This window comes from Aethalodelphis obliquidens, unplaced genomic scaffold, assembly GCF_003676395.1.
Source record: "Aethalodelphis obliquidens isolate GAN/ISIS:26980383/991018 unplaced genomic scaffold, ASM367639v1 scaffold35, whole genome shotgun sequence".
NCBI classification, from domain to species: Eukaryota; Metazoa; Chordata; class Mammalia; order Artiodactyla; family Delphinidae; genus Aethalodelphis; species Aethalodelphis obliquidens.
This window is the reverse complement of record NW_020837979.1, coordinates 13,944,119-14,011,214: the sequence shown is the minus strand read 5'-3', so window position 1 is coordinate 14,011,214 and position 67,096 is coordinate 13,944,119. Positions and strand designations below refer to the sequence as shown.

General features: G+C 48.9%; 6 protein-coding genes across 19 annotated transcripts; 4 read left to right on the top strand and 2 right to left on the bottom strand.

The window, feature by feature from the left end:
• The first annotated feature begins 1,813 nt into the window (after positions 1-1,813).
• On the top strand, positions 1,814-5,319 carry VAMP8 (vesicle associated membrane protein 8). Its single transcript, XM_027129188.1, has 3 exons — positions 1,814-2,085; positions 3,417-3,575; positions 4,862-5,319. The coding sequence occupies exons 1-3, from the start codon at positions 2,083-2,085 to the stop codon at positions 5,000-5,002; spliced, it is 303 nt and encodes a 100-aa protein (XP_026984989.1). The 5' UTR covers positions 1,814-2,082; the 3' UTR covers positions 5,003-5,319.
• Positions 5,320-7,864: 2,545 nt separating this feature from the next.
• VAMP5 (vesicle associated membrane protein 5) lies at positions 7,865-14,951 on the top strand. Its single transcript, XM_027129187.1, has 3 exons — positions 7,865-7,956; positions 13,873-14,010; positions 14,486-14,951. Exons 1-3 carry the CDS (start codon positions 7,954-7,956, stop codon positions 14,693-14,695), a joined length of 351 nt encoding a protein of 116 aa, XP_026984988.1. The 5' UTR covers positions 7,865-7,953; the 3' UTR covers positions 14,696-14,951.
• A 1,888-nt stretch (positions 14,952-16,839) lies between these two features.
• On the top strand, positions 16,840-19,170 carry RNF181 (ring finger protein 181). Of its 3 annotated transcripts, none has more exons than XM_027129183.1 (5): positions 16,840-17,006; positions 18,080-18,210; positions 18,394-18,503; positions 18,687-18,761; positions 19,030-19,170. In XM_027129183.1, the coding sequence occupies exons 1-5, from the start codon at positions 16,921-16,923 to the stop codon at positions 19,087-19,089; spliced, it is 462 nt and encodes a 153-aa protein (XP_026984984.1). In that variant the 5' UTR covers positions 16,840-16,920; the 3' UTR covers positions 19,090-19,170. The 3 variants fall into 3 exon arrangements, with proteins under 3 accessions (XP_026984984.1, XP_026984983.1, XP_026984985.1); XM_027129182.1 differs by having other exon boundaries at positions 18,654-18,761; XM_027129184.1 differs by lacking the exon at positions 18,687-18,761.
• Positions 19,171-19,841: 671 nt separating this feature from the next.
• On the bottom strand, positions 19,842-24,442 carry TMEM150A (transmembrane protein 150A). 5 transcript variants are annotated; one of them, XM_027129179.1, is made up of 8 exons: positions 24,330-24,442; positions 23,281-23,460; positions 22,792-22,839; positions 22,365-22,451; positions 21,655-21,722; positions 21,223-21,350; positions 20,832-21,009; positions 19,842-20,610 (listed from the first exon to the last, which is right to left on the bottom strand). In XM_027129179.1, exons 2-8 carry the CDS (start codon positions 23,445-23,447, stop codon positions 20,369-20,371), a joined length of 918 nt encoding a protein of 305 aa, XP_026984980.1. In that variant the 5' UTR covers positions 23,448-23,460; positions 24,330-24,442; the 3' UTR covers positions 19,842-20,368. The 5 variants fall into 5 exon arrangements, with proteins under 5 accessions (XP_026984980.1, XP_026984981.1, XP_026984979.1 ...); XM_027129180.1 differs by having other exon boundaries at positions 24,334-24,429; XM_027129178.1 differs by lacking the exon at positions 24,330-24,442 and adding an exon at positions 23,984-24,097.
• On the bottom strand, positions 19,842-32,379 carry CUNH2orf68 (chromosome unknown C2orf68 homolog). 2 transcript variants are annotated; one of them, XR_003437713.1, is made up of 12 exons: positions 32,076-32,379; positions 31,874-31,992; positions 30,820-30,971; positions 28,805-30,453; positions 23,984-24,539; positions 23,281-23,460; positions 22,792-22,839; positions 22,365-22,451; positions 21,655-21,722; positions 21,223-21,350; positions 20,832-21,009; positions 19,842-20,610 (listed from the first exon to the last, which is right to left on the bottom strand). XR_003437713.1 is itself a non-coding variant. In XM_027129186.1 (4 exons), the coding sequence occupies exons 1-4, from the start codon at positions 32,180-32,182 to the stop codon at positions 30,331-30,333; spliced, it is 501 nt and encodes a 166-aa protein (XP_026984987.1). In that variant the 5' UTR covers positions 32,183-32,379; the 3' UTR covers positions 26,657-30,330. The 2 variants fall into 2 exon arrangements, 1 of the variants encoding a protein (XP_026984987.1); XM_027129186.1 differs by lacking the exons at positions 19,842-20,610; positions 20,832-21,009; positions 21,223-21,350; ... (3 more) ...; positions 23,281-23,460; positions 23,984-24,539 and having other exon boundaries at positions 26,657-30,453.
• A 1,704-nt stretch (positions 32,380-34,083) lies between these two features.
• USP39 (ubiquitin specific peptidase 39) lies at positions 34,084-64,355 on the top strand. Of its 7 annotated transcripts, none has more exons than XM_027129172.1 (15): positions 34,321-34,431; positions 34,879-34,930; positions 36,809-36,860; positions 37,312-37,381; positions 38,651-38,745; positions 39,993-40,129; positions 41,361-41,513; positions 46,771-46,996; positions 48,857-48,934; positions 49,831-49,898; positions 50,843-51,031; positions 55,962-56,104; positions 61,081-61,216; positions 62,919-63,005; positions 63,851-64,355. In XM_027129172.1, exons 3-15 carry the CDS (start codon positions 36,845-36,847, stop codon positions 63,896-63,898), a joined length of 1,446 nt encoding a protein of 481 aa, XP_026984973.1. In that variant the 5' UTR covers positions 34,321-34,431; positions 34,879-34,930; positions 36,809-36,844; the 3' UTR covers positions 63,899-64,355. The 7 variants fall into 7 exon arrangements, with proteins under 7 accessions (XP_026984970.1, XP_026984975.1, XP_026984973.1 ...); XM_027129171.1 differs by having other exon boundaries at positions 34,327-34,438; XM_027129176.1 differs by lacking the exon at positions 36,809-36,860.
• Positions 64,356-67,096: the final 2,741 nt, after the last annotated feature.

The window sequence follows — 67,096 nt, the reverse complement described above, 5'->3', positions numbered from 1 at the left end:
AAAGGCTGGGGACCCCTGCTGTATGATATCACTTACATGTGGAATCTAAAAAATACAACAAACTACTGAATATAACAAAAAAGAAGCAGACTCACAGATATAGAGGACAAACTAGTGGTTACCAGTGGGGAGAGCGAGGGGGAGTGGCAATTTAGGGGTAGGGGATTAAGAGGTGCAAGCTACTATGTATAAAATAAGCTAAAAGGATATATCATACAACCCAAGGAATATAGCCAGTATTTTATAATAGCTATAAATGGAGTATAACCTTTAAAAATTGTGAATCACTGTAGTGTACACCTGTAACTTATATAATATTGTACATCAACTATAACTCAATAAAAAAATAAGGCACTTGGGAATTCCCTGGCAGTCCAGTGATTAGGGCTCCGCGCTTCCACTGCAGGGGGCACGGATTCGATCCCTGGTGGGGGAACTAAGATCCCGCATGCCGTGTGGCCAAAAAAATAAATAAATAAAATAAAGCACGTTACAGATTTTTTTAAAAAGGGGAAAAAAAAGATCCAAAACATTATTCCAACATGTCATCAATATATAAAATTACCAAAGAGATATTTATAGTCTTTCTCTCATAATAAGTCTTTGAAATCTGCTGTGTGTTTTACATCTCATCTCAGTTTAGACTAGCCACATATCACATGTTCAACAGCCATTTGTGGTCAGTGGCTACTGTATTGAACAATGAAAGTATAGATCAAGGGTTCTGAGCCACCTCCGCTTGGCTTCATTGTCGCCTTTCTAAGGATGGTGAGGAGTGGGGCAGCCACGTTCTCTGTGAAAGCAGGCTGATCCTGTCCCCCAAAATTCAGGTCTGAAAAAGATAATAATCTTATCTAATTGGGAGTAAGATTTCATTATAAATGAGAATAAAGGGTCTCCAAATGCTACAGAGGTCCAAAATTTATTAGACTCTTTAAAAAAGCATTTGTCAGAGAAGCTGACATTTCCCTCTTGGAACTGTTACTTCTTCTGGGATGGAACAGGAATGTTTGTTCCTTTCTGCAGGTCCCTGTTATTGTTCTTTTATCTCCATAAACACTGTCCAGGAAAAGTGGATTTTCTCTGGCCTGGAGCCAGGTTGGTGGAAAAATCCTTTGCCCTGGGCCCTCTCTCTTGTCCATAGGGCAGTCGCATGACCCTTTCTGATGGGGCTCACCAACCGAAGTGGTGGCCTCGGAAGGGACGTACAGGATTGTTGAACTCTGGAAGGAAAGGAGGGTTGGTGAGCCATCATTCCCTGATTTGAGCAGTGGGCAGCCCTTTGTTCCAGGCACTGTACTAGGCACATGGCATGTGCTATCCTTTTACTCCTCACCACCACCCTATGAGGTTAAGCATCAGCACTTGCAAAACCCAGGCAGGTGAAAAGGGTCACTCAGTGTGCAGCTTTCCTACACCAGAGCCCAGGATTACAGCGTTCCAGACTCTGGGGGTTTCAATGCTTTCTGCAATAAGACGGACATGGGAACAAGGGTTGTCCAGCAAGAAATGTTCATATCTGTGTTCTGTTTCCATGCGAACAAGGTCTGGCAGGGTGCTTAGGGTTGATTTCAGTCTCTAAGAATTGGGGGTGAGATACTCAGCACATAAAAAACGGAGATGGGGGACTTCCCTGGCGGTCCAGTGGTTAAGTCTCCGCTCTTCCACTGCAGGGGCCACGGGTTCCATCTCTGGTCAGGGAACTAAGATCCCCGGCATGCCGCGTGGTGCAGCCAAAAAATAATAAAAATTAAAAAAGGAGACGGCTGCCCTTTCTATATCAGGAAACCTAGGAGGACTGCTTGATCTTTCTTTACTTGTTCCTGACAAGTTAGAAATGTGGTGCGGGGGAGCCCTGTCGCTTTAAGCCTAAGCCCTGGTTTCCCAGGAGACTTGGGAGGGCAGTGGAGAGTGCCCGCCTACCTGGGGAACCTGAGCGAGGTGTGGCCGGAGAGGCTCTGGAGGCGAGGTGGGCGGGGGCAGGCTGAAAGTTGGACAAGCAGGAAGTGAACCGACGGCTGCCCGAGAGGAAACAAACTAGGCGAGAGTCCTGCTGCCGACAGGCCCGAGCCGCTCGGAAACATGGTGAGAGGGCGGGAAACTAAGAAGGGGCTGATTTCACGAGCAGCCAGAGGGGGCTGGGGGCTGGGGAGCAGCAAAGGAAAGCTGGTGGCAAAATCTGAGGGCTGGGCCAGCGCTGACTGTGACCTCTCTTCTTTGACAGCTGGGCTGCAAATAGGTCTGAGCTGCCTGGGCGGGTGTTCCTGCTCTTCTCTGCCCCCTCCCTCCCCTGAGCCCTGAGCTGGCCTGGAGTGGAGCTTCGGTGGGAGTGTGAGCTCCTAATTCATCTCCTCCTCCAGCCCTCCGGCCTTTGGCCTTCGGGTGTTGTGACATTCCTGGGCAGTGCCTCTGCTGTTCCCAGCGCAGATTCCAGCCCAGCGGCAGGAATCCCGCTCTGCCCCTCACTTTATCCCTGTACAGAAACCCAAAGAATTTGTCTCTCTGTCGAGTCCAAGGAAACTGCCCCCTCTCCATAAACATGAGGAAGAGAGCTGATGGTTTGTAAAAAAAAAAAAAAAAAGACAGAAGTTGGTTCTCTGTAATAATCTAGTTTGGACCCACGCCCCTGGCTTGTGTCTGGAAGTCTAGTGGGTCAGGGAGGGAGGAGCTTAGTAGTGTTTTTCCCTCCCTGTTCAAAAACCTTATCAGAAAGCCTGAGGATGAGGCATCAGCCAGGGAGGACTTGCCCTCCATTTCCCCCAACACCCAGGCTGCTGTCTGTATGTTTCATACTTGCTTAAGTAGGCAATGGCATGGTGCCTACGCGAGGACCTTAGTGGTGGGGAAAGCAGAAGTTTGTGGCCCAACGGCTGTCTCTCGCGGGGCCTTGTGAGGGACTTGGAGCCTGGTTGCCGTGGCTCAGGCTGCCCAGGAGGCCGGAGCAGCTCTCCAGCTGCTGTCTTGAAGAGAGGGCGGGTTAGGCTAGGAGAGGGTGGTCTGTGGGGGGAGGGGCCCAGGCATTTTTAATGAGGACCGGTGGGATCTGGGAATTCACAGGTAATGGTGGGGCTGTGCCTTGTGAGGTGCTGGCTCAGCGGTCTCCTCTGACCCTCTCCGAGGAACAAGGAAGCAGTGGAGAGGGCTTTGGGGGTGTGCTTCTTGTCGTCTCACGTGCCCTGAAAACCCACAAAGAAGTTGGATCCAGTCTGTCTCCTAGCATGGCTCTCACCATCTGGGGCTTAAAAGTGCATTTGTTTTTGATTACACAAGTACCACAAGGAAAACATTCTCTCTGCAAACAGTTCAAGCATTACAAAAAGCTAAGTCCACCTTAGGCCTCCGTCTCCTCTGGCCTCTGAGGCTGAGTCTCAGTCCCTCCGGCACGCGGCCTAATTAACCCCTGTGTGGCTGCCCAGGAGGAGGCCAGCGGTGGTGGAGGAGATGACCGTGTGCGAAACCTGCAGAGCGAAGTGGAGGGAGTCAAGAATATTATGACCCAGAATGTGGAGCGGATCCTGGCCCGGGGAGAAAACTTGGATCATCTCCGTAACAAGACAGAGGATCTGGAAGCCACAGTGAGATGATGGGGGCCAGGAGCCCAGTGGGGGCCAGGGGAAGAGGGGGGAGGAGGATTATTGGGGGCTTGAGGCTTGGTGGTCTTGGTGGCAGAATGATCAGGAGGGAAGTCTGCCTTTTTACCTGTGTTGGGAATTGATGTGAGCTGAATCCCCACTTCTGATCCTGCTCTACTCCACTGATTGGTACTGGGGTCCAGGGAATGGGTTCAAGGACTGGGGCTGGGGATGCGGGGGTGGACCCATGGAGACATTTTGTGAGACTGATGGATGGCTCAGTCAGCCTGTGCTGTCTTAGGCTTCTCTCCTATGAAATCGACTTTCACTTTGAAGGCTGCCCTTGACAATCATTTGGACCTGGCCTCCCCAGGACAAAAATATTGGCTCCAGAAAATCCTTTTAGGGCCTTTGGCCTTCCCCAGGAGTTATTAGGCAGGGGGTGGAAAACTGTTAGAGTTTTGCTGAGCCAGCTTTAAAAAGAAGCTGGGAAGAGGAGTAAAAGCCTTTGATCCCAGGATCCTCTGCTGGCTGAAGGCTGGAATAATATCTCCCACACATCTTGCTAGATCTCATTCTTCTCTCCCTCCAGCCAGAGGCTGAAGCCAGCTGCTCAGGGAGGGAGTAACTCTAAAGTTCAACTGAGGGCTGGAGACTTAAGATTCCGTGTCCACGGAGAGAGACTGGCCATGGCTTTCTGAGTCCTGTGTGTAATCTTGAGCATAGCTCATTTGACTCCCTGGGACTTAGTGTTTCTTTCCACAGCCCAGGCTGGGAAGCATGGCCCAGGGAAACAATTTCTGCAATTCAAGTTGGGAGAGGAAGAGCATTTTCCCTCAGTTCCAACCCCTGGACTGCCCTGGCCCCTTCTCCAGCTTCAGCGGTCCTCATGTGGCCAGAAGTTATGGAACCAGGGAGATGTGTCCACCTGGAGCCTGCACCCCTCAGCCCCAGTGTCTGCCCTCCCAAGGGTGGGTTGTGCTGCCAGTGTCACAACCCTGGGTGTGAGCATGCATCAGAGGCCCCTCAGTGTGCATGGCAGTGCGGGGGTAAGAAGAGAAGGGGGCAGGCAGGGGACCAGAGGGAGCCCAAGGATTCTAAATTTGAATTGGTTCACCAGATGGTTGTGAAGGTACATTTGTCAAGGTAGGAGGACAGAACTAACTGTTTTATATATCAGTCTGTTGCCTCAACGTAGCACTTAAATGTTTAGATGTATGGCGTGTGGGTCTCGGTATGCTCATCCCAGCGGCGGGAGGCACTGGGTGATTCTGCCTTATTCCCAACAGTCCGAGCACTTCAAGACCACATCGCAGAAGGTGGCTCGGAAGTTCTGGTGGAAGAATGTGAAGATGATCGTCCTCATCTGCGTGATTGTTTTTATCATCGTCCTCTTCATCGTGCTCTTTGCCACGGGTGCCATCCCTTAAGTAACTTAGGGAACCCCTCCCACCCTGCCCTCTTCTTGGGGGGCAGCCTTCCATAGTGGGTGCCAAGAGGGGCCCTCTCTCCTGTCCTTCTCCACAGGGAATGATGCTCCATCCTCCCGCCCCTCATTCTGGGGCCCCTCTACCACACTGTCTGACCCAGGGAGCACCTTGGTCCCCAGAAGGAGAGAGCTGGACTGTGGCTGTGTTTCAGGGGTCCTCAGAGTTGGTTGGAGAGACCCAGAAGGGCCAGCACATGGCTGCGAAACTGATGGAACTGAGGGTGGCCAGTGGGCAATAAAGACCTTTCAGTATGCCTATGCATGTGAGGTACTTTCTCCCTTTCCTTTTTGCCTTTGGCCCTTCCATTTCTTTTCTCCCTAAGGATGCCCTCTGGCAGAGATCCTCCCATTGGAGGCCCAAGCTGTTGGAGGAGTGGAGAGCATATGTTTGGAGAAGAAAGATAGAAACTCTCTGTCTTTCTTTTTTTTAGATTTTTTTTTTTTTTTTTTTTTTTTTTGCGTTACGCGGGCCTCTCACTGCTGTGGCCTCTCCCGTTGTGGAGCACAGGCTCCGGACGTGCAGGCTCAGCGGCCATGGCTCACAGGCCCAGCCACTCCGCGGCATGTGGGATCTTCCCAGATCGAGGCACGAACCCGTGTCCCCTGCATTGGCAGGCGGACTCTCAACCACTGCGCCACCAGGGAAGCCCTCTCTGTCTTTCTTTATCTCCCCTTGTTCCATCATTGTCACTGGTCTCAAGAACAGGAATTTTCTGGAGGTCTTGGCGTATGGAAAATTCAAAACCTTCCCAGCATTTTAGGGTAGTATGTAAGACTTTTAAGTGTCCCCTCTGGGACTTGCCATTTCCTTTATTAGTTTTCTGCTGGAAGTGTTAGCCGAGACATGAAGGCTACCTGGGCAGAGCATTTAGGAATCTGGTTAAGGGCCTCCCACCCCTCCCATCATTGCCATTTCTCTTTGGTGGCCCTGTTGTAGTCTTAGAGTGAGGAGGTTAGAGGAACTGAACTGCTTTTCCTTCTCTTGTGGTTCTGCGAGTTCTATTTGTCTTTTGTCTGCCCCTGTCCTTCTGGAACTTAGCAGGGCCTCTGGGTCTCAGCTGTCCTGAGGGGGTGAGCATCTCTCACCCGTGTCTCGTGGCTGGGCACAGTCAGTGTCACAGGACAGGGCCTATGGCCTTCCTTCCCCTCCATGGACAATGGACCTCTCTGTCTTTGGGCCTCCCTCCTCTCCACCAGGTTCCACCATCATTGTCACTCTTTCCAGTGCCCAGTGCGCCTTGGTTTGGGGGAAGGGTTTATGTCATCTCTGTCCCTATTTCCCCCATAGGCTTTCCAGAATTGAAAAGAACCTGATTTGGGGAGGGAATCTGGAAGGGGCGGGGTTGGGAAACAGGACTGGGGACTAGTACTGGCAAGTCAGGTTCTAGAATCATGCTCCGGGGACTTCCCTGGCGGTCCAGTGGTTAAGACTCCACACTTCCAATGCAGGGGGCGTGGGTTTGATCCCTGGTTGGGGAATTAGGATCCAACATGCCGCGCAGTGCAGCCAAAAAAAAAAAAAAATAGAATCATGCCCCGAAAACTAGGAAGGGAGGAAAGCACAGAAGAGACCCTGGGGGCAGACTTTGTCAGGACCCTGTCCATCCTCTCTCTTCTCAGTCTACTCCTGGACTCGAGGTCCAAGCAACTGGGGTGATTGGGACCTAGTCTGTCCAGTCTGGGGGTGGGGTCTGTGCTCACATGGGGCTCAACGTGGGAGAGGGAAGCCCCCAACCCCCTTCCTCAAGAGGGGCCACCTTTGAGATGTTGGGATGGTATGTGGTGGGATAGAGAACAGGTGGCTGGCGGCTTCTCTGCAGCAGTGAAAGGGCAGGCTGAGGATGGATAGACTCAGCTCAGGAAGGCTCTGGACAGGTTAGACACACCAGCCTCCCTCATCCTCCAGCTGAGGAAGGGGGTCATATCAGGACAGGGCTGCACTTGCCCACGTGGTGAAGGGGAAAGAAAGAAAAAGCTAGAGCTAGCACCTTCTCCACGGGGGTCTGTTTTCTCTTTTTGGGGGGAGGTACGCGGGCCTCTCACTGCTGTGGCCTCTCCCGTTGCGGAGCACAGGCTCCGGACGCGCAGGCTCAGCGGCCATGGCTCACGGGCCCAGCCGCTCCGCGGCACGTGGGATCTTCCCGGACCGGGGCACGAACCCGTGTCCCCTGCATCGGCAGGCGGACTCTCAACCACTGCGCCACCAGGGAAGCCCTGTTTTCTCTTTTAATTGAGGTGAAATTCGCAAAACATACAATTGACCGTTTTAAAATGTACCCTCCAGTGGCAGGTAGTGCACTCATGATATTTATTGTGAATAAACTTTATTTAGTTTCAAAACTTTGGCGTGGTCGGTTTCTGGTTATGGGTGAGTTGCACTCACCAAGGTGGCAAAGACCCTGTCCAGCTGTTCACTGCGTTTCCTGCGCCTAGCACAGTGCAGGACAATGGCGCTCCTACAGGTGCTTGTTGAATGAATAAATGATTCCTCCCCAGATCAACCCGGTCTACCTGAGCTGGGATGCGGTTCCAGAGAGGATTCCCTGAGCCCGTTCCAGAACCCACTCCACTGGGACAATTTCATAGACTGGGGTCCCGAGTTGCAGACCAGGCACCACGCTGATTGGGCGGAGGCCCCACTTCACCAGGCTGGGGAGTCATCCCGAGCCGGGCGCCGGCGGCCCGGGGAGAGGTGCCGAACCGGGACCCCGGGAGCCATCGCCGGCCGCTTCCGATTTGACTGATTTGACTTGGTTTCGGTCGCCGCTCCCAGAAGGCTCGCCCCCCGCCCCCGCCAGGCAGGCCCCGCCCCGCCCTCCGCTTCCTCCCAGATCCCTGGCACTGCGGCCGCTCGGGCAGAGGAGCCGGAGCGGCGAGGCAGCGGCGGCGGCGATGGTGAGGGCCCGGGGCCGGGGCAGAGGGCGAGCGTGGAGGGGTGCGAGGCATGAGTCCGAAGTCCAAGGGGTGGGGGCGTCCTTCGGGACGGCGCCCGGAAGCAGGACCGGGGCCGGACCCTCAGCTCGTCGCGCGCATCGCGGGAGGGAAAGGGCGACGTGCGAGGGTCCCGACTGCCCAGCGCCGAGTGAGCTGGACTCCGGCTTCCCACTTGCCGGAGCCAAGCGGTTACGAGCACCAGCTTCGGAGTCAGACTCCGGGCTGAGATCCTGGTGGTGGCCACTTACCCGCTCTGTGACCCCGGGCAAGTCACTTAGCTTCCCTGAGCCTCTTTTTCCGCATCGTGAAGTGGGGTCAGCGATACCCGCCTTGCTGGGTCCTTAGGGGGTTAGAGGAGGTACAATGGCAGAGACCTGCCTGGCCCTCAGAACCTGCTCCTGAGAAGCGGTGGGTAATATGGTGACCTCTTCAGCCCTTCCTGGTGCTGTGAGGACACAAGTCTGGCCCAGGGGTTGGAAACCTGAGCCGATGGGGTGGTTGAAGCCAGTCCTGTGGCAGGGTGTTGGAGGGCAAACTCCTTCCCCTGGGGACAGAGTAAGTAAGATGTTTACTATAAAAGTTCCACTGAAGTTATCAGAGTGTGGCATAGCCTGACTCCCTTCTAAGCCGTACCTAGGGACACATTCTGAGTTGAGTCATCCCCCGCTCCTGCTGCAGACTCTGGCCTCTGTCCCCACTTGTCATTTCCAGGCAAAGGTGTCAGGAGCAGTTGGTGCCAGTCACTTCTCCCCTCCCCTGGAATTCCTGGGGAAGTTGTGCCCGGCAGGAAGCAGGCTTGGTGCTTTAAGATTCTGCCATGGAGGGACTTTCCTGGGGATCCAGTGGTTAAAACTCTGCCCTCCCAATGCAGGGGGCGCAGGTTCGATCCTTGGTCAGGGAACTAAGATCCCACATGGCACGGCCAAAAAGAAAAAAAAAAAAAAAGATACTGCCATAAAAAAAAAAAAAAAAGATTCCGCCATGGAGAAGGCAGCAGAGGTGTGATGGATGTGGATGTGGCCTGGCTGGGGGTCGAGATGCCTGGATGGCCTCATCTCCAGGGAACTGGAGGCAGGAAGAGGAAGCGGGGCAGGAAGGTAGCACTGAGCTCTAAGGCCAGGCCAGGAAACTGAGGGAGGCCCAGGGAATGGGACGGAGCCCAGAGCCCACTTCCCAGCGTGCAGAGCAAGGAATCAGGCAGGGTTAGGATGGGCTTGCGGCTGGGCCTTAGCACTTGTTGAGAAGAGGAAACTCCTGAAATGAAGGCTGAGACTGTGATAATTTACTGGGGGTTACTGGGAAACTCTGGGACTCTCACAGGTTCATCTGAGGCAAATAGTGGATCTGAGCCTGGGGACTGATCTCTCTCTCCCAACCATCTCCTAGCCCCTTTCCTCTGTTTTTTCTCTTATTCCTGCCCCTTTGTCCACCCCCAGCACTCTCCCTTCCTTCTTCCCATCCGCCTTCCCTACCTGGTCCTTCTTGCTTTCCCTTCTTTTCTCCTCTTTTCTGATTCATTCAGTTAACAAGTGTTTCTTGGGCATTTCCTTTGTGTCAGTTATGGTGACTGGTATAGGGGATAGAGTAGGAACAAAATAGTGATGGGAAAAATAGAAATTGAATGGGTAATGAATTCATTCATCCTGTAGATGGTCCTCACTCATGCTCTGTGCCAAGCATTTGGGTTTTGAGCCACAGGCCTCCCTCATACGCACACAAGTTGAGTTGGCAGCATCAAACTTGATGAGTCTTTAGCCAGCCAGCTAAAGCATTTGACCTCCCTTTACCCGCATCCAGTTTAACACAGGGGTTCAGAATGTGATCCTTGGAGACTAAGTGTATTCAACTCCCAGATCTTCTACTCACTGGCTCCGTGACCTTGGATGGGTGATTTAACCCCTCCGAGCCTCAGCTTCGTATAAAACTGGGGTGAGAGTACTTTCCTCAGTGGATTGTCGTGAGGCTTCAATGAGAAAGTGAACAAAGAGCTAGCAGCACAGTTCTCAGCTCAGAATACCTGCTCATTGAGTGGGAGCTAATTATTACTGTCAAGAGGTAAAACTTCTCAACAGCCTGTAGCGCCTGATGGAAATAAAATAGATATAGGTTATCAAAGGCCCATGTCAAGTTTTATATTTAGGTTAGAAACGATTAAGTGCACAAGGTGGCAACAGGGAAGAGCTTGCTTGGCTGTGTATTTTGTAAAAATATTTAAGAGGTTTTATTGACCACAGGTGTGGTTCCTGGGATCTGACAGCTAAAAAAAAACCTAAGGAAACTTGGGCTACCGCAATAATAGCTCTTATTTATTGAGCATTTAGTATGTGTCAGGACTTGTGCTAAGCACTTTATTTATAACATGCCACATGCCTTAGCTAATGTTATGGGAGATATTATTGTCACCACTTTATAGATGAGGAAGCAGAGGGGTCAGAAAGGTCCTATCCCCAGTCTTTAGTCACTCAGCTGGTGAGTGGCAGAGGCAGGATTTGAAGGAACCCAGGGCTGTAATGCAGAGCCCGGCTCTTAGGCTCTGAGCTCAGGCGAGCGCTGACCCAGGAAGGAGGTGATACACCAGGTCGCTGCCCGGGTCCCTCTGAAGATGACAACAGTGACAGCTGGGGTAGGGTTTCGTAGGCACTAATCAGGAAAGAGGGGAGACAGGAGAGTTTGGACAGGGAGGTTTTTAAGAGCTTTCTTTTCAGAGAAACCAGCTGTATTTGGCCTGGAAAAACCCGAGGAGAGATCTGAGAACTGAAGGAGGGATATTCTGCACACCGGGTAACAGTCTGTCGATTTCCTGTGTAACTACCATCCTCCGTCTGCCAACAATGCTGCCCCTACCCAAGCTCGGAAGTGCCTCTCACCCTCCCTTCCTCTCTCACCCACCCTTCCTCTCTTGCCCTCCGTTCCTCCCGGCCCCCCAGCCTGGGGACCTCTCCACATACCCTTGCAGGTAGCATTTCTACATGCCTTCTGGTGGCCTCTGGCCTGAATTATCTCACTTTCGTTCATGCCAGTCTACCACCAACAGAGAAAGTTTCCTGACGCCCCTCCAGGCTCAGAAACCTACATAAGCTCTTGATCCATCCCTCCCTCCATGGAAGCTTCCTCATCTTGACTTTTACCCTCTGCCAGGTCCGTCACTGTCCAGAGTGTGTCTCTGTTTGCCTGTGGCCGTAGTCTCCACCACGTGCCCCCCGCCCCCATCCCCGGTCCCTCTTGGTTCTCAGGAATCACCTGTCTGTGGGCGGCTCAACACTCGCTATTTGCATCTCATGGGGCAAACTCATTACTCTTCTCTAACTGTATCATACACACTTCTTTCCCCCAGCCTATAGCGATCTTTTCAAGAACCGGCCCAACTCATTCAGAAAATATTTTCCACGCATCCACGGTGTGCCAGGCGCTATGCTGAGTTCTATGTGGCAGGATGCAGCGTGGCCGTCCTCCGGTCTCTTACCTCCTTCCACACCCCGCAGTTCTTTATTTGAATCACCGTGCCAGCAGAGACCCGTGCATACAGTGTCCTTTTTCCTCTGGTTGAGGGGGGCCAAGGAGGGCTAGAGACTTGAGCCTCAGGCCTCTGTGTTCCCTGGAGCGAATGTGTTCTTTTAGGCCTGGGCCCATCTGGGCTCCAGACAGGCCTGGCTTCTCAGTGGCGGAAGGAGGCTACAGCTTGCAGTGGGAGGCACAGCCAGCTCTCCTGAAGAATGTGACCCAACATCACCCCATGTTGGAGAATAAGATGACAACAGCTGTAGCATTTAGATTAGAAAAAAATGATATGTAACATCCCACCAGTCTCTAGCAGTGATTCTCATTTTTTTTTTTTTTTTCCTTTGTGGTACGCGGGCCTCTCACTGTTGTGGCCTCTCCCGTTGCGGAGCACAGGCTCCGGACACGCAGGCTCAGCGGCCATGGCTCACGGGCCCAGCCGCTCCGCGGCATGTGGGATCTTCCCGGACCGGGGCACGAACCCGTGTCCCCCGCATTGGCAGGCGGACTCTGAACCACTGCGCCACCAGGGAAGCCCTGATTCTCATTTTTGAATCTTGGTCCATTCCCAGGTTTTTGCCTTGGACTATTTGAATGTGAGAGACTCCAAGTAATGGAGACTTGTTGAATAATTTAGTCGTCATAATAGTGGTGATGGTGGTTGACTCAGGAAAACTCAAGAGATGAGTACAACTTCCCTGCTTTCTTCATAATGCTTCCTTGTTCCCCAGCTACTGCTTCCCCCAGCCCATGAGTGTACCGCTCTGTCGTGGTTTGCCGGCCCCCTCTCAAAATGGGTTGCTTTTCTAGCTCATGAGTAAATATTGACCTACTTGGGTTTCAGATGCCTGCCCCTCGAAACTCCTGCTGGGCTAGATAAACACACTGGGATAACAAACTTGAGAATGACAGTTGCATTTGGATAAGTTATAATGCAATTGGCTCACTCATTGAGTCCTTGTAGATGGTCAGCATTGTGCTGGCCTCCTGGGCCTCCAGGCTGGTGGCAGACAAAGGCAGGGCACTGGCCCCTGCCCTCCCCCTGGGAGCTTGTGGTCCAGTTGGGGAGATAGGATTCATATACTGGGAATGCTTGGAGGTTACATGCAAGGCAGCTGCAGGGATCCTGAACGGGGATTCTTCACTGAGTAGGAGGTGGCCCTCTGTGACCACCAGATCCCTTCCCTTTCTCTGGTTTTAAGTGGAATTCAGTCAAGTGCCAAAATGTCTTGCCGCAGACAATGGGCAATATAGTCTGGCAGGAAAGGGAGCCTGGCCCATGCTCTGTGGGGAGGAGATGAGAACAGGGTTGGGCTCTGGGGGACAGGGCTGGAGGAGGGAGTTCCTGTGGTTTGTTAGTCCCCTGGGATTCATCTCCCGACGTGTCCCTGGACCTCCAGCTCTCACCAGGGCCTCGTGCCCTGGGTCTCTCCCAGTTGCATGTATCCAAAGCCCAGCTTCTTTCTTGCTTGTGATCCATGTGTTCTTCCTCTTCCTGGCCTCTCCCCCAGCTTGGACCCTGCATCTCCCTTCCCAGTCCTCTGAAATGAGCTGGGTTCTTTTGTCAGGTGAGGCTGCTGCCCAGGCTGGGAAATCCAAGAGCTGGTCTCTCCTGTGTGAGTTGGATCCCAGTGAAGATCCTGGCTAGCTGGAAAGCTGGAGGCCAGAGGCCAGGAAGGCCGAGGCTCCCAGGCAGACAGCGAATGAATCGACTTTGAGCATTGATGTGGGAGCAGGGTCAGGCCAGGAGGCAGAACTGGCTTGACCAGTCAAAGGCTGGAGGAGGGAGGGGAGCGAAATCTGATCTCAGTTTGTGTGTGTGTGTGTGTGTGTGTGTGTGTGTGTGTGTGTGTGTCTGTGGGGCTAGGCAGAGGCTATAACGTGTGGTGATCCAAAATTATCTGTCTAGCTCAGTGGGCTGGATCTCCTCCCTGTCTGGCTCTGGCCAAGTAGCTTGGTTCTGTGTTCTTTGCTGCCTCCTTAGGCCAGTGGGAAGCCACAGGGCAGGTGCACAGTAGGTTGAGGCCGTCCTAGAGCAGGTGAGCCAAGTGTCTGCTTTTTGGGAGGGTGGGTCCTGGGAAGGTCCCATCCTCAGGCAACTTAGAGGAAGCGAAGATGCTGGAAGTCAAGGCAGACCTAGGACCTGCCTTGATGGGCAAGGGGAGGAGCCAAATGTGAGCCGTACACACCCAAGAGGCCAGCCCTTCCCTCTGCACATGTCAGACCCTTACATGAAAGGCGCTGTTCCCCTTACTCATACACTGCGCAAGCACGCACGCGCGCGCTTGCCCAGTGGGGCAAGGAGGCCACTAGGTCTCAGGACCAGATGAGGGCCAGGCAGGGGCCTCATGTAGCCCTGACCTTGGGCTTGGTGTCCAGGCAGGGAAAGAGTTGGAGCGGTGCCAACGGCAGGCGGATGAGGTGACAGAAATCATGCTCAACAACTTCGACAAGGTCCTGGAGCGCGACGGGAAGCTGGCGGAGCTGGAACAGCGTTCAGACCAACTCCTGGACATGGTGTGAGGCCTGGAGAAGCAGGGAGGGGGAGGGAGAGGCTAGGAGGGGCCCTCAGAGGGAGCTCTCAGGCTGTGCTCAGGGTCTCCCGGCTGGCTGTTGGTAGGGCCTGAGGCTCACCCAAGGTGTGGGGACTGTGGGTTTCTTGAAGCATCCCTAGCCTAGCTGTGCAATGGGTGGGGAGGTCTCGTGAAGTACGAAGGCCTTGGTTTGAAGCTGTGGATCTTCCTAAAGGTTGAAGACTGGCATAGTTAACTGGGGGGGAGCCTGTAGGCCTGTGAGTCAAGGGCTACACCAGTGTGGGAGACCAGGAGTCAGGCTGGGAGGGTCCCAGGGCAGGCTGCGTAGAGAAAGGGAGCTGACAGGTTGGGGAGGCTGCGGGAGGAGACTAGGCCTTGTCGGGGTTGGGTTGGAAGGAGCTGGTCCAGGGCTCTGGGGAAACCACTAACTCCTACCCTGTGTCTGGGGGTGTCCACAGAGCTCCGCCTTCAGCAAGACAACCAAGACTCTGGCCCAGAAGAAGCGCTGGGAGAATGTCCGTTGCCGGATCTACTTGGGGCTGGTAGTAGGCGCTGGTGTGCTCATCCTCCTGATTGTGTTGTTGGCCATGTTTCTCCCACAAAGCAGCAAGGGCAGCAGTGCCCCACAGGCCCAGGATGCAGGTGCTGCCTCAGGGCCTGGGGAATGACACAGCTGGGCCTGGAAAAGAGGCCGAATAGCCACACTGGTCGGTTCTGGTCTTCAGAGAACCCTGGAGTTTGCTCCCTTCTGAGCCACCCCAGTGAGCGTGGAAGGGCAGCAGCAATTTGTGCATCTTTGTTACTTCCTATTACACCAGAGACTGGCCCTTGAGGGCAACCTGATGCGCTGGCCATGCCAGGGCAGCCCCACCTGGAGCTTAGTAAAAGCTGCTGTTGGGTTAAAAGCTGCTGTTTGGTTAAAAACTGGTGTATGTGTGTCTGTGTGTGTTTGAAGGTCTTCAGATTGGTTCATCCTGCCCTGCCTCCACCCCTGGGGCTGCTTGGAAAACAGGACTCCCAAGGACTCCAGCCTTGGGAGATGGCCCTTCTCCCTTCTCAACTTGATCCAACCCTACAGACAGATCCTTCTGGGGTGCATGTGTAAAGACACAACAGCCCCCAAACCAGACCCTTCAACCAGTGCCCTCCAAGTCTGTTTCCCTGAGAATGAAATCTGTTATTTTTCTGAGTCTTGGGATGTTCAGAGGACCCATGTCCAGACAGGAGGACAAAGAGGAAAGCACTTCCAGATCTTTATATCACAAGGCTCTCACCTTCAGAGAGACTTTTCCCCTTGAGCACCTCTGCTCCAATTTCTCCCTCAAGCTTTACACCAGATCACAGGTGGGGTAGGTGGCAGGAAAGGGAAAGGGCTTCCTTCTATGGTGCTGTAATGCAGAGTCACAAAGTTTGCCCTGTGGGAAAGAATTGGGGCTTTTCAAAGGGCCAGGGAGGCAGTGCCTTCAGGGCACCAAGTAAGATCGTTGGGTAAAGGCCAGGGAAGAAGGAAAGGCCCTACCAAGACCTGGGAAACAGGGCAGCCACTGCCTGAACTCCTTAACTGCATGTCAAACTCAAGAGCGGGTGGGAAGGGGAATTCAGGGTCAAGTGTGCAACAGAAACAGTTCCTTGTTAGGTGGAGTGAGGGCTACTGACGGAGAAACAAGAACAAACCATCGAGTTGTGTGGAGCTGTACCCGCACAGAGCGTGTTACTTTCGCTAGGCTCACCACCATCTGCCTTTCCCGGGGAAGATGGAGGCAAGCACCCGGTGCTGCACTTAGGTGTGCAACACTACTAAGAGGCCCTGTGAATGTGGACTTGGGTTTTACATATGTAACAAGGGATAATGACCCTGAGGAGTATTTATACCCTATGTACAATTTCTCTCAATGTAATGGTTCTAGATGCCAACTAAATGCTAACTATTGTCCAAATCATTTAGTGCAGTCATTCTCAACCTTGCCTCACATCAGAATCACCGGTAGAGCTTATTAAAAAAATACCACTCCCAGGCCTAGATCAGTTAAATCAGAATCTTTGAGGCTAAGTATCAGACACGGTTTTTTTTGTTTTTTTCCCTAAAGCTGCAACCCCACCTCTTCTCTCTCCAGGAGATTCATGGGTAGCCAGGGATGCAAACCACTTGTTCAATTCAAGACACTGGTTTTACAGAAACTGGGGGAGAAGTTGAGCAATGGGCTAAAGGTCACACAGATAGTTCCATGAGCTGGTAAGGCCCTAGATTCCCCTGCAGGGATCGTCCTCCTCTCGGTTGGGGAGGCTGCCCCACCCTTTATTATTGTGCCTAACACAGAAGAAATGAGCAGGGAATTTTTGTTTGTTTTGCGGGAGTCGTGGAGGAGTGAAGCGCCAAGTCCTGAACAAATTAGATGCAGAAGTGCCCGGCGAGGCCGCGACAGAGCAGCGGGAAGCACCCTGACACCAGGCCTCTCTAGGCTCGCAGAACCATGATCCCTGGGCCAGGGCCTCCCTCCGTCTCTGAGAGACCTCTGACATCTGCCCTGCCGAGACTCTCTGAGCCGCAGAGCGGATGAAGGACCCCTACAGCCCAGAGCCTTGGTTTTTCAGGGCTCTAGGGACGCGAGCCACACGTCCCTCCCACGAACCTACTCTAGGCTGGGACTGCAAGACGAAAATTTTCTGAGCAGCCCCGGCCCCTGCCATTGGTTTCAGCCTTTGGTCACCTGACTTAATTGAGCCAATGAAAGGTGAGAAAATTAATACTTCCGCTTTCCCTGAGGCGAAAGAGCCACTGTGCCCGCCTTTCGGATGCTATGATTGGTCACCCTCCCTCAACTCGCCAGTTTATTGGCCAGCACCGCGAGGCTGTGGTGCAGCGGGGTTTGAGGGCAGTGTCAGGCCCGCTGCCATGGCGTCTTATTTCGATGAACACGACTGCGAGCCGTTGCACTCCGAGCAGGATGCCCGGACCAACATGCTGCTGGAGCTCGCCAGGTGGGTGCGCGGGGCTGGGAGGTAGGGCTCACGCAGCAGGTTACTGGGCTGAAGCTGGCTGGAGAAGGCGGATTATCTGGGGCAGTAGATTCAGAGGAGGACGGATAAATAATCTGGAGAGTTAGTTCCACAGTGAGATTCGGGGGAAGTCGATCATTTGGATCGTCCTTGGAGGGGCCCGGGCAAGGGGGTTCTGGAAAAGACGAGCTGGCGAGTCGGGGGAGTCGGGGCCGCAGGGCAGTGGGGCTCTAGGAGATTCTGGAATAGGCGGGTCATGGGGGCGGGGTAGGGGCCGTGTGGCTGTGAGTGGGCATATTCGTTAGGAACTCCAAGCATGGAAGCCACACTGCCACTTGGAATCTGGCTTTACCAGGTCATTCCTGCGTGGCCTGGGTAACTTCTCTGAGCTGTTGTCTCATGTGTAAAATGGGAATAAACAGCCTGCGTGCTTGGGGTTGTCTGATGGCAGCTGTAAGCCATTTCCCGCTGTGCTTTTTACGTAATGAGCACTACTGAGGGGTAGCTATTAGTACTAGTAGCTGGGCAGAGTACTTATCTGTTAATGCTTAGTGGACTGCGGGGGCAATGAGAAAGTATGGGTTTTTTTGTTTTTTGTGTTTTGGCTATGCTGGGTCTTCGTTGCTTCACACGGGCTTTCTCTAGTTGTAGCGAGCGTGGGCTACTCTTCGTTGCGGTGCGCGGGCTTCTCATTGCGGTGGCGTCTCTTGTTGCAGAGCATGGGCTCTAGGCGCAAGGGCTTCAGTAGTTGCAGCACGCGGGCTCAGTAGTTGCGGCACGTGCGCTTACTAGTTGCAGCACGCGGGCTCTAGAGCGCACAGCCTTCAGTAGTTGTGGCACACAGGCTCAGTAGTTGCAGCTCGTGGGCTCTAGAGCGCGGGCTCAGTAGTTGTGGTGCACGGGCTTAGTTCCCCTTCAGCATGTGGGATCTTCCTGGACCAGGGATCAAACCCGTGTCCCCTGCATTGGCAGGTGGATTCTTAACCACTGGACCACCAGGGAAGCCCCAAAAGTATGATTTTTCTTTGGTTCTGACTTTGGATTCTTCTTCCCAGGTCCCTTTTCAATAGGATGGACTTTGAAGACTTGGGGTTGGTAGTAGATTGGGATCACCACCTGCCTCCACCTGCTGCCAAGACTGCAGTTGAGAACCTCCCCAGGACAGTCATCAGGGGCTCTCAGGCTGGTGAGAACACTAATTCTTTCCACTATTTGGGTCAGGTCTGCCAGACCCACCCCCTCTGGAAGCCAGACTATGGTCTGGCCCTTCAGTTTTCCAGGCCAGGTTGGGGCAAGAAGTGTCCTTCAGGAATGGGAGCTGGGAGGTAGGGCCTATAGCAGCTCTCCTGATTAGCACTCCCTCCTCAAGAGCTCAAGTGCCCCGTGTGTCTTTTGGAATTTGAGGAGGAGGAGACTGCCATTGAGATGCCTTGCCATCACCTCTTCCACTCCAACTGCATTCTGCCCTGGCTGAGCAAGGTACTGCTTCCTTTTTCCCAGCCCTCACCCTGCCCTGGGCCCAGTTCTCAAGCCGCTTTCTGTTTATGGACTACTGGGGGGATCAGAGACGGGAGAGGGATAGGGGTGGGATTTGGGAGCTGGAGACGGTTTTTAGCTTATCAAGACCAGACCTGGGCTCGTACACTGCACTGCTTTTCCCAGACAAATTCCTGCCCCCTGTGCCGCCACGAGCTGCCCACTGATGATGACACTTATGAGGAGTATAGACGAGATAAGGTAGGGGGCTGGGTAAGTGGAGTGGGTGGTGACGGGGCTCCCTGAGTCCGTCCTTGATGCTCTCGTTCCCCACCTCAGCAAGCCTGAGTAGGCCTCATGGTCCCTGACTCTGGCGGCCTTCCCAGTGATTTTAGTGAGGGGCAAGAGCCTTGGCATCGCAGGTGCCCAGGGCCTGAGAACAGTGAGCCAGTCCCACGGTGGCTGCCCTGTCCCTTCACCCACAGGCCTCGGGGTACGGCCCCTGCCCAGTGCACCCTCTTTCCTTCAGGCTCGCAAGCAGCAGCAGAAGCACCGACTCGAGAACCTCCATGGAGCCATGTACACATGAGGTGGCTGGGACGGCACACCAGTCCTCCTCCACAACACCTTCCTCGTCTGCCTCGGATTCTCATTAAAAGTTTCTTTACCCGTCCTGCCGCTCCATTGCTCACAGGCCTGGGCAGGGACTCTGTACCCTCCAGTGGGTCTCTACTGCTATGGGGGAAGGTGGTCCTGAACCGTAGAAGGTACCAGGCTGCCAAGCCTGCTGGCCTCAGGGCAGGAGGGCCCAGGTCAAGCACTTGGCCACCGACCAGACCAGCCAGGGCTTCGGCCTCTGTGTCTGCGGTTGGAAAGCAAAATGTGTCAGGGTCTGGCAGCCAGTAGTTACTTAAAAACGGTCAAGAAAAACTAGCCCATCTCTCTCCCTCCCCCTGCAATCTTTAGTCAACCTTAGAATCCCAGGGGCTTTCTTTAGCGTCACTGCAAAGACTGCTTCTAACAAACATTTCCAAGTTATTCTCTGTATCCTCCCTTCCTCCTATCCCTTAGTGTGGAATCAAGCTTCAAACCAGACTCTGAGCAGGACAGGAAGTGTGAAAGGATGGAGTCGGCTCTTTAGACTGTTGAAAGGCCCAGAAAGGGCTTCAAGCCCTTGCGGGGTATTTGGATAGCACTTGGCATCCCTCGTTTTTGGCAGTCCTGCTCTCAAAGAGCAGCGGGCACTCAGGACCCTCCCTGGAGGCAGAGGCTTTCTCCCATCCTTTGCCTAGGGAAAGCCAAGATCAGGCCCTCTCGACTCTCCAGAACAGACTACAGACATGCAAATTAGAATTCTTTTAATAGATATATATATAAAAAAAAGTACTAAAATACCCACGTGGTTCTGCTGTGTTATTTGCCCTAAAGAAAGGGACAGTGAAGAATCCCAGTGCAGCTCAGTGGGCCCAGAAGTGGGCCTTCCCACAGACTGAGGAGTGCTCACCCCCGCCCCCAGACTGCTGTCCCTCTTGCTGTTCCCAGCCCCCAATTCCTGCAGCAGGAAACCCCAGTGGCACTGGGGGAGTAGAAGGCACCTGAAGGGCTGGCTGGGTGAATGAGGATACGTGACCTTTAAAACATAAAAATAACACTGCGGTGTGGGGAGCAGGCTGTGCGCAGCTTGGGCAGCCGCCAGGGCCCGCTCCTGTATGGCACAGGTGGGTGTGGGATGGCCACTCCTCCAGGAGCGAGGAAGCCTCTGTCCCAACAGAATACTTTCTCAAAATTGTTTTTTGGTACAAAATAAATGTGAAGGAGATAACGGGGTGGGGAGCTGCGGAGGCCGGGCCAGCCACCCTCCCCAGACCTCAGATCATGGCGACGCTCTCAGGGGCACAGTTGAGGTGTGTGGAGGTGCTGCTGCTTCCGGACGACTTGCAGGCCCGGCCGGGGGCGGGCTGCAGTGTGGCCACCAGTGTCTCTGAGGAGACTGCCCCGAACTCATAGCTGAAGGTGCCGTAGAAGATGAGGATGTCGATGACAAACACCCACTCGCATAGGGCTGCCCCGTGCTGCAGCTGAGAGCTCTCGTGGATGAAGAAGACCCCGCCTGGGATGGGGCTAAGGAAATGTTCAGTGGGATAGGCGGCAGCCTGGCGACACCCTTTCTGCCTTCCCGGATATGCGGCTAGGCTGGGGCCGAGGAGCAGGCCTCACCTCCCGGGAGAGGGGGGCAGAAGACCACCCTGGGTGGGGGCGGATCCCCATCTTGGGTGGGAGAGGGCCTGGGCTACAGGAGGAGCTCCTGGCCGCCCTGTCCTGGAAGGATACTGAGGATCAGAGAGACAAAGGCGATGGCTGCCAGCACGATCCGCAGGTAGGCCACAGCCAGGTCGTGGGGGGCAGTGGCCCCGTGGTAGGAGAGGGCACAGTGCAGGCAGACAAAGAGCAGCCCGGCAGTGAAGGCCACGCCGGTTCCGACGTAGTGCAGAGACTTAGCGTGATCCACCTGGGCCCGGAGAGAGGGGCCGACCCGTGATGCAGCCCCCTCCACCCCGCTCCGGCCCTCCCTCCCGGGCTTTTCCCCTCCCGGGCCCTGTTCTTCCCACCCCCAACCCTGAGGGGCAGACCCGCAGCTTGGGTCAACCCTCGGGAAACTGAGGGCCCCTGCCGAAAGCCTGGCCCCCTTCGGGAAGTGCAAGAGGTGGGCGGGCGGGCGCACCTGGAAGTTGCCCACCACCACCAGGCCCGCAGCGTTGGTGCAGCCTGTGATGAGCGTCGTGGTGTTGACCCAGGAATGACGGCTCTGCTCCAGGAGCTGCCCGTAGCGCAGGAGGCAGATCAGGGCCACTGGGGGAGGAGAGCACAGGTGGGGCCGGCTCTGGCCCTGGCCCAGTCCAGCGAGCCCACCAGCTTTCCCCAGATACTCTGAGGGCAGGAAGGGAACGGACAGGCGGGTGGTGTGCCCTACCAGCGTGGCCGTGTGCAAGTTAGCCTTGGGCCTTCAAGGAACGGAAGAGAAGTGGCCCCGCTGGCCTTAGCTCATGGCGGGGTAGGCGGCGCGAGGCCAGGGCTTCCTGGGCCTCTTTGGGGAGCAGGTGTGAGGGCGGGCAGGACTGAGCGGGTTGGTGGTCGGGCCGAGGGCACAACTCACCCATGAAAGCACCCACGTTGCCAATGAGGCTGAAGAGGCAGCTCTCTGGGGGGTATGTGCCGCACTTGCTGAGAGGAGGGGGCGAGGACAGAGTGAGGGGGGGGCAGGAGCACCGGAAGGCCCCGTTCTGGCCCGCCTGCTCTCCTTTGCCTTATCTGTGCCTGTTCCTTGGCAGGCAAGCCCGACTGATGAGAAGGGCCAGGGTCCCTCACAAACATTTGGCCCTAGGCTGGCCGCACCTCCCCCCAAGGCAGAGCTGGTGTGCGTGCTGGGGTAGGCAGTGCCCAGGATTGCTCGGCAGACCCCGAGGCTCTTGGACTCCCTGAGACCGTCAAGGCCTGCAGGGGGTCTGGCTTCCCTTAAGCCAGAACTTGGGCTGGGCAAACGGAGAGCTTGAACTTAAATCCAGGTGCCTACACTTACTAGCTGAGGGACCTGGATGGATGACATAGCTCTGTCTCACTTTCCTTGCCTATAAAATGGTGAAAACAACAGCTGCCTTAGTGCTAGGAGAATTAAATGCCGCTACGCATGTAAAGCATTCAGCACAGGGTCCGGTACATAGTAATTGGTAAGTAATATTGTAATTAAGTGCTCTTAATGGAATTATTATTCCTGAGACCCAAGGGCAGGCCTTTGCTGGGGGGGGCTTAGTTGGGAGTCTAGCAGGGCCTTGGGTCTCTGTGACCTGCGCGGTTTCTAGGCCTTACCTGATGAGGGGGACATCGTCCAGGGTGCAGCAGGTCTTGGGGCCCCCTTGCTCAGTGGGGTCAGGAGAGCAGGATTCGTTGTAGGACCTGGCAGGCAGGACAGAGAGTAGCCTGGGGGAAAGGGGTTCCCCCAGGCCCTCGGCCTGTACCCTCAGGCCTCTCGGAGACCACCCTCCCAGACCTCCCTTGGCAGGGGCAGAAGAGCCCACTTCCCAGGGCCCCCCTGAGACAGAAGCCAAAGGGGCGAATGACGGTGGGAAGCAGGTAGGTGGGCACGAAGCCATGCCTGGGGAGGGGCAGGCGCTGCCAATGTCAGAGAAGAGCAGTGAGGCCCAGTGTCTCCATCTGGCTCGAGGGAGCCCCGGCCCCACAGGGAACAGAGATGAAGGGAGCTTTAGAGTGAGGCTGTCTGCAGAGTGCGCCATACCAGTTCTCCACGGGGCACACGTGGTGGTTCATCACGGCCATGGCATACCTGCGGGAGCACAACTGTCACCCTGCCCCATGATGCACCCAGCCTTCTCCCACTGACTCTTTTCCTTTGATTCTGCCCCCATTCAGCCTTATTGTCCTTTCCGGGGACTCAACCTGGGGTGGCCCTGGGGCTTGATGCTACTCTAGAACCCACAGCCTAGTCCCAAACTAGAGGACCTCTGGAAGTTGCCCTGGTTAGAAGTGTGTCTGTCAGGGCCACCCTGCTGGACAGCAGTGGTGCCAGCTTGTCCCAAGGGGCTGTGTGCCCAGGCACCAGGCCAGGCTTTGCAGACAGCCAGAGTGGCCCTGGGTACCACCCTGGAGCCTGCAACAGGACAAGGGACTTTGTGTGTGCCATCAGGCTCCTGTTGGGTCCTGTCCCTCCTCAGCCGGGGTCCATTTTGTCCCCTAGTTGCCTCCCCCCATCCCCCTCTTTACTCACACAGTCCATAGGCCAGTGATGGAGAATGCTGACAGGCTGACAGGAAGGAGGATCCAGGCGGTCATGAGGGTGGGGAGCCAGGGTGGTGGTGGTGTGGGGGGAGGACAAGAGGTAGGTGGGGAAGAGGGTGTGGACCCAGCTACCTTAAGGTACTTCGCCAAAACCATCAGCTGCCCGGGCCTGGTGGAGAGAGACAGGTCAAAGTCCAGGGTCTAGTGACTGGCCAAAGCCGGTGCGGGGGAGAGGAAGGTGGTCAACACCAGATGCAGGGCTCCCGCTGCGGCTCTGAGCGCCCACACTTCGGGCTGAGCCCCCGCCGCAACGTGGACACCCTCCGGCAGCCACCGGGGGCCTCCGCGTTCCACCAAGATGTTCAGAAACGCCGCGGGGCCCTAACATCTGGAAAGGGGGCCACTCTCCCTGGCCTGAGGGTCCCGGGCTGGGAGAGGGGCTGGAGTCAGGACAGTCCAGGGGGCCACGCCAAGGAAAGCCTGGGAGGGGATCCGGGGCTGGGTGGAGAGGCGGCCGGGGGCAGGCAGCCACCTGACCACCAGCGCCGCGGGGAAGGGGCGGGTTCACGCGGGAAGCTCAGCCCGGCCCGCTCCCGCCCGCGTGGGCGCCCGGAGCCCACGGTCCGCTAGGCCCCGGGATCCGGGGACCCGCGCCTCCGCAGGTCCGGGGGACGAAGGGGCCCAGTACGCACCTCCCCGGAGCGCCCCGCCGCCGCCGCCACTGCGTCTGCTCGGCCCCCGCGTGGCGCCGTCCCCGGCTGCGGCCCTCGGAGCTGCCCTGAATGGTTTAAAGGGCCGAGCAGCCCCTCCCCCGGCGCCCCGGACCGAGCCGCGCCGCCCGCCGGGACGTGGAGTCCGCGCCGCCCCAGCCCTGGCGCTCGCGCCCAGCCGGGAACTACAACTCCCGAGCCCCCGCGCCCGCGTCACGCTGGAAGGGTGGGCGGTGCCCCGACTTCTGGGGACCTGGACGCCGAGGGCGGTGGCCTGGGACCCCAGCGGAGGCTCTGACACCGATGCGAAAAGGATAGTCCCGTCTACCTGCACCTGCGGGGGAAGCTTCGGGAGGCGGGGAGCTCCGGGTGTGCACTGCCTTCCCGCTGCACGTGTGATTGTCACCGCGCACGTGGCTGGAGGAATCCTCCCTCAGCCGCCGCGCACATTTTGCAGCCTGGACTGGCCGACAGTGACTTCGGGCAGCCTCCCTCCATGTGGCACCCCGTGCCTGCCGCTGTCCAAGGCGAGGTGGGTCTGCAGAGAAGCAAGCACAAAGCCTTGGCTGTTCCTTAGGAAACCAGCGCTCTGGATTTGGCTTTTGCTTCCCTCGGCTCAGCAAACTCTGGAGGAGGGCTACTTTCATCAGATACATTTTATTTTCCGGGGTACTAGTACACAGTGTACTGTCCAGAAGTCAGTGTCCAAAATGTGTTTCCTGACTGCTGAACACTCACTTGAAACAATATCCATTCTAAGTAGACACACTTGGCCAGGTGTTGGGAGGCAAAGGAGAGGAGAGGAAGGCAGGAGACCCAGAGCAATCTGGGAAAAAGCAAACAACTGTGAGGATAAATTACCCAACAGCTTCACCAAAATTTATGTTGAATGAAAAAAATGCACAACCTAAAAGTTGAGAATTGTTTTATTCGGTAGACTTTCTGAGGACTCAAGCCCTGGAGGAAGCCTCTCGGATACCTCTGAGGGACTGCTCCAAAGAAGCAGGGGAGAAGCCAGGATGGGAGTTTTTGCAAAACCCAGGTATTTGTAATATCAAAAGCTTACTGTTAATTAAAGACCAGTAAACAGACACCTCAAGTTAAAGAATTAGCGCTTTTCTATGTATGGGAAGATACAAGAGTCTGGGCTCATTGAAATCATTCCTTTGATATGCACCTTAACTATCTACGCCAGTATCCTGCTTTTCTCCACCCTGAATCCCCTCAGGGTGCACAGCAGGGGATGGCCGCAGGCTTGATGGTCACATCTTTTTTCCTGACATGGCAGGAGACATTCTTCGTCCACACTTAACAGGCCAAGGGTGCCCTCCTAGACATTCTTTTCATGATTAAAAGAGCAGGAGATCTTCCTTTCACACACTGGAAGTGTAACTGGCACTCTAAACGGCAGCCCAGCATATCTGTTGGAGCCCTTGTGAGACAACACTGGGGCTGACAGACCTTTACTTGAAGGGAGCATGGGCCCAGGCTGCTGGGAACCAGGGAGCTTAAGTTCGGCAGCACTGGTGAAGCAAATGTAATAGGCAGAAACAGGGCCCTGTACCATGGGGGAAATGGAGAAGATAAACTGGACAACAGCTTGAGGAAGGAGAAACCTTTCTGGACCTAGTGGAAGGTAAAAACGCAAACAGGAAACCTGTGGGAGGGCCCTCTTCCAAACTGCATCAGCACAAGCAGTTAAATCAGGGTCAAAAAGTATGGCAGTGCACAGCGATCACCGTCCAAGAAACCTGGCTGAAGGACCGGGGGGTGGAAAATCCAGTCCGTCTGCTGGCCATGCTGTGCCCCAGGACAAGGGAGTGCCCCTTTCTAATTTACCAAGAAGCACCAGCTTCCTGCCCAGGGGTGTCGTCCTTGGAGCAGACACCTTTTTCTCATCTGCCCAATGGTGCCCTGAACGCTCAGCATTTCCTACTGCTTTGGAAGCTTTGCAATTTAAAAAATATATATATTTTCTTTTTTTGATGTGGCCCATTTGTAAAGTCTTTATTGAATTTGTTACAATATTGCTTCTGTTTTTTATGCTTTGGTTTTTTGGCGGGGAAGCATGTGGGAGCTTAGATCCCTGACCAGGAATGGAACCTGCACCCCCTGCATTGGAAGGCGAAGTCTTAACCACTGGACCACCAGAGAAGGCCCCTGGACGCTTTGCAATTCTTAATCAACATTTACTATCACCTGTTGAGCTGGGTTTCAGTTCCTCTCCCACCACGATCATGGGGAAGGCCTGAGAAGACTACTCAGGTTCTAAACTGGCCGTTCTATCCTAAAGTAGGGGTAAGGCAAGCACCCCAGAGCCTTGACAAGGAGGCAGATTTGGGTTTAACGTGACAATCGGAGTCATCCCTAAAACAGAGAATTAGCCCAAGAGAGAAGGGCTCTTCATGGGTAGTCGGTAGGGAGGAGTTGCGTATCAGGTAAAAAGTAGGACCAGATGTCTTTAAAAGGCCTTTCCAGCTCTAATGCCACGTGAGTCTACTTGTTATGCTCCAACCAGGACAGTTCTTAAAATAGGCAGAACAAGAGATGAGATTTCAAGTGCTGATTCTGCGCTGCTGAATGACTTTAGGGCAGCATGTAATCTTCATTTCCTTATGTACACAAGTGATTTCACAACTCTTGGCAAAAACAGTGCTATAAAAATAGTAAGTTTATTGGCTGAAAAAAATACTGTATTTGAAAAGTACCTTCCTTCCAGGATTTTCAAATAATTTCCATGTCACTTTATTCATCCAAACGCGGAAACGAAATGAGAAAAGAGAAGAATGTATAGCTTTTTACACACTTAACACGACACAGCCAGTGCAACCAGTCTCATTCTGGTGGCTCTGGGAAGGCAGAGGGGCCATTCACTCTCTTCCCTTCTGGCATCACTCCACCTCCTGGGGAAATCTGGGGTGGCTTGGTCATTTGATTCCTCAGGGACAGGAGTTCAAGGAGGGAGCTTAAAACGTTTCAGATAATTGTCACCATTCCATGGTTCTTCTTCCCAAAGGCGGCTCAGAGGTAGGAAAGTAATCTGTCCTTAGTTTTCTTTCTATATGCCCCATTTATATTTGTGACCAGCTGGGGGATCCCTACCTTACCATCCACAGATCCTGTCAGATGCACAGCAAACTGGATACCCCCCACCCCAAAGGGTTTCTTCCAGTTTCGTGGGCTAATCTCTAGACGGCAGTGCCCCTCAGAGTGGAACAATGGAGACGGAATGTCCCTTTCAGACGCTCATCCACAGGGAGAAGCATTTTTTTTGGCCACGTCGTGAGGCATGTGGGATCTTAGTTCCCCGACCAGCAATCGAACCTGCGTCCCCTGCATTGGAAGCGCAGAGTCTTAACCACTGGACTGCCAGCGAAGTCCAGGAACAAGCATTTCTTATTGCCCACGTTGGTCCTACCGGCTGGCCGGGCTCCTACTCTCACTCAGTACAAAAAGCTTTGCATTCTCCTTTTCCCTTCTTGCGTTACCTTCTTCAAAGACTTCCACACTTGCCAGCTGGCTGGAACTCAAGCTTTAGTGTTTACTCCCGCACAGCCCAAAGCCCCTGGAGGCCCCAGCTTCCTTCTATTAGTAATCACCCACTGTGGCCCAGGAAACACAAAGCCTTAAAATCCAAGGCTTAGCCTTAGTAAGTGAAGATCACTTCATTTTGGATGAACGTCAGATATGCTTGTCAGGCTACAAGACTGTGTTTTTTAAGGCGGCTGAGAATATATCTAGTTAAATGAGTGTTGATTCTGAAGCAGTCTGCCGGAAAGCCCCAGCTAGTCTAATGCTGTTGCCACCGCACCAAACAGCACAGGACAGTCCTCTTTGGGACATCTCTAGAGCCTCTGGGAAATGCTCTGGAACATGCTCCTTGATGGCAAAGCACTGATATTTGAAAACAGCTAGAAGACATCGAGAGGCAAGTCCGGTAACCATACTGGATAGTACTACCTTGGACTGGGATGAGGTGTGGCAGAAGCAACGAGCGAAGCTGTAAGGCTGTCAGTGGGCTGAGGGCCATCACCAGAGAAGCATCTCAGGCACACCTGCAGTGATGACACCATCACCACCAACAGGCCTGCTCTGAAGAACAATGCCTCATTTAAGTACCAGGCATAGCGCTTTATATAGTCTCGTGGCACAAATTAGCTACAAATTAGAATGTTTTCTTGAGTGGAAAATATTTGATATGCACTTGATATAAAGCAAAGGGCCTCAAGAAAACGCTTGCAAGCAAGATATTACCATCATTCTCTTACCTGAGAGTGTTAGAATTACACGATAAACACACAGAAGGACAGGATAGGTACACAATTCTCACAGGAAGGGAGGCTAAAATTTCAGGTGCCATGCCCCCAACCTCCTCTTCTGGACTTGTTTCTAAATTCTATAATAAATCCAGGAAACGGGCCATCCAGCCGTGAGAAGACGAACCTCAAAATATTTCCAGACTAGGAAGCCTAAAAGTTCCAGTGAAATCCTATGTCCAAGTCAGAAGATCAGCTGAAGAGCTGGAAGACTAAAATGACTGGCGCTGAGCTGCAGGAAGATTGGGGATAGAACATGGCATAGTCTCCTCGACCTGGGAGGCTCTGGAGGGTAGTTAACGTTAAAAGTCAAAAGGCACTTGCAGCCTGGCTGAATGAGGACAGACTTTCTCCTTCGAAAGCAGAACTGAGCCCAGGACTGGCAAGTTTAAGGCATTTAACCTTGGGCCAGCCCTGGGGCTCGAGAGCGAGCTGGTCCCTGGCTGCCTTCACAACCAGGTCCTTCTAATTTACCCACCTCACTCACCTTCCCCGCGAGCTGCGACTTGCTGCATTTTAACGATGGAGTCGAAGTAGCTGCCTTGCCCCATTTCAGAGGGGGTAGATTTGCAGGGGTGTATAGGGCATGAACCAGAAGTGCTCTCAGGTGTCCTTTAAGAGAAAAGCTGCTGAGAGGGACCAGCCAGACTGATCTTGAGACCCTGATGAGGAAAGACCTGTGGGGCAGGGGGCTTTGGTTTGAAGAAGTCTCAGTGCTCACGGGCTCACTTAAACCCCATACTTCAAGTCACTGAGGTTAGGCCCATTTGCTGGAAAACTGAAGTGGCTTGGAACTGCAGTGCGTGGGATCGCTTGTGGATTTCTCAGACTGTAGCCCAACCCTGCATTAGGAAAAATGTTCACTTAGGTGAAAGCAGTGATATTCCTGGGATCTTTATTCTCAGGATCTACTGGGAGTTTTATATACTCTATACTCCTGGGAGGTAGGAAAGGAGAAAGCACAGAACAGGGGAAGGGCAGATGAAGGAGGTTTGTTTCGCTCCCTCTAGGGCTCTCTTCAGGCTTTTTTTTTTTTTTTTCTTTTTCCCAACTAGGGCTTGAAACAGACAATTATTGCTAATGTTGAATTTCCCTTTGTATGTACATTCAAGGCTGTTAAATCACATTTGGAAACGCGGTTTCAGGCTTGTTTTGATAATTCCCTTTTAGCCTGAACAGAGGATGGTCTGTTCACAGCTAGGGATGATGCTGGAAGCTGGAATTCTGTAGTCCGAACCCTGGCAGGTTTTGCTGCAAGAAATCCTCACAGTTTAATCCTGGCATCATCTTTCTAGATCTCCTTACCTAGACTGTGTGAAGCGGTGGAGCATGGGAGAAACCTGCAAAAACCACGGAAGGGGAGGAAGACATCCTCACAAGTAGGCGTCAAAGAAGATCATCTCCCTCGACTGGTATCAGAATTACTGGGAGAGCCTGTCAGGAAGGTAGACACCAGTACCCCATCTCCAAAGTCCTGAGCATCCGTAGCTGAGCAGTCACACTGGGAGGTGGGGGGCGGGGTGGAACTGATGGATTGGGAGACAAAAAAGATGAAGGAAAGAAAAGAACAAAGAAACAGAGCTGAAAAGATGATCTAGGAAAGCACGGATGGAAGTGAACAGAAACACAGAAGAAAGGAACCATAAAATAACAAACGGGGCTTATGGAGCAGCGTGGTCAGATGCCCTGGGGCATGTGACCTTGGTGAGAAAGCAGCACGTTGGCAGAAGGTCTCATAAGCCTCATCTCTCCCCGGAATCTTTGCTTCCAGAACACCAAGCTAACCAAACAAAATTCTCAAAAACGTCCAGAACATTAGGCTGGTCAAATGAGCCAATATACGAGAAAGAATGGCTACAAGGGAGGTGGCCAGGCGTAGTCCCTGTGACACCCTTTTCCTGTGGATGTGGCAGCTCTGGGGTGGGGGGGGGGGGCTGGTCCTCAAGATCAGCTCAGACTGGTCCTGGCACCCCCAAACTAGGGGCGGCTCCCTGGACAGCGACTCCAGTCTGGTCAGTGTCGGTTCTGGCGCTTTGCAATCTCCTCCTGGATGCGCAACTTGAGGGCCTCTCGCATGGGTGGCTCCAGAGGCGTGTGTGCTGACACCTCCTCGCTCACCCTTCCTGGATCATCATCCTACGTGGAGGAAGGGTCGGGAAGCTCAGGGCCTGGCCTCTTCTGAAAAGGCGACCTGCCCTGTCCCTAGACAACACTCTCAGAGAACTCTGTTTGACTCACAACTTCTTGCCAATGCCTGTCATTTCCCAGGTGTCCCCTGTAATAGTGACTCTCAACTGGGGGCCATGAGCCCTCCCTGTTGCCCGCTGAGAATCACTGTGTGACGGGAGTGACTTGTGCTCAAAAGCATCACCCAGCAGTCTGTGCTCTCATGTGGAACAAACACTTCCCACTGGCCCTGAGGAAAACAGTGGCTCCAGGTCCGGCAGTGATTTCCATCACGGCCCAGGACCTTCAGGCTGCAGCTGTTTCCATCGGGCGTACCTGATACACGATAACTGAAGTGACGTCTCCGCTGTCCGCCTCATATTCTAAGCAGAAGAGCTGATGGCCAGGGAGCTCTGGCTCAGAGCTGCCACTACTGCTGCTTTCACCAGACTCCTCACAGCCTGGGTTGCTTGGGTGGGTAGAGCCATCTGGAAGGATGAACCAGAGTGAGAGGGAAGGGAGGAAGGCTGCTGGAACCCCTGCCCAGAGATGATACAGGAAAACATATTGTAAAGCCCCAATCTTCTCATGGACCCAGAATGTACCCCTGTGTGTGTGTGTGTGTGTGTGTGTGTGTGTGTGTGTGTGAAATCAGCCGCCTATCAGGAATTTTATTCACCTTTGTATCCCTGCCCCAAGACCAGCACAGTCCTACCACGCAGTCGGTATACAGTGCACATCTGTCTACACGGTTGTAAGGTAGTGGAGAGGTGAATAGGGCTCTGCCTGGGTTCAGATTCAGGCTCTGCCATTTACTTCTCTGATATCTCCAACAAGTTACGAAACCTCTCTCTGCCTGTTTCCCTGACTGTGAATCAGAAATGATAATAGTTCCCATCTTACCGGGTCCTCTGAAAGCTAAATGAATGACTGCACATAACCTCTAAAAACACTCATAAGAAAAGCTCAAAAAATTTAGCATCGTACATTAACTATTGTAAACTCTAGATCACAAGTAAGCTGGAGAAAAAAACCCATTAACTGGGTTTGGGCTTCATTCCACAATTATGTCCTCATCGCCTAGAGCTGTGCCAAACTTTTTTCCTGTTAGCTGGTGGGAGTGCGAAAATATAGTACGCTGGGGGCAAACCGGCGGACAACTTGCCGACTCTCAGGGACGTCCGGTAATAGTGATGCTTAACTGCGGGCCTTGAGCCCTCCCTGTGCTGCGGGCAGAATCACTGAGCGGCGATTGGGGAGCGTCGAGATAGACGTTGGAGATGAAATGAGCCTTGGGAGGTAGGACATAGTTTTTTCCCAGACAGAAAAGAAGAGCGCGTGGAGGCAGAGGGCCCGGGGGCAGAAGAGCGCGCGGGGCGGGCGGCCTCACCTCGATGTCGCGGCAGGTACACCTGCAGGTCGGGCTTTCGGGGCCGAGTGGGCGCGGGCGTGTGCCGCCTCCTCGCCTTCTCCTTGGCCGCCTGCTTCACCTTCTTGTCGTAGTCGTCCCTGCGGGGAGCCGAGCGGGAGTCAGGGACGGCCAAGCCAGGCCAGGCTGGGACTGGCAGCCGTGGCGCGGGGCGGGGCGGTACCGGGCGAGCTGGTTCCGTCGGATGTGGTGCACGAAGCCGTGGCTCATGTCCAGCCGCCCGCCAGGCTTGCAGCAGAGACCGGGTCCGGGCCCCGGCGCCGCTTCCATCTGGAGACCCTGTGCGCGGAGCCGCCGCCACCGCCGCCGCCGCCGCCGCCGCCTCCTCCTCAACGGCCCCAACTGCCACCCTCCTGCCCCGAGAGCTCCGCGCCCCTCCTCGCTCGACTTTCGACCCTGCGCCCTGACGTCGGTCGGGAAATGGCCAGCCGGGCCGAATGTCCCAGCGCGCGGAGTTCCTGGAGTGGGCGGGGCGGGGGGCAATGGGGCATGCGCAACTTCCACTCCGGGGCGGGGCTTTTCTTTCGTTGTGACCTTATCAGTAGGAAACCAGGATTTAGGTTTAGTGCTGCTACATCAGAAAATCCAGAAAAACACAAAGCACCCATCATACCACTCAGCGTTCGGTGTGGAGCCTTCCCGTCCTTCTTCCTGTGCTTGGATGCTGTGAAACTCCATCACCAGCTGCGTGACCTTGGCTGACTGTTGCACCCCGCTGTGTCTCAGTTTACTCATTTGTAAATGAGGGCACTGATATCACCTACCTCCAAAGAGGTCGTGAGGAGGCGAGTGCCAGGGCAGGGCACACAGCGGCGCCCCGGCCGCCCAGCCCAGCCCGCGCCCGCCCGGGGCTCCGCGCCGCCGCCGGCGGGGACGCTCCTTCCAGCCAGCGCAGCACCAGAGCTCTGCGGACTTTCCCGCTACCCAGCTCGTTTGGGCGCCCACCGGACCGATGTCTTAACTCTCGGCGTGGGAGGACCCAGGGCCTTTCAGGCGTCTGAGACTGTGCCATTTTTGAATCCTCTTTAAAAAGAGATAAAAGTAGGAATCCGTAATTAGAACAGGGACAGACTGGTACATCCGCACAGTGGGATGCCGCTGAGCAATCAAAAGGAACGAGCACTCAACAACTTGGATGAATCTCAAAACAAACACGCCGAGTGAAAGAAGCCGGGGATAAGAAGAGGACTCTCTGGGTGCTTCTATTTATATAAGACTCTAACAAGTGACACTGATCTCTAGCGACAGAAAGCAGATCAATGGTCGGGGCAGGGGAACACTTGGTGGATGGTGGTTAGGTTCATTATCTTGATCGTGGTGGTGGTTTCAGAGTGTATACATACCTCTATCAGTATTCAGCAAATTGCACACTTTAAACGTGAATTTTTTTTTTTTTTTTTTTCCGGTACGCAGGCCTCTCACCGTTGCGGCCTCTCCCGTTGCGGAGCACAGGCTCCGGATGCGCATGCTCAGCGGCCATGGCTCACGGGCCCAGCCGCTCCGTGGCACGCGGGATCCTCCCGGACCGGGGCACGAACCCGTGTCCCCTGCATCGGCAGGCGGACTCTCAACCACTGCGCCACCAGGGAAGCCCTAAACGTGAATTTTATTGTATGTCAATCACACCTCAGTAGAACTGTACAAAGTATTGAATAGTTTAGGGCTGTGGAAGGGGTCGTGAAAGTCACAGACCCTGAAGCTTGAGCTTCAGTAGCGTCTCTAGTCTTCTGCTCGTCGTTTGCATTTTTCTGTGGTACCAAGAACAATCCTCTAAATGTGGAATTAGAGCCGTCGGATTGCTCCACGAAGGCGATGACTTGGGGATGTCGCCTAGTTCTGTGCAGGGCCGTCGGTCTCCGAGGCTTGGAGACTGGAGACGACCTGCCAATTCTGGTTTGGGGACACAGAGTATCTTGAAGACACCTGGGGCCCAATGACAACTTTTTTTAATCCAGAATTTTAATCCAGAATTTCCGCAGCCAGTGAAAGGTTCCTGCCTCTTTAAACGGGTAATAATGAGTAAAGTGGCAGTAGGACCGCCTATCGGTCTCAGGTGCGCGCGCACCCGCAAAGACCCCCCCCCCCCCCCCCGCCCAAGAGGCGTAGTACTTCCCAGAAGTTCTCTGCGGCTTGATTTGTCCCTATCGGCGACTCGTAGAAAACCTTGGGCTTGATAACAGCGCCGCTCCTGATTGGCCGCTTGCCGCGTGCTTGGTCTTCCTTGGAGTCTGCGCCGGGCGACTCGGCCGGTAGTGGCGATGTCCGGCCGGTCCAAGCGGGAGTCCCGTGGATCCACCCGCGGGAAGCGCGAGTCCGAGTCGCGGAGCAGCTCGGCTCGTGTCAGACGGGAGCGAGATCGGGAGCGGGAGACAGAGGCTCCGAGCTCCCGGGGCAGTCCGGTGCGCGTGAAGCGGGAGGTCGAGCCGGCGAGCGCGCGCGAGGCCCTGGCGCCCGTGATCCCGGCGGTGCGGGTGAAGCGGGAGCGCGAGGCCGACGAGGACTCGGAGCCTGAGCGGGAGGTGCGAGGTGCGCGGGGCCGGGCGCGGGTTCCACTGTCGCGTTCTTCTTTTTCTTTTTCCAACCTTCTCTCCCCACGGGGAAGTCACACTCCACTCGCGACCCGACTCCGTTTTAATGAGGATAGTGCTAGTCTTGATCAGGATCGTAGCTATAGCGTTTCTAACAGTAATAAAAACAGGTAGCTTTCCTTTATCGGATGTCTAATGCGGGCCAGGCGCTGTGCTAATTGTTTTACAGGTGTCCCTTCTTTTTAGTTTTTTACAAAATACCTGAGGAGTGAGTCTTGCTGTAATTTCTGAGTGGAGGGCCTGAACGCTGTGCACTTGGACCACACTGCCCTGTTATCCAGGGCTGTAGCAGCCAGGAGATATGGATTCTAGTCCTGCCTCTGAGACTGAGTCACGGTGGTTTGGGAAAGTGATTTTCACGTGTCTGTCCCTCTCTAGGTTAACGGAAGGAGTCCTGGAACCCATGACCTTTGAGAGCCCTAATAAGCCAGTGAGTCTGTCAGTTCCCATCTATGACTGTACCCTCTGCCTTTTTCTGCTGGACTCGTTCTGCTTCTCTTAGTAATTTCTGGAGACTTCTTGGCCAAGCCATGGTACTCTGTAGTGTGTACACTCTTTTCCAACTTGTTGATATCTTACCAATCATTAAGTAGGTTTCTATCATTTCTGAAGCTTTTCCTGTTTACCTCAATTACATCTTTTCCTTCTCTGAACTTGGAACTTCTGCATTGAACATATTCCTATGTACTTGTTTTCTGGTGAGTTAGCAGGTGAACATATCACAAGGCTACATGTTAGGGGCAGTGTTCATGGGGGGGGGGTGGTCTTCATTCTCCAGGATTTTATAATTCAGTCTCTGCACCTGGTTATTAATATAAAATTATACTCTTATGTTAACTCTTAAATTTCTAGCTCAGAATCCTGTGTTTGACATATTTTTATATTACCCTCAGGGTCCAGATTAGCACCTTGCTCGTGGAAAGTGCTTGATAAATGTTCTTTGAATAATCTAGTTAATAATTTCAGGGTATTCTTTGATTTCCTTTACTTAAATATTCTGTCAGCCTCATGTTTCCCTTTCTTTGGAAGAGAAATTGTTTCTTAGATATTTTGTATACTTACGGTAAGGAGATTGTTTTCTCTGGGACACACTAGGATCCCAGTTGAGGTTACTGCTGTTTTCTTTTTTCCCTTTTATTTTTTTCATGAAATAGATTATAGGTACTAAGATGAGCTAAATGTCAAGCACATGTATAGTTTAAAGAAGAGTGTGGATATATATCCTTAAATCTACCACTTGTCAAGAATTGTGAAGGGTCTGAGATTTTACCCTTTTTGTACACTACCAAGTTAGCCTGCCGTGGTTTCATGGATGCTGATGGAAGACATGGAGCTATTGGGCTTGAGACAGCTTATTGCAGCAATAACAGTAGCCAGAATATAGCATTGTCACTTCCCTGAGTCAGTTCCCACAGTGCAACACGATGAGAACCCATACACACAGTGGGTGGCCTCACAGGACAAGAACTCTAAGCTTAGACAACCCAAATCTTCTATAATGGGCTGTGAGCTTGCCTCCCCTTTGCTCTGTAGGGACACACTGTCTCCTACTTCCAAAGCTATAGAAACAAACTTCACTGTACAAACAACTTTGACAAGATAGTCTGGAGGCAGTCAGTGCCTCTGGTCACAATATGTGCAGAAGTTCGAGAGACCCATGGAGAGTTGCCTCCCGATGCTGTTCAGCTTAAGAAGTGGTACTTAACCAGTACCTTAGAAGCTCCCATAGGCCCCTTCCCAGTTGCATCTGCCTTCCTTGCTTGCTTGGGTAATCACTGAATTTTTTCTAATCATTTCTATTTTTATTATTTTATTATTTACAGTTTTACCTCACATATACATCCCTGAGTAGAACTGTATTTTATTTTGTATTTGTTATAAATGGAATCATACTATATGTTGTCTTCTGTTTTGCCTTTTTTTTTTTTTTCCGCTAGCCATATTGTTGACGTTTATCCGGCAACACAGTGTTCTATTGATGATATACCAAAATGTATTCCTTCCATTTTTATATGTTGTAGACATTTGGGTTGTTTCCAGTTTGGTCTCTTTCAAATATTGCTGCTATAAATATTCTTTAGTAAAGCATTCCTGATGGCACATGTGCAAAAGTTCTCTAGGGTATGTAAGTAGAAGAGAGATTGCTGGGCCAAAAGGTCTGTGTATTTTCAGCTTTGATCTTGCTGTACTATTTTCTAAGAGGTTGTAACAGTTTATACTCCCACCAGCAGTTACATGAGCATTCTCACTGTTCTTCATATTTGCCAACACTTGGAATTGCCTGATTTTATTTTTTCCTCTCTGGTAGGTGTGAAGTGGTATATCATTGTGCAAGGAAATTTGCATGTTCTTGATTACTGGTGAGGTTGAGCATCTTTTCTTTCTGGCCATGCTGTGAAGCTTGCAGGATCTTAGTTCCCCAACCAGGGACGAACCCCAGCCCCCTGCAGTGGAAGCACAAGAGTCCTAACCATTGGACAGCCAGGGAATTCCCAGCATTTTTTCATAAGTTTGAGGGCTGTCTTCCTCATTTCCTTTTGGGTTGTCTTTTTTTTTTTTTTTTTTTTTTTTAAATCTCCACCAGATTTCTTTATGTAATTGCAAGCAATTCCTTTGTTGGTTATATGTGTTTCAAGAATATCCTCTCAGTTTGTGGCCTGTTCCATTAAGTGGGCTTCTTTGGTGTTGTCAGGCTGCCTGTACAGGAGCTCATCCTGATTAATTTTTCCCATTTTTGTGTTTGTTTGTACTGGTAGTTGACCCTGAGTGTGGGTTTCCCATTTTCAGAGCTTTTGATGCTTTTCCTTTCAGCAAAAAATGGCCGCATGGATTCTGAGGATCGGAGGAGCCGCCACTGCCCCTACCTGGACACCATTAACAGGTCGGTAGCACAGGAATGCCTAGGGCAGCAAAAGAACAATGGAGTCTCTGCAGAAAGTTCTTTGGACTGTACGTTAAAAATACGTTCCAAAACTTTAGCTCTTTTAAAGCTTTCTGCCCAGAAAACTGTGCCTCTTGCCTTGTTTTTTAATCTTTGCCCTTCAATTTAAAGTGTCAGAGAGCATGTTGTTTTAGGGTGGGCGTATGCAGAAAGAGCTTTTAGCTCATTTTGAATTTGTATGAGGAAATAAAGGGATATGTGGTGTCGATGACAATAGCAAATTTAAATATTATTGAGCACTGACTGTGTGCTAGGTACTACTCTAGGTGCCTGGGATTCAGCAGAGGAAAATCAGACAAAAATATATCCTAAAGCAGAGGTGTTTACCCCATCTTGGTATTCTTTGATCCCAGATGCATTTTAGGATGGTTTTTCATTTATGCCGTAGGGTGGCACTGTCTAATAGACTTTTTTGCAACAATGGAATTGCTCTTTAAGGGCTGTCCATTGTGGTAGGCACGGGCTACTTGTGGATATTGAGCACTTGAAATGTGGCTTGAGGAACTGAATTTTAAATTTTATTTAATTTTAATTATTTTACTTTTAAACACCAGTAGCTGTGTGTGGCTAGTGGCCCCTTTAACTGACAGTGCAGCTTTCCTGGGACCATTACCAATTAATCAGAGTTAATGCTTGAGAATGAATCCTCTTGCCACCTGTGAATTCAGTGGAGGTAAATTTTCTTTTATCACTTAACCCGCCCAGTACTCATATACCATTACTTTGCACTTGAATAGATAGATCTGTTTGTAGGTATTCCCCTAAAGTTCTTCAGGCTTCCCATTTATTTTTATGGACAAAAATAAAATTTTCTTTTATGAAAGGGTTTATTCACTCTTTTTATGTCCTTCCTTTAATGTCTTTTAATTTGGAATGCTGTTGGGGCCCTGTTACTTCAGTCCTACTTGTGGCTTTTCCTCCAGAGAAAGTAATGGAAGATTCTCAACTGGTTGTGAACACTCAAAAGAAAGAGGGTCATTGGTAGAGATACCTTTGCACTGCTTTGGGGCTTGGTGGGTGGCGGTGCTATATTAAATGCCTAGGTAAGGAAGAGTTAATGTTCCCCATGGTTTGTATGTGATTGTTGAACTGTTCTCTGAAGGCAGCTGTGTGACTGCAGGACAGGAAGCCAGGGACACTGCTTCGCTCAGGTGCTCACCTAGGCAACCATCCCTATTAATTGTTTCTGTTTTGTTTTGGTTCTCTTAGGAGTGTGCTGGACTTTGACTTTGAGAAACTGTGTTCCATCTCCCTCTCGCATATCAATGCGTATGCCTGTCTGGTGTGTGGCAAGTACTTTCAGGGTAAATAAATGTTTTGCATCACATTTTCAGCACTAGCCACAGCTCTATTCAGGGATTTTTTTTTTTTAAGTAAGTAAGCTGCTGTTAGGAATCATGTCTAGTAAGCCCTATCTTTGTTCCCAGGAAGGTGGAATACTCTTAGAATATCCACAGGAGGTTCTCTGATTGGTCAGAACCTGAATACATGTGAAAGGAAGAAAGAACTAGCCATATGAGAGACTATGTAGGAAGTATCAGAGACTCTGGGTTTTTGAATCTCTGATGTTTTCTATACTCATGTCTTTTTCTGAGAATCCTTTTACTCTAAGGACTTTTTCATTCTGTTCTTTTCTGGAAATTTATTATTTCAGTTCATTCAGAGCAAGCAAATGCTTTGTACACAGTATAGTGGAGGATTCAAAAGAATTATAAACTGCATTCTTTGCTCTAATAAGGATCTTATAAACTGTCAAGGTTAACACGTAAAACAATCAGCAGACTCTCTTAAGACCATAAAGATTACTGCTGGACTGTGTGGCGCTGAGTATAAATAAGGATGATAGGAGTTGAAATATGCAAAAATATGCAAAGGATGATAGGAGTTGAAATATGCAAAGTTGAAATATGCAAAGATCATTGTTAGCTGGAGTGTTTGTGTAGAGTTCATGGAGGAGGTGGAACTTGTACTCTGTATGCAGGACATAGAGTTTGAATAGGTTAAGGGTGAGATGCTCTAGAAAGGAGTGGCAACGTGAACAAAAGTATGTGGGTACAGGATTGTCGTGAATGTGGACAGTTGAAAACTCAGGACTAAGTGACGATGGACTGTCACAGATATGTACGTGTGTATGTGCAAATCAGTGTATGCATGTACGTACATGTATATGATATATACATGGATATTCCTAGTTTCTAATACATGAAACTAGCTCATATACATAAACACATACATATATGCATACACACAGACACATACATATACACACATATGCACAAATACACCCACACATATTTTCTATGTTCATGTATATGAAATCAGTTCCCTTATGTCTTGTGCCATCTAGGGAATAAAGATAATGCGCTCTTCTTTCTTGCTATTTTTGTGATGAGAAGAGTTCATGTGGGAGATTCCTTTCGTGGATGGTGTAGTACTTTGTTTTTGCTGATACTAACATGTTCTGGTACAAAATAATGAAAGGAAAATTACCCCTCATCTGTGTGCTTATGGAGTCTGCCCTTCTCTCATAGCCTTTCACTCTTCCCTACAGGCCGGGGTTTGAAGTCTCATGCCTACATTCACAGTGTCCAGTTTAGTCACCATGTCTTCCTCAACCTCCACACCCTCAAGTTTTACTGCCTCCCAGACAACTATGAGATCATCGATTCCTCACTGGAGGATATCACGGTGCGTGTCCAAGAGGGTTGGTTTGGAACCAGTTATCCTGGGAGCCACCCCAGGGCTCCTGAGGATCTGCCCCACCCGAGGTCAGGAAAGAGTCTAAGTCCCTTGGGCTTCGAGAGGCTCCTTTCGCCTTGGCAGGAACCAGAGAAACAGAGTAAGGAGGTCACAGTCCATAATTTTGGCCCATGGTCTACAGCCTAGCTCTGATTTCTGCTTTTAATGTTGAGGGTTAGGACTGAAGGAATATTGCTACTTTTCAATTAGGGTGAAAGCATTTTTGTGAAATAAATTATCCTTCCATATTTTGGAGTAGGGATGTGAATTGGGCCTGCTGTAGGACAGTGGATGCCAAGAGGTATACCAGCTTCCGGCTACTTTTGACATGATGCAGCCAGAATGGCCAGCATGTCCATCTGTGGGCTCTGGTTTGTGCCCTGTGCCAAGAGTCACTGCACTTGAGTGAGGAGTGTGGAAAGTCCTCTTGGGCTTTGATTACTGTTGGAACTGTTGATTATTGCTTTCCTTTTCAGCAGCGGCTGCATGTTCAATAGAGTTGAATGCTCTATTTATTAAGGAAAGCTTGGTTTTCAGAGTGTTTGAAACACTACTTACTCCACTTCCATATGTTTTATAACAGTCTATTAAAGTTGAAGTTAAAGTGGTTAAGGACAGTATTTATAGATGGAGAAACTGAAAGGAATTCAAGCTTTCAAAGTGAGTTAGTGGCGACCTCTGACCAGTGTGTGACATGATGACCCTCATAGGTCTAGGACAGGGAAGGTTCTGATCCTGCCCCTCCAGCCACAGGGAGTCCTGAGATCTCAGTCCTGCACAGATAGGAGGTGACACTCCTGTTCCTGCACCGGGCCTGTGTGCTGGCTCTGTGTGAGGTCCTACCTGGGACTCAGACTCCTGCCTCCTGCAGACTTGAGTGTCCTGCAGCTTCTCCCTGTTGTTTGTCCCGGGTTTGGCTGAACCTGTGGTCTGAGGACAGGCCTGGGATTCAGTGACTTTGGGTTAAACACAGAGATCACCTTCTAGATGAGCAACGTGGGGCGGGGCCCATTGCATGTTACCTCAGTCCTTAGACCTACTGTTGGGAGCCCTTTGGGTGGATGGTGAGACGTTCACGACCAAAGTATCTTTTCTTTTGGCAGAAATTGCTGTTGTGGATATATCTTGTGAACTCTGTAGACTGCCCTAAAACAGCCTAGGATTTTCTTTTGCTTTTCAGTATGTGTTGAAGCCCACTTTCACAAAGCAGCAGATCGCTAACTTGGACAAGCAAGCCAAGTTGTCCCGGGCATATGATGGTACCACTTACCTGCCCGGTATCGTGGGCCTGAATAACATAAAGGCCAACGACTACGCCAATGCCGTCCTTCAGGTAGGTTGGAGGCGTCCTTCAGGTAGGTTGGAGGCGGGAACCATGAGGGAGGGGGCAACCCGGGAACACTGTGAAGCTTGGCTAAGAAACAGCTGCCTTCTGGTGGAGTGCAGTCAGGTGGTCCTCAGACCCCGAGTCTTGCCAAGGACTCTTCTTGGGTGTTTGTTCTGCCCCAAGCAGAACATTCCCATCTGCCTGAGGGGCTGCCACCAAATGGTGGACCTGTTCCAGCCTCTGGAGCTTCCAGGGAATGGGGGATGGAGCTGCGCGGGACCTGCAGTACCAAGTAAGAGACACATGAGCTAGATGATGCTTTTTCTTTTCATGGTGCAGATGTTCATTGTGTTGGCTCTGTGATGTCTCTGTCCTGCCCCTGTGCTGAAGTCCTGCAGTGGGAAAGGCAGAAAGCCAAAGTTGTCCTGTTTGCAATTGTTTTGCTTTTTAAAAAAAATTACACAAGTAATTGTGCGCATGTTGTAGAAAAATAGAAAACGTTGGTAAGCATAAGAAAATAATCATCCTACTTCACTCAAAAAAAACTGGTTAAAAAAAAGTATAAACAAGTACTTGTGTAGGGGGAAGATATAGAAAGTATAAAACAAAAGCTTCATTCCTTTCTTTCCCTAGTACTCTGTCCTGGGGTAGTTAGCAGTATAGCGACCTCCAGAACTTTATTCTAAACGCAGGTACACAAATGCATTATATCCTGTCATGTGGCAATATTATGGTTTATTTTGTTATTTCCCAATTGATACATAAAATTTCACTTGTCTCACATTTTTATTTCTGTTACCAGTGTTGCAGTGAGTATTCTTCTATATATATATAGTCTTGCACTTCTTGTGACACTTACATTTTGTTATATTTCTTTTCTAGACTTGAAAAATATTTGTATTTTTTTATCTATAAAGTAATGTAGTATGTATCTTTGTATGTATTTTAACCTAAAAGCATATTATGAAATCAGTAAATATTCTTGTGCAGCTTCCTTAATGTTTACATGTCAGTCCATTTTGTTGAATTTAATTTATTTAACCTTCTTTTCTTCTTGTATTAATGCACCTTGGGCCTAGATTCTAGGCTGTAGGGGGTTTGTAGCAATTTACAAACCCACCAGCAACACAAAAGGGTGTTTTTCTTTTTCTTTTTTTTTAATTGAAGTGTAGTTGATTTACAGTGTTGTGTTAGTTTCTGGTATACAGCAAGGTGATTCAGTTATGCATACATATATATATATATTCTTTTTCATACTCTTTTACATCATGGTTTATTACAGGATATTGAATATAGTTCCCTGTGCTATACAGTAGGACCTTATTTATCTATTTTATATGTAGTGGTTTGTATCTGCTAATCCCAAACTCCTAATTTATCCCCTCCCCCACCCTTTTCCCTTTGGTAACCATAAGTTTTCTATGTCAGTGAGTCTGTTTGTGTTTCATGGATAAGTTCATTTGTGTCGTGTTTTAGATTCCACATGTAAGTGATATCATACGGTATTTGTTTTTCTCTTTCTGGCTTACTTCACTTAGTATGATAATCTTTAGGTCCATCCATGTTTCTGTAAAAGGCATTATTTCATTCTTTTTGTGGCTGAGTAACATTCCAGTGTGTGTGTGTGTGTGTGTGTGTGTGTGTGTGTGTGTATCACATCTTCTTTATCCATTCATCTGTTGATGGACATTTAGCTTGTTTCCGTGTCTTGGCTGTTGTAAATAGTGCTTCTATGAATATTGGGGTGCATGTGTTTTTTCGAATTATAGTTATCTCCGGATATATGCTTAGGAGTGGGATTGCTGGATCATACAGTAGCTCTGTTTTTAGCTTTTTAAGGAACCGCCATACTGTTCTCCATAGTGACTGCACCAATTTACATTCCTACTAACAGTGTAGGAGGGTTCCCAAAAGGGTGTTCTTCATCTTGCATTGTCACTGTTAGCATTGAAAACAACTTTTTCCATTTTTTTTTTAATGTATTTCATTTATTGATTTTTGGCTGTATTGGGTCTTGGTTGCTGTGTGCGGACTTTCTCTAGTTGCGGTGAGTGGGAGCTACTCTTCGTTGTGGTGCGTGGGTTTCTCATTGTGGTGGCTTCTCTTGTTGCGGAGCATGGGCTCTAGGCGCGTGGGTTTCAGTAGTTGTGGCACGTGGGCTCAGTAGTTGTGGCTCGTGGGCTTTAGAGCACAGGCTCAGTAGTTGTGGCGCACGGGCTTAGTTGCTCTGCGGCATGTGGGATCCTCCCGGACCAGGGCTTAAACCCATGTCCCCTGCATTGGCAGGCAGTTTCTTAACCACTGCGCTAGCAGGGAAGCCCAACTTTTTCCATTTTGATAGGTATCTCCATTTTAATTTACTTTTTAAGAATTCACTTCTAAAGTTGATTATTATATTTCTTCATGAGTTGTTGGGCCTTATGTGCTCATTTTTCTATTAGTGGTCCATTTTATTGAGGATTAAAAGTATGCTGGAGAGGGTGTGGAGAAAAGGGAACACTCTTGCACTGTTGGTGGGAATGTAAATTGTTACAGCCACTATGGAGAACAGTATGGAGGTTCCTTAAAAAACTAAAAATAGAATTACCATACGACCCAGCAATCCCAATACTGGGCATATACCCTGAGAAAACCATAATTCAAAAAGAGTCATGTACCAAAATGTTCATTGCAGCTCTATTTATAATAGCCAGGACATGGAAGCAACCTAAGTGTCCATCATCGGATGAATGGATAAAGAAGATGTGGCACATATATACAATGGAATATTACTCAGACATAAAAAGAAATGAAATTGAGATATTTGTAGTGAGGTGGATAGACCTAGAGTCTGTCATACAGAGTGAAGTAAGTCAGAAAAAGAAAAACACCGTATGCTAACACATGTATGGAATCTAAGGAAAAAAAGGTCATGAAGAACCTAGGGGTGAGATGGGAATAAAGACACAGACCTACTAGAGAATGGACTTGAGGATATGGGGAGGGGAAAGGGTAAGCTGGGACGAAGTGAGAGAGTGGCACGGACATATATACACTACCAAACGTAAGATAGATAGCTAGTGGGAAGCAGCCGCATAGCACAGGGAGATCAGCTCGGTGCTTTGTGACCGCCTGGAGGGGTGGGATAGGGAGGGTGGGAGGGAGGGAGACGCAAGAGGAAGAGATATGGGAACATGTGTATATGTATAACTGATTCACTTTGTTACAAAGCAGAAACTAACACACCATTGTAAAGCAATTATACTCCAATAAAGGTGTTAAAAAAAATCAGATGTTCAAACTTAAAAACAAAAGCAGGCATATGTATATTGGCCTTTTTTTTTGCATATGTTGCACATATTTCGTTCTGGTTCTTTTGTGGCCTTTAAACTTTGTTCGTGATATTTTTGCATGAAGAATTTGGTAAAAAATTGTAAAAGTATATCTGTGAATTTTGGTGTCTGCCATTGGTGTCATGCCTGGTTCCTGGAGAGGTCAGATTCTTAGGTGGAGAGAGACTTTGTGGACTGTTCCTCTTACAGCCTCTCGTGGCTTTGTGAAGACGGTTACAGGATGGACAGATAGGATTTGGATATGGGCAGGGCAGTTAGTTTTGGCTTTGTGATGGGTTTCAGTCCCCACAGGAAGTTCTCTTTATTTATACAAATAAGTAGATCACCTGGCTCTGTAGCGCGATGAATAGTGCATTGGACTTCTATTTATACAAACAAGGAGATGAACAAATCCTTTGTGATGTTTCCACTAAAATGGGATTGAATGGACCAAGTACTCCACCTGGAGGCTGAATAATTTCTCTCCGAGGACACCTACTGCTTGTATTGTTGCTGAAACCAGGGAGCAACCTCTCTCCACAGCATGGATAAGCAAGAATTAGTATAAACTATCCATATGCTTCTCCTTTTTTGAGAGTAACTCTAAGCAGGAAATCCTTGTTTCTTCAGCTGAGCTAAGCTTGTAGGGGCTTTCCTGATCACCTCTATCGTTACCCTGAGTTGTATCCTGAGTTGTCTTCCCCAGAGATACCTGGGTCTTCCCCAGAGACACCTGGGTTTAATTGTGTTTAACAGCATCCTTCTATCCTTGCTGAAAGAATTACCTTGTCAAAGAAAGTTGTGCTCATGGTAAGCGTAGCACTGATGAGGATTCATGAACCCATCAGGAGGGACCTGTGGGGAGACTATGCATTTATTTAGGGTCTGTACCGTGGTCTCCTTCCCAGTTTCATAACTCACACTAATAAGCATGTGTTTCTTCTTGAACTAACATGGCTGGTCTTTATCTTTTTGCTTAATGAGATATAATTAATTTTTGTTCTCTTAAACCTTTTAACTATTTTCCACCATAACAGAGTACATTCATTTTTATATACAGTTGTATCGTTTTGTTTGGTTTGGTTTGGTTTTGGTTTTGGCCATGCCGCACAACATGTGGGATCTTAGTTTCCCAACCAGGGATCAAACCTGTGCCCCCTACAGTGGAAGTGCAGAGTCTTAACCACTGGACCACCAGGGAAGTCCCTGTATCATTTTATTACCACTCTCTCAATACCACATTTGGGGAAGACACCAGGTTTTACTAAGATGTTTTTCATATTGTTTTAATGTACAGTTGAGAGATGGGGGAACTGTGGTCTCCAGATAGTCCTCTCTGCCCCAGCCAAATACATGGTGAAGAAAGAGTATCTGGGTTTCTAGCCTTCAGTTCCTGTGAATCCAAACATAGTCACAGGTCTAATTAGAGTAAACAAAGGAAATTTTTAATTAAGTTGGTCAGCAGATAGGGATTTGAATACCTTTTTTTTTTTTTTTTTTGTGGTACGCGGGCCTCTCACTGTTGTGGCCTCTCCCGTTGCGGAGCACAGGCTCCGGACGCACAGGCTCAGCGGCCATGGCTCATGGCCCCAGCTGCTCCGTGGCATGTGGGATCTTCCTGGGCCGGGGCACGAACCCACGTCCCCTGCATCGGCAGGCGGACTCTAAACCACTGCGCCACCAGGGAAGCCCGAATACCTTTATTTTAAAACTCCTTTGTTATACCCACGTTAGCAGAGTGTCTGCAGAACTGAACTTTCTGTGAAACTTGCTATAAAGGATGTTTCTCTAATGTGAACTCTGGGGGGGATTCTCTGGGAGTGCATTTGCTTCTGATTCTTTAAGGCATCATAGGCACAGTTCTGTTAGAAGAACTTTAGGTGGACAAGCTTGGCTCCCAGGGGTCCTGAAGAAAGGCTGTGGATTAATTGGAGTGTTTGTTTGATTTCCAGGCTCTGTCTAACGTTCCTCCTCTCCGAAACTACTTCCTGGAAGAAGACAATTATAAGAACATCAAGCGTCCTCCTGGGGATATCATGTTCCTGTTGGTCCAGCGTTTTGGAGAGCTGATGAGAAAGCTCTGGAACCCTCGAAATTTCAAGGCACATGTGTCTCCCCATGAGATGCTTCAAGCTGTCGTCCTTTGCAGCAAGAAGACTTTTCAGATCACCAAGCAAGGTAAGGAAGGAGTAATTCATGTTTTCTGACTTTAGGGCAACACAACTAGTTTGATGAGCACATTTACTTCCACTTTGCTGTGAACCTTACAGTAGCCGGAGCGAGTGTCCAGTGCATACTGTGGTTAGGTTCCTCACTCTTCCTTCCTCAGCCTGCCCTGCCCAGGGTCCCAAGCGATTTTAGCTGGATAGAAAGTCTGTCTGCTTTGGTGAACTAAACTCTACGACTCAGGAAAACCAGGAGGCTGGGAAAGGCACCATCCCTTATTAAGCACCTGCCACTTTTGGTTCTCATTTTGCCATGTTGCAGACTAGAATATTTTATTTTGACTATTTTTATGTCTCCAAACTCAATTAGTTATTGCCACATGAGTAGCTCTTAGTACCTGTATCTGATATGATATTCTCTAGCATCCAGGTCAGTTGATTCACCATTCACTCATGGTGCTAGTAGGTTTTAATGCTACCAGGATAAGAAACACAGTTTTTTCTTCCAGGGGCTCCTATTCTAGGGGGGAAGATAGTTATGTAGAAAGATGATTACAGGGTGTTAAGTGCTGTGATAGAGGAAGCACAACATGCTATGGGAGGGAGCACAGAGTAAGGACGCCTGTCGAGCACATGGGAGGTGGGCTGGGGGTCAGAGTGACACCTAAGTTTTAGGTAGCGGGGAGACAGGGTGGGGTTGGGCATTCCAGGTAGAGAGGACACCGGACAGGAGCATGGAGCTGCCTGGTGCAGAGAGAAGACTGCATGTGGCTGGACCCTTGGAACCAACGATGAGAGCCGAGGTGGACCAGGTGTTGGGTTTATATGCCACTATAAGGAGGCTGGATTACATCCTGATAACGGTGGGGAGTCAGTGAACGAACGCTTTTAAGTAAAGATGTGCCTTCACATCTTTGTTTTGAAAACATTCTGGCTGAGGAGTGACTTAGAAGGGAAGTTCAGTAATGGCCTTTTTTTTTTTTTTTTTTTTTTTTAAACGGTACGCGGGCCTCTCCCTGTTTTGGCCTCTCCCGTTGCGGAGCACAGGCTCCGGACGTGCAGGCTCAGCGGCCATGGCTCACGGGCCCAGCCGCTCCGCGGCACGTGGGATCCTCCTGGACCAGGGCACGAACCCGTGTCCCCTGCATCGGCAGGCGGACTCTCAACCACTGCGCCACCAGGGAAGCCCAGTAATGGCTTTTTAAATTTTTATTTTAATTTAATTTAATTTTTTTTTTTTTAAATATTTGGCCGTGCCGCATGGCTTGCGGGATCTCAGTTACCCGACCAGGGATTGAACCTGGGCCACAGCAGTGAAAGTGTCAAGTCCTAACCACTAGACCAGCAGTCCCCAACCTTTTTGGCACCAGGGAATGGTTTCGTGGAAGACAGTTTTTCCCCGGACTTGGGGGGGGGGCGGGCGGGAGGGTGGTGTGGGAGGGTTCAGGCGGTAATGGGAGCGATGGGGAGCAGCAGATGAAGCTTCCCTCGCTAGCTTGCCGCTCACCTCCTGTGGTGTGGCCCGGTTTCGAGCAGCGGTCCTCGGCCCAGGGGTTGGGGACCCCTGCACTAGACTACCGGGGAACTCCCAGTAATGGCTCTTGATGGGTGATGAGACTCAGGTTTGGAATAGAGGAGATAATCGAAGATTTTGGTTGAACCAGAGAGCCAAGGGAGAGAGTAAAGATCAGAAGACTGAGAGTTTGTCCTTCAGGAGTGCCAGCGTGTAGTGGCCAGGTAGAGGAGGATGCCCAGGGGACGGGATGGCGTGGCCGGAGAGGAAGGAGAAACACTGAGAAATGCCAACCCGCATGTGGTTTGGAATATCGTACTGTCTCCCAGCTTCGACATACCATCTTTCTTTCTTTTCCAGGGGATGGAGTCGACTTTCTCTCCTGGTTTTTGAATGCTCTACACTCAGCTCTGGGGGGCACAAAGAAGAAAAAAAAGAGTAAGTCATGTTATTTTGTGAAAGGGAGACCTTTTTTGTTTTGTTGCTTCTTTTAAAAAACGCTCTGCAGCTTCCCATCCTTTTCTTCTTACCTGTTTATCTTTTTGTGTTAGGGTGGTGTCTCTGTATATATGGGCTAAATCTTGTTCCTGAATGGTTTCCTCTCCATTTTTCTTTATTAGAATATGGTTATATCTAATGGCATTTTTAATAAGTGGAAATGGGTATATAATTGTGCTCTAGAAGTCCTGACCCAGTTTCAAGCTGGGGGGCTGGGCAGCATGCTGTAGACATGCTAGCGGTGCCGGAGCGAGGGCTTGGTGGGCGGGTTGCCTGGCTTGTAATTTGGTGGAACAAACTAAAAGCTCGTGCCTCGCCCTGAGCATGTACTTGGGGAGATGAGGCTGGCCGCTCTTTTCATTCTCAGACCTTGAGTCCCTGTGTTTCTTAGCATCCAGGTTGGCTTAGCAGTAGCTAGACATTTTTCATGAATGCCAAAAATAACTCTTAGCTTAGAGACCGCTGAACCAGGGGAATAATTTTGGAGACCTAATGCAGTTTTCTTCTTTCTGTGTTCTGATGGTGTTGGTTTCTTCATGTGGGATTGTGGCCTCGTTCTTTTTCTGTCACATAGCCCTGCCACCTCTTCAGGTATCTTCAGCCTGTGTGCCCCATCTCTCTTGGGAAGAAGATAGACATAAAATAATTATTTACACAAATACTTATATAGGTATAATTTAGTTGTATATGTTACAAAGGTTCTTCTGTGCTTAGTGAGAGCTTTGGGTCTTCTGCTGGAAGATGCTGGTTTATTTCAGAAATTTAGGAGTTAGGACTGTATTTTGGAAATGCTTTCCAAGCTGACAGAATTTGCATTTTGATTTCTGTTTGTACAGCTATTGTGACTGATGTTTTCCAGGGGTCCATGAGGATCTTCACTAAAAAGCTTCCTCATCCTGATTTGGTGAGTGGCTTGAACCGAGTTTTGGACCGATTTATATCGCCTGAGGGGATTTAGGGTTGACAGAGAGATGCTTAGATAACTGGTACAGCCTTTTTTTTTTTGTGGTACGCGGGCCTCTCACCGCTGTGGCCTCTCCCACCGCGGAGCACAGGCTCCGGACGCGCAGGCCCAGCTGGGCCTGGCTCACAGGCCCAGCCGCTCTGCGGCACGTGGGATCCTCCCAGACCAGGGCACGAACCCGTGTCCCCCGCATCGGCAGATGGACTCCCAACCACTGCGCCACCAGGGAAGCCCCGGTACAGCCTTTTGCTCCAGGAAGAGGTTCTACAGTACACCTGCCAAGTGGCACTTCCTCTAGGTTCCTGTTGCACCAGTGTGCTTCAGTTTGGGAGGTAGTGGTTGGATATAACAGTTGACCTTTGAACAACACAGGTTTGAACTGCACTGGTTCACTTATACATGGATTTTTTTTTAATACATAAAACTACTACGTTTACGTTTAGCAGTTGGTTGAATCCGAGGATGCGGAATCTGTGGATGTGGAGGGCCAACTATAGGACTTGAGCATCCGTGGATTTTGGTATCCAAGGCAGCTCCTGGAACCAACCATAGATTCCGAGGGATGACTGATTTCAGTGTTCTGGCCACTGGGTGGTGCTGGCGTGTTTTTTCCAGAAAGCTCAGATAAGCTTTCTAGATCATCTAAAAACTTTTAAAAGAGTCTGGTATTTAAATAAAATCTCTCTGAAGATGGAAGCCCGGTTTTTGCATTAATCTAAACAGGTACAACTGCACGTGAAACTGCCCAGTCTCTTGGGCACCCCTCTTGGTTCACTTCAATATTAAATGAAGTAAATGTAACAGAAACATCATTTCTTTCCATCTGTGGTGTTCTCCACTCTGCTCACACTCCTTCCCTCCTTTTGCTTCTCCCTCACTGCTAGCCAGCAGAAGAAAAAGAGCAGCTGCTCCACAATGATGAGTACCAAGAGACGATGGTGGAGTCCACGTTTATGTACCTGACGCTGGACCTTCCTACTGCCCCCCTCTACAAGGACGAGAAGGAGCAGCTCATTATCCCCCAGGTGCCGCTCTTCAACATCTTGGCCAAGTTCAACGGCATCACTGAGAAGGTAGCCCATTAGCACACCTGCCCTGCTGATACCCCGTTCTCTCTCTTGACATTTTTCTTTTTATACTTGGAAATTGCCACATGTCTATGTAGTGCGTTTATTTTAAAGGATATTGTGTTTATTGAGCCTCCCAGACTTCCTGATGTTTCACCCCCAACTCTTAACTTGAGTTACAGTGCCTCTGGGTAGTATGGAGAAAGGAAGGGGGTATTTAGGATAGTAGGAACTCACAAAAGTACGAAAGACTCCCGTCTTTTAAAAAACATGACATCAGTATTAAAGTGGAAAAAAAAACAAAACTAAAATACAATGAAAAAATTTATTCTTGTTCTACCATTGCTCTGCATCAGATTAAAGGTTTCTTTTTATCTGCTGAGTTAACCGTTTCTCGGTTTAATTCCCTTCTTCATCCTAGACAAATTTAATCCTTTTTGATTCTTTTAAACTTTTTAACTTTGGTTCTTTTTTTTTAACTTGATGCCTCATTCCAAACCCTTTCTGCTCTCTTTTTTAGCTAAGGTTCATTGGTTTTCAGATAGTAAATGCCCATTTCTCCCCACCACCCCCATTCCCTTCTCTTGCTCTCTCTCACACACGCACACGCACACGCATAGAGATAGGTAACCTAAAGTATCTAGCCTGTTTCTTAGGCTCATTTCATTCTGGGGAGGCAAAAGACCTTGGGGCTCATCTAGTTCAGTTTATTTTATTTGGTTTTAGTTTATATTGGTTTTAAATGACAGAGCTGGGGATATTTTCATCTGACTTTTTCAACTGTGCCACATGGTCCCTATTATTACTGTTTGTTCAAATTTAAGTAATATTAAGATTCCCGTGGACCCTCAGTATTGATTTAAATTTATTGTTATTATAATATTACTTAAAATAGTATAAACATCAATGTTGGTATAAGCCTTTTATACCCACAGCTTTTAAGCATATATTAAATTATAACAAACTTACACAAACAAAACTTTGAACCCAATAAAATTGGTTAATAGTGCTCTTGTAATGTGAGTTTAGCTAAAACCTTGCTGTGTGAATGTGGTACTGATGTCCAGGGTGAAATCCTTCCCCCCCGTATTTTCTCATAAATTCCAGAGAAACCTTTTCAAGTTAGGCTGTGACATCATTTAGGTGTTAAATCTGTCTATCCTTCACTACTCTGAGATAATTAAAACTAGGGCTTCTTGATGTCAACTTGTTCATAGACACAGATGTGGGCAGTGAAATCTCTTGGCATTTACTTGATTAAAAATTTTTCTTTGCTTTTAGCACAGTATTTTATTTCAGTCACGCAGAGATGAGTTACTTCATATCACCAAAAAGACATTTTTTCCAATAGTGCTTATACCCTTAGATGATCAGAAATTTACTTAAAAGAAGGTGTGGCTGTGGTATGTGTGCTAGAGCTGGAAAGTTCTTATTTCTCCAGCGCTGTCAGGTTACTCATCATGTGGCAAGGGAACTTAGTTTTTTAAAAAGTAGCAGTTCTATGGAGATACAATTCACAGCACCATATAATTAAGCGATTTAAAGTTTACAGTTCAGTGGTTTTTTCCTACATTCACAGATCTTTGCAACCACCACCAGAGTCAGCTTTAGAACATTTTCATCATCGATGTTTTTTATCGCCCTTTAGTTATCATTCCAACCCTCTTGTCTCCCCCAGCCCTAGACAACTACTAATCTACTTTCTGCCTCTGTAGATTTGCCTCTTCTGGACATTTCATATAATATGTGGTCTTTTGTGATTTGCTTCCTTCACCTAGTATATAGCGTTTTCAGGGTTCATTCATGTTGTAGCATCTATCAGTACTTCATTCCTTTTTGCAGCCAAATAACATCCCATTGTATGAATACACCACGTTTTGTTTATTCATTCATCAGCTGATGGACATCTGGAGTTGTTTTCACCTTTCTGCTGTTATGAATAATGCTACTATAAATACCAGTCTACAGGTTTTTGTGTGGACACGTTTTCATTTCTCTTGGGTGGGTATTGGGGAGTGGAATTGCTGAGTCATATGGTAACTCTTATGGTTAGCCATTTGAAGAACTGCCAGACTGTCTTCCAAAGTGGCTGCACTATGTTATGTTCCTACCACCAGTGTGTGAGTGTTCCAGTTTCTCTACATCTTCACCAATGTTTTTTTATTGTTCATCTTCTAGATTATAGGCATCCTAGTAGGTGTGAAGTGGTATCTCGTTATGGTTTTGATTTGTATTTCCCTGATGACTAATGATGTTAACCATTTTTTCATGTGCTCATTGGACATTTGCATATCATCTTTGGGGAAATGTTTATTTAGATCCTTTGTGCATTTTAAAAATTAGGTTATTTATCCATTTATTATTATTGAGTTGTAAGAATTCTGTATATGATCTAGATACCAGTCCCTTATCAAATGTATGATTTGCAAATATTTTCTCCCATTCTGTGGCTTGCATTTTCACCCTCTTGATAGTATCATTTGAGGCATAAAGTTTTAATTTTGTTGAAATACTGTCTAGTTTTTCTTTTATAGTGTGTGCTTTTGTTGTCATATGTAAGAATCCATTGTTAAATCCCAGGTCATGAAGATTTACTCTTGTGTTTTCATGTAAGACTTTTGTAGTTTTAGCTCGTAACATTTCAGGGCTTTAATTCATTTTAAGTAAAGTTTAGTATATGGTATAAAGTACAAGGTCCAACTTTATTCTTCTGCATATGACTGACTGTCTAGTTGTCCTAGTACTATTTGTTGAAAAGACTATTCTTTTCGCATTGAATGGTCTTGGCACCCTTGTTGAAAAATCATTTGACCATAGACACATGGGTTTATTTCCGGACTCTCAATTTTATTCCGTTGACGTATATGTCAGGACCAGAGTCTTGGTTATTACTGCTTTGTAGTTAGTTTTGAAATCAGAAACTGTGAATCCTCCGACTTTGTTCTTTTTCAAGATAGTTCTGGCTGTTTTGGGTTCCTTGCAATTCCTTGCACATTCAGATTTGAGGCTCAGCTTGTGGATTTCTACAAAGAAGCTAGCTGGCATTCTGACAGGGATTGTGTTGAATCTGTAGATTAGTTTGACAATTATTGCCATCTTAATAATAGAAGTCTTCTGATTCATAAACATGGGGTGTTTTTCTATTTATTTATCTTCTTTAATTTCTTTCAACAATGTTTTATAGTTTTCAGAGTATGTTTTGAACTTCTTTTGAGTTTATTCCTAAATATTTTATTCTTTTTGATGCCATTATAAATGGAGTTGTTTTCTTAAGTTTAGTTTTGGATTGTTAATTGCATGTGTGTAGAAATACAGTTGATTTTTGTATATTGATTTTGTATCCTGCAACCTTGCCAGACTTTTAAAGTGGATTTCTTAGGATTTTCCACATACAAGATCATGTCATCTGCAAACAGAGATAGTTTTATTTCTTCCTTTCCAATCTGGATGCTTCTTATTTACTTATTCACGTTTTATTGCCTAATTGCTGTGGCTGGAACCTCTAGTACAGTGTTGAATAGAAGTGGTAAATGCAGACATCCTGATGTCGTACCTGATCTTAAGGGAGCGCATCCAGGCTTTCACCAGTAAGTATGATGTTAGCTGTGGATTTTTCATAGATACCCTTTATCAGGTTGAGGAAGTTCTTCCTATCTGTAGTTTATTGAGTGTTTTTCTCATGATAAGGTGTTGGATTTTGTCAAATGCTTTTTTGTGTCTAATGGGATGATTGTATGGTTTTCGGTTATTCCTATTTATTGCTTTATTACTTTATTAACATGAAATGGTACATTACATTAATTGATTTTTGGATGTTAAGCTACCTTTGTATTCCTGGATAAGTCATACTTGGTCATGTATAATTGGTGTATAAGTCTTTGTTGTTGTTTATGTTGGAATTGGTTTGCTAGTATTTTGTTGAGGATTTTGGCGTCCATGTTCATAGAAATATTGATCTGTAGTTGTCTTTTCTTGTGATGTGACTCTCTAGAGAGTGATGGTCTCATTGGTATTTCCTCTCTGATTATGATTAGTTTTTCATTCCTATCTCAGTTTTTACTGTGCTACATTGTGTTTGTGTTAAGGAAAAGTAAATATATGTTCACTAGTTTTTAAGCCTCTTGGGCTGAGGAGAATGTCCTGGGCCCCCACCACTCCATCCCCTCAAACGTGCTGAGTGAGGCCTCAGTGAGTGTTGCCCAACAGATTGCACTTGACCCACCAGTCTCGGGGCCTTTGAGGAGGAAGGAACGTGGGATGTCAGTTGACAGCTCTGCTGGAAAACCCTCAGTGATGAGGGGCTCCTCGCTGCCTCCTAAGTGCCTGTTGCACCGTGCATGCGTCTAGTGGTCAGGAAGCTCTTCTTTATTTTGAATTAAGTGAGACTCTCATGGTTTTTAAATTCTGAGCTTTTAACAAATCCTCTTTTTCACTTGACATTTTTGTTTTCCTTATAGAAAGGAATATCCATACTGTGGTTGGAGTTCAACAGTATGATTGTGTGCTGGTTGAAGTGCAGCCCACAGTTGAGGTATTTTAGCCGTAGCTAAACAGCTATTCCTCAGCCTTGTAGGTGGTTTCTGGAATCAGGTGTCTTCTGAATTCTACATGTAAGGCAAAATTATATTAAAAAACCCCAAACAAGGGCTTCCCTGGTGGCGCAGTGGTTGAGAGTCCACTTGCTAATGCAGGGGACGCGGGTTCATGCCCCGGTCTGGGAAGATCCCACATGCCGCGGAGGAGCCGCGCCCGTGAGCCATGGCCGCTGAGCCTGCGTGGCCGGAGCCTGTGCTCCGCAACGGGAGAGGCCACAACAGTGAGAGGCCCGCGTATCACAAAAAATAAAAACAAAAAACAAACAAACAAAAAACCCCAAACAAGCCAGAACAAAACTCATGTCCCTGCTCTAATTTGATAATTTTTTTTCTTTCTCTAGGAATATAAGACTTACAAGGAGAACTTTCTGAAGCGCTTCCAGCTCACCAAGCTGCCTCCATATTTAATCTTTTGTATTAAGAGATTCACTAAGAACAATTTCTTTGTGGAGAAGAATCCGACTATTGTCAACTTCCCTATTACGTGAGTGTTCCCCTCCTTCACTTCCTCTTAGCGGGCATGAGCTTGAATTTCTTTTTATATCTTTGTGCCACTCTTAGTTTTGGACTGTCTTAGTTGGAGATTGCAAGGCACCTACCTACACTACATAAGTTAAGGGTTTTTATTGGAAGGATAGAGATATTTTAGGGGCCTCAAAGATGGATATTTCCCTGCAGGCAGTTCCTTTTTTCTTCTCTCCTGTTGCTTGCTGGGAATTGTAGTCTTTCAGTAAAGGGAAAAACAGTTGGTAAAAGTAGGGTAGGACAGGTAGGATTCTCCTGGCTTTGAAGATAATCCTGAGCAGTTAGTCTGTCCATCTGTTTTCTGGTCATTGCATCTTGTATGCTATAGTTAAGGATGGACAGTGGGGATGACTCTAGATTTGTCTTGCTTTCTTGGGGCCCTACTACCTTATTTCTTCCCTAGAGGATAAAGTCTGAAATGTGTTCAGTTTCTCCCTATTGATGAGGACGTTATACATTTTGATGTATAGTCTTATTTTTAATTGACCACGTAGTTGTCTTTTTGCAGACATCTGTGAGTGTTCTAATGGGACATTTGGAGGAGTTGCAGAAGGCTCCTGCAAGACCCTTTTGGAGGTAGACAGTTGGTTTCCAGTTCTCAAGAGACATGGTTTTCCCCACTCTGAAGATGATCTCTCTGAGAACATGGAGAAGCCTGGTGGCAGGGCTGGCAGGAAGAAATGTGGGTCTGTGTGTGGGCTTTTAGATAAGGTAAGAGCGGAGCCCTAAGGTGGTTTCTTACTGAGAACGATTTGGATGGATGGATGATAGGATTACCGTGCTGTAATAGCTCAGAAGTGTGGTGTTTTTAAACCTTAGAAAGTAGTTGGGAGCTGTAAGGGGCAAATGTTCATCTTCTTCTCTTGTCTTTCTACCTCCATTGCTTCCATTTTCCAGATGTCCAGACTGCTCCAGGACTGCCAGTGTTCTCCTTTGAAAATAGTACCGTTTTTTTTTTTTTAAATAAATTTATTTATTTTATTTATTTATTTTTGGCTGCGTTAGGTCTTCGTTGCTGCGCGCAGGCTTTCTCCAGTTGCAGCGAGCGGGGGCTACTCTTCTTTGCGGTCACGTGCTTCTCATTGCGGTGGCTTCTCTTGTTGTGGAGCACGGGCTCTAGGCGCGCAGGTTTCAGTAGTTGTGGCGCTTGGGCTTAGTTGCTCTGCGGCATGTGGCATCTTCCCGGACCAGGGATCGAACCCGTGTCCCCTGTATTGGCAGGTGGATTCTTAACCATTGCTCCACCAGCGAAGTCCCAGTACCGGTTCTTAATTCTGTGTAGTGTTTAAGAGGGTAGTAACTAATATTAAAGAAGTCAGAGTTCTGTGCTGTCCTAGCCATGTGGCCTTGGGCAGGTCATTTGCATATTCTCTCCTGGATTAAATGAGAAGCTTGGACTAGATGAGCCCTAGGGGTCCTTCCAGGTGTAACATTTGTGTGTGTGTGTGTGTGTGTGTGTGGTACGCGGGCCTCTCACTGTTGTGGCCTCTCCCGTTGCGGAGCACAGGCTCCGGACGCGCAGGCTTAGCGGCCATGGCTCACAGGCCCAGCTGCTCCACGGCATGTGGGATCTTCCCAGACCAGGGCACGAACCCGTGTCCCCTGCATCGGCAGGCGGACTCTCAACCACTGCGCCACCAGGGAAGCCCCAGGTGTAACATTTTATTGTTTCTGGTTCCATCATCAGCAGGACTCTAACAGTGGGGGTTGAGGAGAGAAAACCTTTGTAGTTAGGATTACAGGAGAACTTCTTTTTCTCTTTTCACACACTTTTCATCCTGTTCTTCTCTAGTATTGTGTTTGTGTGACAAGTAGAATGAAATCGGGGCACATGAAGGTCAGCTCTCTGCCAACTTGCGTAAGACCACAGAGGGACTTTCCTTGAAAGTCTGTGTATCAGGGTTTTAGTTCAGAACTGGGCTTCTGTGAATTGCCACAGTCACCAGTTTGTTCCTGGAAGGAAGGAGCACTCTTGACTCCAGGGCAGCTCCAGAGGAAGGACTATGTGTTGGTGGTAGTTCCTGCTCAGTCACCACAGAAATTTCCTTACCTCGGCAGTTCTTTTATATTGGACCTGTAGTATGTTTATTTTGCCACCAGTTGCATTTGGATTTTTGGTAACTGACTTCAGTAGTTTGTCTTTCAGAAAGCTTTGGAGAAGTTGAGAAAAAGGTTACTTCTCAACCAGTCAGCCTTTTAGAGAACATCAAACTGTGTGATTGATTCTGGAAACCTGTACTTTAATTACTTTGTGCACTGTCATTACTTTTAGACTAATATGGTTCTAGGTTAGCCAAGGTCCCCGCTTCTTGAAGAGGACCCTTATCAGACCTAATTCTTTTCCTGTGTTTTACTCATAACACATCTTCTTTTTACCAGAGATTGATTCAGACTTGCAGGGATCAGGACCCTCTGCTCATTTGGAGGTAGGGTTTCTGGAGCACAGGTTTCAAGTTTCACTTCCAGCTACTTAGGTGGGCTCAAAATTGGACTGTTCTGATTGGCGGATGAGTATGGTTTGCTCCGTTGACTGTTTTCTAAAACAAATGATTTAACATGTATTTATTCCCTTTTGTCACTTAAACAGTTTCGTTTCAGTCATGGAAACTTGAGTATAAATACTTCTGAGATTTCTCTAGGACTCATTCAGAGAAGTCTGAACAGCTGTTGTTAAAGCTGAGAAAACCATACAAGAAGTCAGTTTTTGGCAGCCGGGAGGCATTTCTAGAGCTCACATGGGTTTCCTCAGACTCATATCTAAATTTTATTTTACCAGTGACTGTTTAGGGAATTCCGTGGTAGTCCAGTGGTTAGGACTCAGCGCTCTCACTGCCGGGGCCCGGGTTTTACCCTTGGTGGGGGAGCCAGCATCCCGCAAGCTGAGTGGCCAAAACAAAACAAAACACCCAACAAAAAGCAGCAACGACTCTTTGATCTATATGGGACACTGTCAGTCTCTAGAAATAAATAGCTATCATGAACACATAGAAAGGTACATAGTATAGTTAGGACAAAGATGTTTATTAATACATGGTTTGCATTGAAAACTTTTTGTATTTTTGGAGAGATAATATATTCATAGTCTAAAGTTCAAAAGGAGATACATATCTGGAAGTGACCACTGGATGTGACTGCTATTAGCATTTATTGTAAATCCTTCCAGAGATGACATTACTGTGTTTTGTGTTTTGAGTGGTAGCACATCAGCCAGTTCTACAGCGATTAGAAATAGGATATAATCTCTCTTATTCTACATTGTATTTAAATTTTTATAAATATTTGTAGGCTACAGAAGGTTATATTTTTCCTGAAAATAGTGTAGTTAGAATTCTCTTAATATTCATGTTAACGGTCAATCTACTTCCCTATTTAGCTATTCGAGAGATCTTAGTAATTGTCATCAGAGTCTTCACAGTAAGCATTTATTATAGCTCTTGACTTCTTAATAACCGGTGTACATGTATATACTTCAGCTGACAGAATTCAACAAATAAAACACAAAAGCAGGTTTTATTCTAAGTACAAGAATGCTTCTCTATATTTTAAAAAATGAATGTTCAGGTGTTAAAAATAAATTTTATATTTCTAAGTCCCAGTTGAAGGAACCTAGTCAGTAGTCTCTTTTGGCAACCAGAACTGAGAAATTTGGAAGCTGTGGGGTAGCCAGTGTGGGTTCCATAAAGGAAAGAAAGCTGGGTGGGAAAAGAGTAAAGCTGATGTCAAAGCAGAAAAGAGGGCAGGTGCCTCTCGGATCTTGCTGCCTCTCCAGTGCTTGGTTTCAGCTGCATTTCCTAGTCTGAAACCCTTGAATAAATACCCCTTTTGTGCTTAAGCTACTTAGGGTGGATTTTTGTTACTTGTAACCTTTTGCTTATTTAACTAAAAGAAAAACAAATAAGGTTCCAGAAGATCAAAGAAAAAAATAAATCGGATTGATCTGCCTGGTTTGCCATATTGAAATTGTTACAGTGATTATATACAGTGACAACCCACATGATCAGACTTTCATAGCCTAAGGCCAGAGACCAGGTGTCCCCTTGACACTGCAGCTGCAGCGGATTCCCAGATAGGGCAGAGGGTGGGACGGTTACACGTGTTCTCATCTCAGAGGAGAAGGTGGCACTCATTCTCACAGAGGAGCCCTAGGTTACGTCACCTGCTTAAACTCAAACACAGCTCTGAGGTGGCAGAGCCCCGATTCCAGATCAGATCTGAATGACTCCAGGCCCTGCACTTTTGACTGCTAGGCTTTTTTTTTAGATTTTTAAAGAAATTTATTATTTATTGATTGGTTTATTTATTTATTTTGGCTGCACCGGGTCTTAATTGCGGCACATGGGATCTTTGTTGCGGCACGCGGACTCTTAGTTGCAGCACGCATGCAGGATCTAGCTCCCCAACCAGGGATCGAACCTGGACCCCCTGCATTGGGAGCGTGGAGTCTTACCCATTGGACCACCAGAGAAGTTCCTAAGCATGCTTTTATTTTTTTCTTTTTATTTATTTATTTTTTTAACATCTTTATCGGAGTATAATTGCTTTGCAATGGTGTGTTAGTTTCTGCCTTACAACAAAGTGAACCAGCTATACGCATACATATATCCGCATATCTCCTCCCTTTTGCATCTCCCTCCCACCCTCCCTATCCCACCCTTCTAGGTGGTCACAAAGCACTGAGCTGATCTCCCTGTCCTAAGCATGCTTTTAAAGTGTGCTTTTCCCATAGAGCCAGTCTTTCCAGTGTGACTCATTTTTATGGCAGATTATATGAATTTCCACAAACCTGGGCTCCCATGGCTCTTCAAGCCCACCTAGATACAGGGTCCTGAAATAGGGTTCCAGAGCTTCATGGTCCATTTGGGTAAGACAGTTAACCTCTACAGGGCTAACCTAGTAGGCTTTGTCTGATCTTCACTTTATTTTCATCATCATCAGAAATGTGGATCTGAGAGAGTACTTGTCTGAAGAAGTACAGGCGGTGCACAAGAATACCACCTACGACCTCATCGCCAACATTGTACACGACGGCAAGCCCTCTGAGGGCTCCTACCGGATTCATGTGCTTCATCATGTGAGTGGGGCTGACTTCTCATGGTGGCCGTGGCAGGAGCAGGTGGTGTTCCTTTGGCACTTCAGAGGGCGCTCCTTTCAGTTTGCTCTTTCTTATCCTTGACCTTGGGATTCTGCAAGTAATAGAGGTGACAGTGGTCAGTTTAAGGCAACGGTTCTCAATTTTGGCTGCACGTGGGACTCCCCTGTGGGCAGATTTTAGACTCCTGACACCTGGGCCACCCCAGGCCAGTTACACGAGAACAACATAATTTGTGCCTGTTGGTTTTCAACTGGGCAGAGGCCAGGGATGCTGCTAAATAATCTTACAGTGCACAGGCTGCCTGCGCAGCAAAGAATTTTCTGGCCCAAAGTGTCAGAGTTAAGACTGCGTTAGATTATCTGGAGGTGGGAACCAGGCATCATGATGTTTTAAAGTTCCCAGGAGATTTCCAGTGTGCAGCCAAGATTGACAAGCGCTGTCCTAGACTAGAGCCTTACCACCTAGCGTGGAATCCTAACCAGCGGCACTGACATCATATAAGAACTCGTTACAAATCGCAGAGTCTCAGACCCCTCCCACACCTCCTGAATCACAGTCTACATGTTAACAAGACCCTCTGATTGGTATGAAATTAAAGTTTACAAAGCACTGGTGTGTAGGTTCCCTTTCAGCTAAAAAAATTTTGTGAATTTGCTGAAAATGGCTGAAACGCGCTTAAGATATATTTGGTATCACACAGATTACTAGCACAGATTGTTCTAATTTGATTAGTCTTCTGGGGCCGTGGGTTTAATAATAACTAGCTCTGTCCATCAAGCGCTTTGCTATGTGCTAGACAGTATGCCACGTGCTCATGGATGTTCATCTCGTTTATATCCTTAAAACACACTTTCAAGATAGGTGTTAATACCGTCTTTTTACAAGTGAGGAACCTAGGGTCAGAGTTTGAATAATTTATCTGAAGTCAGTAGAATTGGGATTTGAACCTAGATATTTGGTTTTACCGGGAATAGGGACTTGATTATGTGATCCTGAGCTTTTGTTGTGTCTCCTGTTCTGAACTACTGGAATACCCAGAATACCTGGAGTGTATCTGTCTTTGGCGTTTCGTAGAAGTTGGGATGGGTGGGGCTGGTGAGCTTCCAGAGGTGCCTCTGCCATAATCCAGAACCCTCTTTCCCCCCTTGTTTATGGAAGCATGAAGGAAGGTAGGTTTTGCTGTATTTGCAGCACTGTTTTTTTAGGCCAAAGGAAACAGGTTAGTATGGTGGACAGTGTCCACCAAGGACACTTTTTCTTGACTAACTTGCTGTGTCCTCTGGGACGGGGGTGGGAACGTCCACTTTGGGTTAACACTGCACCTCCTAAGTCAGTGTGTCTATTCCGTCACTTCTGAGCAGCAGGGAGACATCTTAGGTGAGGAGTAGAGGGCTTCCTCTTCTTTCTCTTTATTGTCCTTAAAAGGCGTACAGTGTTTGAGACTCCATTGTACTTCAAGGAGTCCTCAGCAGGAATTGAGTTTGCCAAGATGAACACCCTAAAAAGTCTTTAAATTGAATGATGCCCGGCAGAGGCCGTGCACCCTTTTACGTACAGCTCTTGCTGGGTGTTGGTCTAGTGACTATTCTGATTTTTCTAGCTTTTCAGCTGTGATCCCTTCCCTCTCATACCCTTTCAGTTTCAGAGAGCAGACTAACCCAGCCCTTCGTACTCTCTGCAGGGGACAGGCAAATGGTATGAATTACAAGACCTCCAGGTGACTGACATCCTTCCCCAGATGATCACTCTGTCGGAGGCTTACATTCAGGTGGGTTGGCCGCAGACTCCAACGAGCACCGAGGAGATGGAGCGTGGGTCCAGTGAGAGCAGTGATGTAGGTGAAGGCATGGAATGGGATTGAGTTAGGTTGGGTGCCTTTTGACATGCACCGGGGAGTGTGGTGGGACGAGATTATATGGCCCTTGAAGCCCAGGAGTGACCTTCAGGGAAGAGAAGGGTGGAGAAGCAGGGAAGAGTGATGAGTGAGCAAGGAAGTTCTGCTTACGGTGAGCCAGGTTAGTTTTGCGAGTGTGTGGTCTGGTTTCAAGGAGGAAGAGCCCAGAACCATCCGGGCCGCCAGCTAGGAGTTGTCTCTGAAGCTTCCCCAGTCCCCCGGGCAAAGTCAGCACTCTTCGTGACCCCACCGCACCGTCTCCTGTCTTCGTGGAGCACCAGCTGGACTAGTGTAACTGTCCTCTCCACTGGGTCGGGAGGTCATGGAGTAGAGTATCTCTGTCTTCTTTTTCTAACTGTCCTAGTACCTGCAGAGAAGGAAGACTGAGGCTAAGAAGATGCTATAGCTTTGTAAAAAAGGAGGGAGACGCTGCTCGTTCCAGAGATAGCTCTTTCCTTGGTGACTTTGTCTAAAGTGGCAGGTCTGATTATGAGTCACTTTTTAGAAAAGGAGTTTGGAATGGGAAGAGAAGGATGGGTAGAAAAGTGATAGTTGAATGAAGGAATTTTCTGAAAGATTATGAGTTAGTTTCAGGGGACTTAACAAATACACAAGTGGGGTGATAGTTTGTCCATTGCCTAGCGCAGGTTTAGGTACTTGATAAATATTTGTGGATTGAATGCCAGCTCCTAAATATCTATTGTATTCATTTCTCACAGATTTGGAAGAGGCGAGATAACGATGAAACCAACCAGCAGGGGGCTTGAAGGAGGCATCTAGAGCTTTGCTCCCAGGGGGCTTTGGCTGAAGATGGAAATACGAATACTGAGCACAGGCTGATGGCCCAGCCCCTGAGCCAGCCCAGGTTTTCTGTGTCCTCGTTCACACCAGAGCATCCCCGGTCCTTCTGCCTAGGATGGCTCTGTGCTGTCACTCAGCTGGTCTTTGATCAATTGATTGTAGATGGCTGCTCCTTTCTCCTTCCTGTCTATCTCCCTTCTAGCAGGCCAGGACTCTCTTACAGATGTATGTAATTTATTTCTGAATAGCTGGGAGTAGCTGAAGGACAAGATAGTTTTCTTCTATGCATCAAAGCCTCAAGATTATAGGAATTAGAGCTTGAAACCAGTAACACCCTTCTTCCATCATAGGTAGATAGTTTTCCTGTAGTTCTCTTCATTTCTTTGTGTTTTGGGATGGATTAAATATTTTCCTGTTTTTAAACCAGCCTCTTGTTTCATATCCTTCCCTTAGACTGCTGCCTAAGGGGAGGATTTAAAAAAAAAAAAAATCCTCACAAACTGTCTACCCTATAGTCTTTTATCTGGTGGACATCATGCTTGTCTCTTCCTGTCAGCCTGTGGGTGGTGTGTCAGTTTAGGATGCATTTATCTCTAAGTAACAAAATATCTGACTGAAAGAGATAAATTTTTATTGGGCTTAACTAGAAATCTGGAGGTGGGTGGTTTCAACCTGCAGTGCAGGGCTGTGTGAGGAAAGAGGGAGGGAAGGAGGTGGGAAGAGCATCTGACTGTAGTGCAATTCTGAACCTCTCAGCCAGGCCAGTGGGAAGCCTGGAGCACGGAAGAATCGAGCAGAAGTGGTTTTCGGCAAGCTCATTGATTAGGAGCTGCCTGGAGGAAGGGTGGCCTTGGCCTGGGCACTGTGGCAGACCTGAAGATGTGGGAGATCTGAAGATACAGCCGTTGGTGGCCGTCAGTCAGCTGAAGCAAGTTCTCTTAATGGGAGGTAGGAGCCATGCACCTCTGGCTGCCACCCTTTGCTTCTGGGACACAATAGAGTCACCCCTCGGTATCCTCAGGGGATTGGTTCCAGGACCCCCGTGGACACCAAATTCTGAGGAGGCTCAAGTCCCTTAAATAAAATGGCACAGTGTTTGCATGTAACCTACGCACATCCTTGCATATTCTTTAAATCGTCTCTAGATTACTTACGATGCCTAATACAATGTAAACGCTATGTAAGTAGTCGCCAGGCATGTGGCAAATTCAAGTTTTGCTTTTTGGAATTTTCTGGAATTTTTTTTCCAGAATATTTCCAATCTGAGGTTGGTTGAATCTGTGGCTACAAAACCTGCAGATGTGGAGGGCCGACCGCACTGCCCTTATTTTCCTCTGCCTCTCTGACAGCTTCAGCGTTCCTTTGTGGGCTCATCTTCCTCTATCCAGCCATTAAGAGTTGGGATCCCTCAAGACTCTGCCAGGCACTTTCTTCCCACTGTTTGCTTTTTCCCTAGGCCATTTCAACTATGCCTGTGGCTTTACTTACCAGTTTAAGGGAGATGACTCCAGTCTTAATCCCAGACTCCTCTAAATTCTTGAACTTTAGAGCCAGCTGCCCACTCGATATGTTTTGGGTGTCTTAAAGTCAACTCAAGCTCAACGTTGTTCAAAACTGAGCTTGTGAGTTTTCTCCTCAATCGTCACCCCTTTCTGGAAGTTTCTGTGTAGGTGAAGGGTTCCCTTATTCATCTAGTTATATAGGCTGGGTAGTTTTCCAGGTGTCATCTTCCCCTCACCCCTACTTCCCTTGTCTAATCTAATACCAAGTCCTGTCTTTTACTTTGTGTCTTTTGAATCTCCCCACTTCCTTTTGTTCTCTGCCACTGTCTAGTCTACGCCAGTGCCAGCTTAATCCAGGTCCAATCAGGAGAGAGAAACCATACAAAAATATGATAGGGGAAAGTTTAACTTCAGGAATTAATAGCTATAATGGGGCTGGAGCAACGAGGAAATGGCTAGTAATAAGAGAAGGTAAGAATAGCAGATAGAAGGAACAGCCACTGCTCCTTGGCGTGACATAGAGTGTCCAAGGCTGAAGTCTAGACCTTGCTGAAAATCTGTCCCGCTGGAACCCGTCAGAAATCTGCTCTCTAGTGCACTAAGGAAAGCTGTTTACAGGAAGGCTTCTCACTCTGCTACCAAACTGCGTGGGGAGGAGGGAGGTGCCTGGTGAAGCTGCTGGCTGCTGCTGGAGGCTGTGCACTGCAGAATCTTCGGGCACGGCAAGAGCCTGATGCTGAGAAAGCTGCACGCGTTGCCTTCGAGGGAGCCCACGGGCACCGGGAAGCAAAGCCCTTTCTCCCTGTGGTGTGTCTCCAGCACCCCCTTCTGCCAAGCCTCAGTGGCAGCTGGCAGGAAAAATCTAAAGGGCTCCAATCCATTCAGAGAACAGGCGGAACGGGTGAATTTGGAGCTGAGGGGCACTAAATTGATAACCTGCCCAGTCCACCCCTTTGATGACTCAGCTGCCCTGTGTGCTCTTTTTTTTTTTTTTAAGTCTTTTGAATTTGTTACAATATTGCTTTTGTTTTATGTTTTGGTTTTTTGGCCAAGAGGCATGTGGGATCTTAGCTCCGCCGACCAGGGATGGAACCCTCACCCCCTGCATTGGAAGGTGGAGTCTTAACCGCTGGACCGCCAGGGAAATCCCATGCCCTATGTGCTCTTTCACACACACAGACTCCCATCCAGCAGCCACCACAACGAAGAAGACAGCTCCTTACGCCTAACGGAAACAGCTGCCCTTCCTATGAGAGAACAAGTTTTCAACCTTTCTCAAAATGAGATGCAGTCCCAAGAGTCATGTATCCACTGATAGTTATATGTATTACTCCTCAAATCCAGTCATAGACACACTGAATATTATGTTACCTAAAAAGACTGGGTTGCAAGGTTAACTTCCCACAAGTTAACCTAAAAATGGGAAGAAAAAATGGTTAGCATAGGCAAGTTATCACGTACATTTAACAAGCCAATAGAAAACATGAGCAGAGCTACTTAGAGTCCTCGTTTCTGTAACTGGCCACCATATTGTGATTGATAACCTGTGCTTGTTTCTTCCATTTCCCTACCCCTCCCTGTGTTCTCCGCCCTCAGCTCAAACCACAGCCATTCGGGGTTCTTCACCGGGTACAGTGACCCAAATCTTCAGTATCTAAGACC

Coding starts and splice junctions, on each gene's coding strand:
- TMEM150A (XM_027129177.1), bottom strand. CDS start 22,789: ATGGCGCACTCTGCAGACAGCCTCACTCTAAAGCTCCCTTCATCTCTG. Junction 21,723..22,364: donor GACGATGTCCCCCTCATCAG/GTAAGGCCTAGA, acceptor CCCTCCTCTCAG/CAAGTGCGGCACATACCCCC. Junction 21,351..21,654: donor CAACGTGGGTGCTTTCATGG/GTGAGTTGTGCC, acceptor CTCCTCCCCCAG/TGGCCCTGATCTGCCTCCTG.
- USP39 (XM_027129169.1), top strand. CDS start 34,171: ATGTCCGGCCGGTCCAAGCGGGAGTCCCGTGGATCCACCCGCGGGAAG. Junction 37,382..38,650: donor TACCTGGACACCATTAACAG/GTCGGTAGCACA, acceptor TGGTTCTCTTAG/GAGTGTGCTGGACTTTGACT. Junction 56,105..61,080: donor ATTGTCAACTTCCCTATTAC/GTGAGTGTTCCC, acceptor CATCATCATCAG/AAATGTGGATCTGAGAGAGT.
- RNF181 (XM_027129182.1), top strand. CDS start 16,921: ATGGCGTCTTATTTCGATGAACACGACTGCGAGCCGTTGCACTCCGAG. Junction 18,211..18,393: donor CATCAGGGGCTCTCAGGCTG/GTGAGAACACTA, acceptor TCCCTCCTCAAG/AGCTCAAGTGCCCCGTGTGT. Junction 18,504..18,653: donor TTCTGCCCTGGCTGAGCAAG/GTACTGCTTCCT, acceptor TATCAAGACCAG/ACCTGGGCTCGTACACTGCA.
- CUNH2orf68 (XM_027129186.1), bottom strand. CDS start 32,182: ATGGAAGCGGCGCCGGGGCCCGGACCCGGTCTCTGCTGCAAGCCTGGC. Junction 31,993..32,075: donor CGACGGAACCAGCTCGCCCG/GTACCGCCCCGC, acceptor GGCTCCCCGCAG/GGACGACTACGACAAGAAGG. Junction 30,454..30,819: donor CTTCAGTTATCGTGTATCAG/GTACGCCCGATG, acceptor TCCTCCACGTAG/GATGATGATCCAGGAAGGGT.
- VAMP8 (XM_027129188.1), top strand. Junction 3,576..4,861: donor CAGAGGATCTGGAAGCCACA/GTGAGATGATGG, acceptor TATTCCCAACAG/TCCGAGCACTTCAAGACCAC.
- VAMP5 (XM_027129187.1), top strand. Junction 14,011..14,485: donor CAGACCAACTCCTGGACATG/GTGTGAGGCCTG, acceptor GGGTGTCCACAG/AGCTCCGCCTTCAGCAAGAC.